The 72,089-nt window shown below is 36.9% G+C and overlaps 1 long non-coding RNA gene across 1 annotated transcript; it reads right to left on the bottom strand.

Annotated features, from left to right (window-relative positions):
- Positions 1-13,299: 13,299 nt before the first annotated feature.
- LOC310901281 lies at positions 13,300-36,820 on the bottom strand. Its single transcript, XR_014585700.1, has 2 exons — positions 36,365-36,820; positions 13,300-15,528 (listed from the first exon to the last, which is right to left on the bottom strand). It is a non-coding gene; the product is annotated as an uncharacterized lncRNA (long non-coding RNA).
- Between the last annotated feature and the right edge of the window lie 35,269 nt (positions 36,821-72,089).

Below are 72,089 nucleotides of genomic sequence, written 5' to 3' on the forward strand. Positions count from 1 at the left end.
ATGGCTAAATGCCCCAACAAATCAGATTTCAGGATCTGCAAATTCCTTTTCACATCTGTCTCTCATAGTTTCCTTATACTATATCTGGAAAAAGTTGCTTTATTTGAACAAGAAAGAATTATCTAGAAATCATCAGATAGAGCTAGTTAAAAACATTCTCACTATAGAGCTTCCTGTAACAAAATGCAGTCTCATCAACTTCTTGTATATGATAGTATTTAATCTTAAAAATATCTGAATCTTAATAAATTATTGTGTCAGGAAAATATCCATATATTTTAAATAATTTTTTTTTTTTACTCATTGACATTACATGTTTTCTTTCAGTTATCACCACCAATGACATTTTAATTGGACACCAATAAAGCAGTATTTAATATTACAGTTTAATAAACATGTCATATTCTGTGATCTTGTCATATGCCATTTTTCTCGATACTGTATAGGTATAGGAATCATGAATTTTCTTCTTTTCTTTTTCTATGCAGACTTCTCTATCTTTGCACAGAACTTTAGCCTAATTTTACTCAAGCAAATCCCTGTCATATCACCATTGTTTCCCATTCAAACTCACAATGAAAATTGTTAATGATTAATGTTTGAAATAACTGAATATTCAGGAAAAAAAGTATTTTATATACTTGGCAATACACATTTTTTAACATTGAGATGTTTTAAGTAAAGAGCATTTTCCTATAGGGTGTTAATAAAGTGGCCTTTCTTATTTGGGAAAGACCATCTCACCACCTCCTATCCAGCTGATAATATTTGTTACAGTTTCAATTTTGTAAAATGATTTTACTACCTGAATCCAATTTCCTTTCTCAACGAAATGAAGTGGGACTATAGTATGAAGGAAGAGGCATCCAGGCTAATAGTCACCAGACACTCAATGAATTTTACAAAGCGACAGGTTCACATTAGTGTTCTTAACACAGCTGGAAGAAGCAGTTAACATTACAAATGCAAATCTCTTCAATCTGTAAATGGAGAACTAAATGAATCAATCAGCGCATCAGACGGTCAAATGAAAATTTACTTATGACGTGAGAACAAGGCCCCCTCAGCACAAAAACAAATAGCAGTTGGTGTTTTGAAAGATCTGCATGCTCAATGGTACAGGCAAGGATTATGTAGCACATCCTGGCTACGCTGTGCGTGTGGCACAGTTGCTTGGTCCTGGATGAGAAGCCGCAGACCAATATTCTCTATAACACTCAAAAACTGGCACAGTGACACCGCTAACAGGACAGACCCCATGTCAGCAGAGTGGCATTGGCCCTGAATGCACAAGGGGACAGGAAAGGGACCAGAGACGATGTGTAGGGGATTGAGTCTACTGAAATAACCAGAGAAGACCTGAGCATCAAGCACTTGAGTTATGAACCCCGATCTAAATATTACTAGCTCACATCAGACTATCATGGTAGGAAGTGTTCTGAAATATCTGTAGCTTCTTGTGAGATTTATTAGGGCAGCAATTCAATTATCCTGAATCAAATCTTGAAGCATTAAGAGTCCCAATGGCAATGAACATTTGGAATCCCATTTCCTCCTCCCTCTCTTCCCATGGCTCACATAAGTTACCTCATTAACACAGTCACATATTTTTACTTCCAAACCAGAATAATGGAAGAGTAAATTTGTATGTCCAGAAAATGCAACATTAGCATGCCAATGGGATCCAAAAATACAAGCCTCCAACAGAAGAGGAGTAGCTTATCAGTTCTGTCCAATCCCTGGGATTTCTCACTAACAAAAGAAGCTTCAGTTCACCTTACTGCTAGCTACCTGACTCAGTAGATTTGAGTTAATATGGAACTGATGTAAAAGGGGTTGGAATTAGGTCCTTCAACTCAGTGTAATCTCCTGGATATCAAAATAAACACAAATATGTGAAAATGTCATCGACAACTTAAAGAAATACCGAATTTAAATAAAAAATCTAATAAAAGAAGAGCATACAATAATTTTAATTTGCATTTCACTTGAGCCAAATTCATTTATGCTAGCAGCATGGAGAATTGCTTTCATTTAAGTCTTGCTGCAGAAAAAGCACATTCATTTCTTTCCCAAAAGAAGTTTTTTCACCCCTAACAAGCAGTAAATTCAGAAAAAAATGCAGCTTGTCAGTTTGACATTGTTTAATTTGCAACAAACTGTAAACAGAGTATAGAAAATGGAAACTCTAATAGAGACAGGCAGAGACAAACCATATTTTTTGTCACAAGAAAAATCTGTGTGGCAAGAAATGAATCACATATATTTGCATTTGTCCCTGTGACATAATGTTAAGTTTAATTACTTATGTGTGAAGCACCCTATTAGAAGGTATGCACCTAAAAATAAATAAATGCTGGTTTAGTTAATTGCAGTCTGAATTTTAGTCAATGAATGAATATTCTGTATTTATTCACAGACACTTCCTATTTACATACTTCAGAAAGTGTGTAACACTCTCATTTGCTTAAATGTCAAATGACAGAATTATCCTGATAAATACCATTTAAAATCAAGAAATATTCAGAAACCCTCCAACTGCAGCTCAACATTTTTTTGAATCAGAATGTCTAAGTCATCATGTAGGAGGAAAGCATCCTCTAGCTTAAATTTCCACTGAGGAGCTGGTCCTAAATTTTATGCTAATATAATTATACGTGTTAGTGTTTCTTATTCACCATAACATTTATTATAGCGTCCAGTTCTTCCAATTACTCTTTGTTAACCAAAACCAGCCATAAGAGAAGTTGTATACCCATATTCCTTTGGGCAAGCAGTTTGCTCAGTGAGGAGCACTCCTATTTATCCTTAAGTCCTTTAATATTTCCATGTGTTTTAAACATTAGCTCTCCTTGCTTGGGGTTGCTTTGACAAGCATATAATACACATGAGAATGATGTGAATACAGCACTGGAGGCCATTGAGAGACCTTGGGAGAAAAAAAAAAAAAAGTATGACCAAAGCATTTTTAGTAATGTAGTTACTGATCATGAATATAAATAAACAAATCCCCTGAGCTATTGTATGCAGAAGCGTACATTTAAATATTTAATTATTCATATTCAAAGTATTAAGAATAAAGATCCTGAGCTATAGCCTGTTGTAAGATAAAAACAGAGAACAGATCTTTGGCCATTTCCAATCCTCAAATCTCAGAGATCTTCACACATTTAAAGACGTGAGTTAGACAAAAGTAACACCAAGTTCTTCAAACAGGCAATGATGACACCTTTGCTGAGACCTCGTCCAGAACCTGCTCATACGAGTGACATGTACCACATTCACTGAAAGTCCATATTGTGCATACTCCTCAGTACTCTGGCATATGGAAGACTGTGCTTTGAGTGAGCATCTAATGTACTGGTTCAAATGTTTGCAACAGCTGTTTTGTTGTTGTTGTCATTTTCTTTTGCCTTTGCTTCCTCTCCATTTACCTTCACTAAGTGGGTGTGATGATACTGAGCTTATAAGATGCAATTTCAGCTGCTCAGGCTAGCTGTAAACCATTCAGTCACTCATATTTCTCTTTCCCACTCAGACACATTGGCTCACATGGTGTCTAAATTTCATCTAGTAACTTCTTCATTGGAGAAAATAAACCATTAATGGAAAATAAAAAATACAGCTAATTTGGAGAGCATAACAAAGTCCTTGTACAACTCATTATTGTCCCTGTTCTTCAAGTAAATGCGTAAATTTCAGCATGTTGAACCAGGCAATGACTCAACACATGGTTAAGCCAGGCTTAAATAAGCACTGACAATTCCTGTTTTTTAATTAGGGCCATTAAGAATAAATAAAACCAAAAGTAATAGGCAAGAGAAGAAAGTACTGACAGAAAGCAAGCTGGAGAGAAAGAGAACTTATGAGTAACTGACAATGAAAACTGAAGAAAAAGATAAATCTTAGATTCTGGAATGGAAACACTGAACGTTAATAAAGAAGCAATGAGAAACGAGAAGCACCTGAGTGAGGTGAGCCACAAAGAATCAAGCTCAAAAAATGCATAAAACTGCAGAGTAGAACTGAAATCATACCATACTTTTGTAATTACAGTCAGTTTTTATTTAATCCCGCCAATTATCTAAAATGTGATTCAAGAATACTTGACTTTAGTGAATTATGTTCTATAACACTTTCATATGTATCATTCGCAAAAGTCAAGTGTGCATTGATTGCATTTCAGATAACCAGTTATATTTCTGAAACAACGGCGAGGGAAAAAACAGGCTTAAACCATCTGTTTAGCATGAAGTCATATGGAGCTTGGGCGCATTTCCTCATGCTCTGCTCCTGCCAGGCCTCCCCCTGCTTGAGGCTGTGTGCACCTACGTGTCGGCCGTGACCAAGGACAGCTGCATGCAGTGCAGGTTAGCTGGGCTGGCCGAGCCCAAAGTCAGCTCCTCCACTGACAAAAGGAGTTGTGAAGAGAGCTGGAAGCAAGCTGGCCCCTGTTCTCCCACCACTCTGCATGGGAACCTGACCTCTGTCTCCGACCCTGATCCTGGCCTGGGCTTGCTGCACCTTGGATCCTTGCTGGCATGGCCACAACTCCCACCTGCCTCCTGCTCGGCCCCGGGCTCCCCGTCCCCTGCAGAACAGCCACGTTGATACACCCTGGCAGCAAAGGCTGGCAATGCCTGTTTTATCTGCAGACTCCCTGTACGAGTGGGTCTTGTGGAGCCCAGGATCTGCATAAATACACTATGCATAATGTTGATGTCCTGCAAATCTGCTAGGGTAATCTAGTTCATAAGTCCCAATTACCATTAACCCTATTCCGATCCTCTTCCCTTTTTGGCTGGATCACCCACTAGAAACTTTGTGGGGTGAATATTCATTCTGACTAACTGCTGTATTAAAGTATTAAAATGTCACTAGATCAAAGCATGAACTCAACACTGGGGAGCTCCATGCAGCATGGTTCTCCAGGCACTTCGGGTAGGGTAGAAACCACTCTTCCTATGCTGAAACAGGAGCTGGGCACATAACCATTGTATTTATGAGGTGTGGCAGCACTTCCCTATTCATAGTCAGCAGTCATAGGCTGTAAACAGACTGTAGATAAAATCCGTATCGTATAACATGGATAAGATATTGACATTAATGGCAAAGTCCTTGAGAATATAAATCTGAGAATTAACCCAGGAAACACTAGCAGCAGAAAATCTCAGTTATGTCAGCAAGAGGCTTCCTTCATCTGCAGTATTTTAGTAAGGTAAGCCTGGAAGAATTACCCCTATCCCCTTAAAAACCTTCTGTAGTTGTTGCAAAGCTTTTCATGCAAATTCGGTTGTGCTTTTATTCCAGCTGCTTTTGCCTCTAAAGACACTGCAGGTGGTGATTCGCTGTGTCCTTTGATGAGAGAACAGGCAGTGGTAGGTGTCCTATGGCTGCTGCTTGTAGGAAGTAGCACTAAAACAACAAGCAACCTGTGTCTGTTGTGCAAAGTGTTTGAAGATCAGCTGCCAGCAGATGCATTTTGATCAGAGACAATGAAGGAGCACTTCCTAAGGCATTTTTCTTTGGATATCTGTGATGGAAATTGTTGAACATGGACAAGTTTCCTACTAAGCTGCTTCCACTTCTCTTTTTTCTCCTCTCCCTTAACCAGTAGTCCTACAGGGAACTCTAGGGGTGGGAATTAAAGATGCATATAATCAGTTTTGTACATAATCAATAGACAGTATCAGGAAATTAAACTAAATTTCTAGCAAGGCAAAAAACAACATGAATTCAGCATTTTGGTTTGAAAGATTGGTGTGAACTTCAGAAAGATAAAAAACAACAAAGATTTCTCATAGGTACTTCAGGCCCAAGTTTTGAGAGCCACATTTCCAGAGATTTTAAAGCATTTGTTTTTGAAGAAGACAAAAGAAACAAACTCCTTCAGATCACCCCCACAACCCCATTATTATACTCACATCTGATAATAACGTCCCAGGGCTGCTGGAAATCTTCCCACTAGTTTCACAGGGATGGCCCACAGATGGTTGGATGTTGAGCGCTGTAAGGGTGTGTCACATTATTCCTTCAGGTGACTTTACTCTCCTGTTTCAAGGGTAAAACGTTCATTCATTTTTGCTATATTGGATTAATTTAGGTCAGAAACATCTTTCTTGCACCTAATTCTACTCTCAAACCATCAATGATCAGCCTTTTCAGACTAGGATCACCCTTTCTTGAGCGAAATTGTCAACAACACCATCCCTAACAATTACGAGATTTATTTTTATGTATCTTTGACAAGGAAACCAAACATAAGTTACTAAGACAGATGTTAAGTTTTAGTGATCACTTTGACCGTTTAACTTGTACAAATTTAACTACTTTCTTGAGGTCACTTTTCAAACGCTCTAGGCAAACTCTTAGTTTCAGTGTTATTCACATGTTCTGAATTCACATAATTCTGAGCCTGTACTTGAAACGCATACAAAATCACGTCCTAAGAAAATCATTTTTCAGCCAAAAACTCTTGTAGCTTAAATATTTGACAGGGAAGGAGGAATTAATTTTTCTTCCAGAAGATCATTTATTCATTAATAATTCCATGTTGGGGGCAGTTGGATTTTTTTTTTAATTCTAGTTCTATTCACTCAATGATTTCTGCTGAAGCAAAAATGACAACTTTGGAAAAGTTGTAATAGAAGTCTACTTCATAGCAAATCTTTCCCTCCCTGAAATCAAAACAATCTAATGCAAGTCAAACTTGGTGTCACAATTAAACTATTTTTTCTTGTTAGTTTATTTGAAAGAAAAAGGAATGTGTATTTTTAGTTGATCCAAATATTTGGGGGGGCAGATCTGTACTTTAATTCTATTAATTCAACTAGTGCTACCTGGCAGCAACTGAGGTGGTGACAAGAACTCAGATATAGTCTTTGGACTTTAAACAGCAATATTTTACCAGTCTAACCCAGAGCAGTCCTAGCTCTCTGGAGGAAAGATAAAATAACTCACAGTTGATCTTGCAAGCCTGCAGCAACGGAAAGAAACCTTCCTGAATCACAGGCTGTTCAGGAGTGCCCGAAGCGTACTGGGAGGCACAAATCCAATAAAACAATAGTGTATAAAAACAGAACACTTGAAGCTGTGGGAGGAAGAGGGAGAAGATTTGACTTGCTACCCAATACTGAGATGTGTTGTGTGCTCCAGTAGCCCAATTTACAATTCCCTTAGGGAGGATGAGAGAGGCACCGTATGGTTAGCAAGGCTTAGACCTGCTGGAGAGACTGCAAGAGCCTCTCTGTCTGAAAATCACGCCCAAGAACCTACACTAGTTTTTGTGGAAGTTTACTCTGAAAAGCTGGATAAGAGATTAGTTTCAATAGGTAAGAGCTTATTTCTAGCACAGTTTACATCAATATATCTTTCCTTATTCACTCTAACAGAGGTCAGTTATTTTCCATCATGTGAACGGAGGTAATGAGTGTTTTACCCCCTCTCAACATCACATTGATTTTGTGATGACACAGAAGCTGTATAAAAGCAGTGAGATCACATGGTACACTGAAAATTGAGCGTCAAAGAAGCATCATTTTTTGAAGGCAGATATAGTACCAGTTCAGGATGCATTTCATTTTCAGCTGAACTTCTTCCATTCAGAGTTGAAGCGCAGAAAACAAGCTGCTGTTAGAGAGGTCCAGGCTAGTGCCTGAGTAACAACTACAAGTCATCCCCAGCCATGCCTCTGTAATCCACAGGTGTGTCTCTGGAGGGCTTCAGGACAGCAGCGAAAATTATTAAAAATACTCACTGGAAAGTGCTGCAGACAGCAAATGCCTGAGGCTTTTGATGTGGATAAAGCAGGTCCCATCACCCAGGGCCAGCATGACTTCGCTGAGGCACCCTTTGGTTGCAAATGCGTTTGCGTGCAGCAGTGGGAGCCTTTCATTTATTCATTCATTTGCATTTAAAAAGCTACAGCAACTTAACATGTTCTACTGGTGACATCAATAAAAATAACATAAAACTCCCCAAAAGGACACATTCAACAAGAGCAATGTTGCCAGGTAATATGCAAGCTAATGCACAGATTCTCTAATGGTAAAAGAGTGAAAGGTTTGTCGTGAAAAGCCTTTCTAACCTGTTGAAAGTATCAATACTACATGCTGGGGCTGGCACTCTCCAAGAAATAAATATTGATTTCCCTCTTTCCTTCTATACAAATGGCAGACAATGGCTTTTCTAACTCCCAATCTTTTCATTGTTTTAAGGTTGAAAGATTTGGTTAGTATTGACTTTTTATTGTTTCATTGTTCTCTTGCCTTCTGCTATTCCCCCCAACACACTTTGCATCTTAAAATGCTTAAAACATTCATGGGGTGTGGGGGGGTGCTTTGATTATTGTTTTGTTTGTTTGTTTTTTGCTAGACAGGACATAAAAAGGAGTAGTTGAAATTAATGTAGCACTCCCTGTACTGCAGTTCTCTGTCAGGTCTGATTCATCTAATTTTAGGATAACTATCAGGAACACTACCAATTTCTTGGGTGCACATGGTGCTAGTGATGATAAAACATTCTTATTTTTTTTTAAAAAGTACTTTCCTGCAGATCATGCTATAAGACATACATTTATCCTATAATTGTGAACTGTAGACATCATATTACACTCACTTCAACTAACAGAAACACCAATCTTTCTGTCCAAAAGAATCTGTAATTTCACAAATTATCCAATAAAAGTGAGATGCAGAAGTGGAACAAAAAGTCACAGAAATATGTAGGCACATGAGATTCAAATGATTCAAACACTAAGCAGAATCTGGAGCAAAATGCAGAGGGTAACAGCAAAGTTTTATTGGTGGTGGTGGTTTTTCTTTTTTTTTTTTTTGGATAGAATATCTACTATTCTTCAATATTAAGTATATGTCATGAAAAGCTTACAGAATAGTTATTCATTTTCCTGAAGGTCATCCAGACATAGTAAGTTCATTTCATTTTCTTGACAACACATCTAGGCTTGTTACGTACCCTACAAAACATGACAGCGAGTGATTGTCCCTCCCATCCATTTCAAGCAGATGTGATTTTACCACTGAGGAACAGGGAGAGAGAGGAGGTAGCTAACTGATCCAGCTGTACCTGTGTGGGCCCTGGGACAACAACTGAAGGGAAATGCTTTGCAGAAACATCCACCCATCTAGAAATAGGCCAGAGCATGCGGACGTCTGAATCTGGCCTTGCTGTGTGCACAAGGCAGGCAGCAGTGCTCAGTTGCAGAGCAGCCTGCAGGTCTGCCCCTTCACGGGCCACACTCACACAATTAAATCCTTTCTTCCCTCAAAACACAGAGGGAAAACCAGCACTGCCTCAGGAGCGGGGTGTCTCCCCAGTGCTGCCCACAGGTGCTGGGGTGGTGGCTAGGCTCTGCAGTCCAAGTACCGCAGGAGACGTGGTGCAGAGCATGCCTTGCAGGATGGTGCTCAGCCCCACGCCCCAGCCCGGGCATTTGCTGGCATAAAGGCAGCCGAGGTGGGAGGGTGCAAAACCGCAGTGCGCTCAGCTCACCTTCTGCCTGATCAGGGCCCTTTGCTCTGACATACAACATGAGCATGCACAGAAAGCAAGCACGGATCAGTGCATTACTGTGATGCCATGAGCTTATAACATATTAAGAAAAAAATCTTTTGATAATTTATTTGCATGCACTGATTACTTATTTTTCTTTCTGCTTTTCTTTTGCAGCCTCTTTCTAATCTTATGTCTTTTCTTCATCCCAGTCCAATTATCCATGATCCTTTTCATTTTTCGTTTATCTGGACACAACACCTTCTATTCTGCATGGATTTGAAAGTGTACGTCATCGGTGATTTGAGTTTTCTTGTCACATTTTTAATTACTGTCACCTATCTTATGGCATATGCTAGAATGAGATCTTTGGAAATACGGATGCAACTCCCATTTGGGAATTACACATATTCAGACTGACAGCGTAACAAAGGCACAATGCATAGGCTTTTAGCATCTTTTCTAGCGCTTATGTTAGTAATGTGATGAGGACGAAGCAGGCAGCTCCTTCACAACAGAAAATCTACAGAAGTACCATGTTGAGATGGGCAACTGCAGCAATTAAATGGGACATCAAGCATGTATGCTAAGGATAAACATGCAGACAAAACTAATTAGTTAGAATTTGTCTGGGAATTGTGAATAATAAGAGCTATGAATTATGAGACAGCTGTTAGTATTGCCAAATTTTCTCCTGTCTATCTTTTCAGCAATGAAAGTCTATGAAGACACTGAGCTATGGCTGGTATTTATCCATTACCATCTTGGAGAATAGAAATGCTAAAGCAATCTAAGAAGCTCTCTTCTATCTTACTGATATTAAAAGATAGGCATTCTCAAGTTATATAAACCACACTTCTATATTATTATAACTCTAAATATAATTATATAGATATAGTAATAACATTGAGACTTTTTTTTTCTAATTTACTTTTATGGATTTTCAATGAAGTATCAATCTATAGCCTGATTTTTAGCTGTTGAAAAAAAAAAAGTTTTCTGAAAACAAGATATGATCTTCAATAAGAAAAAAAAGAAAATCTGACTTTAAACTATGGCTTTTCATTTTTACACTTTGATAAAGTTCCTCAAATTTGGCTGTCAAATTCTTTCTTTCAAGCCAGCAATTTTGAATTTTTATTTATTATTTTGAAAATCCTAGAACTTGAATATCATTTTTGTAAATGATAATTCTCAAAATTGTAAATGTAAATTCTCATAATCTTCAGAATTCTGTTAGCAATTTAAATGAAATGTTTTAATGTGATGTATTCAAAAGGGAGAAGTTATGTTAAGAAATTGTGAAAACTTGCGTGAATAATTGCAATCATTTTTTTCCTGGATAAGTCTGGGAGAGATGCCAAGAAAACTCTTATCCTCTGACAAAAGTTCCTAAACACCACAGTTCTAGAAAGAGTAAATATGTAAATATTGGTGCTAGTAGTAAATCTTACAAAGAACATATGTATATCGAAGGAAAAGGTGGTCGGTGAAGCTTTAATTTTGCTCCATCACTGTGATCAGCAATTAGTGCTAAATGTATTGTAACATTTTATGACGTGCATGCATCTACTAAGAATTGCACAAAGATTTTATAAGCATAATGCAAGATGATGAACAACAAACAAAAAACATTACTGACTGTCACTAAGTTGGCCAAAATCAAAAGTGTGGCAATGTCACACAAAGCAAGGTAAAGACAGAAGTTTGTTAAACTTAAGAGCAATAAAACAACCCAGAGCTGAGAAAAGTGATAATTTCAAGCCAAGTAAGATTCTAATGAGATTGTCTTCTGAACACTTGTCATCTGAATGATCCGGGAATTAAAAAAAAAAAAAAAAATGCTAAATACAAATAAGGGTTGAAACTGAATAGAGAGCCCTGGAGGAGACAGTTTGGATCCAGATCTAACCTTTGATCAAATTTTGCATGGTCAAACTCAGATTTTCAGTTATTAGCCAGACTCCTTAATGAGAAATTATGACTGGATAGTAAGAGGATGTTTTGGATGACAACTTGTCAAACATGTGTGTAGAAATCAGTGGATTTATAACAATTTACACCAGCCAAAGATGTGGTCCTTTACATTCCAAAATCACAGAATACAGAGACATAATCTACCACTCTTGGTCATAGCTAGAAACACGTGACTGATGAAGCTGGAGATTCCCATGAGTATTCATGCTTCAGAAGGGAACTGGGACTAAAACTGAAATGTGGATATCATTGCTCGTATCACATAGCAATATCAGACAGCTTACAGTACATTACCTCACTTTCCTGCAATTTGGTGCTTGGATGTCATAAATTACATTGACACACTATTATAAGATAGGTAAATAGAGTAAATAATTGATCCCTCCAGAGAGACATTAGAACCTACTGTAAAAACAGATCTGCAGCACATGTGGGCAAGTCGCTGTTAGAACCTTACATACCTCAATTGTATCTTCTTTCATTCCTACACATACAAAAGCGTTCTTCAAACTAAAATTATTTTCTTGATAGTAACTACTTTGGGGCTGCTATTCATCCACTCTGACAATACAATAGGTCTTTATTATGTAAAATGAGAAAACTGGTTTAGAAATTTATAAGATAACCATGAAACCATTTTTTTTGCTTGTTTGTTTGTTTTTGAGGAAAACAGAAAGTTAGATTATCTACTTAATCTATGCTGACAGCAAATAATTTTCCACAGTGAGAGAGCGTAAACAAACCAGTAAGGTACCTTAATGTATGCAGGAGAGCAGGGAAATAGCACAGCTGTGGAAACAGGAGCCCACCTCTCAGTGTGGCTCCAGGATGAGGCGCTGTGCCCCTGTAGCCGTAGTGATGTGGCCCTGAAGAGGTGGATATGGAGCTCAGCACGTGCCATGTGCCTGGAACAGTGTTTGGGTCTGGCGCCCAGTGCTTTTTGGATGGGCTTATACTGGTTACTAGGCCTCTGCCACAAGCCATATTAGTTACTGTGGTTCTTTACTCTCCATTCAAAACTTTGCATGGATCAAGGGCTTTTTTGTTTTTAAAGGGTGAAGGTGAGGTAAAATCAGATTAAATAATATCTGGCACTAGTTAATGGAAAGAAAGTTCTTCAGCTTTTTCAAACCATTTTTATTTTCTATTAATCCCAAGTTCTGCATGCTGCGGGTAGGCTGAAAACAGCTCACCATCAGCCCAGCTACTGAAGGTAGAAGCCCCAACATCATCATCTGCTGCCACTTCTTGTGTGGGCAACCAGAGGACAGCTCTATCTGCAGGGAACAGCCTTCATGTCTGGCCGCACAGCAGCACCCCAACAGGCAGCCTGGCTACCGCAAGAGCCCTGTGGATGCTAAACCTGGCACATAGCCTCTCTTTTAATTACAGAGGAGTATTACCTAAAGCATTACCTTCTTAAGAAGTGATTCATGCCTGGGGGCAGCCTATGTTTATGTGTTTTTTTTTTGTTGTTTGTGTGTTGTTTTTTTTTTTTAATTTGTTTGTAAATATTTTAATCATCAGCATGTTCTTTACAGTATTAAAGACACCAAAGGAGAATGGTAATGTTGCAGCACAAACTCACACTTTCCCCATTTGTTACAGTATTACATCTCCATAATGAAGCAAACGCTGCATAAAAAAGACCCAGTTAGGACTGATATTTAATGATGAAACTGCCAGTAAGTCAGTTGTGCTCAGCCTCACAAAAACTTCAGGAAATGAAAGCGAATTCTAGTTCTTCCCCTTCACCACCTTGCTCAAGTGTCCTTTGGCATTTTTTTTTTTTTTTCTTTCCTTCCCCCCCCCCCCCCCCCCCCATTTAGATTTTGGTATGTTTGCGGTCAATAAAGGATGTGTCTGCCAATAGATAAAGTCTTGAACAATTATAGATTATGCAAGAAAACATGAATCATAACTCCAACTGTCTGCAAGAACAATCATCTCTTAATGCTTTTTCCTCCATATACTGTCCTCTTACAATGTCTGCACTGGGTGCAGCTGAGTTTCTAAATGATACAACTGACTAGTATGCATCATTACTTTGTACCTGATTAGAGATCAGTGGTATACGCTTCAATTTCATAGAAAATGTTGCAACAATAAAACAAACATTTCTTTCCTAACTTACTGATCACCTCTATTGTTCCAGCACATGGAATGAAAAGTGACATCTATGATTTAGAATGCATTCACCTTTTAGAAAAGGTAATTTGGCCGTGACTTTCTTCGTATGAAACGCATCATTGCCTTATTTGTGGACAGAATTGTTTGAGATAACGGGTCAATATGCCACAGATTTTAAAATTTGTAGAACTTGCATGCTCCCTGATAAAGGGATTATTATGAAGACACAGAATAAGACACAGACAAAAGCTGAACTCTACTGAAGAGAAACAAATAGGTGCAGAAGTCAGTGCTGTGTGAGGTATGGCAAACCAACAAAACAATAAGAAGCAGATTGTTTGACTATTTGAGAACAGACAGAAAAGAGAGACAAGGAAATCCTGAAAGCAAAAAAAAAAGGGGGAGACAAGGTGGCAAAATGAGTGAGTAAGCAAGAAAAAGAAAACAAGAAAGCAGGAAGGAATCCACCTGAACAAGCAAATAAGATGAGCATGGGAATGCTAGGCACAAACAGATTCACATTTTAGAAATCCTCATGGGCTTTATAGATGTAAAATAGGATGCCATTATCAGATGAATGATATTGATCTGATAAGCAACGTAACTGAAATTACAAAGGTTTGAGGTAATAACAGGAAGGGAGGGAAGGAAAGGAGAGAAAAAGGCCTCTGGAAGCACAAAGAACAGTTTACATTTGTGGTTTTCATACCTTACTAGAAAATATGCTGTTGGTATATGCTGTTTAAAGAAGAGAAAATATGTTAAAACTGGGTTATTAATCCAGCTCTTCGACTCAGCACAAGTGATGAAAGGTAGCCATGTGTTCAGATAGCTGAGGTATGAATCATTTTAGGACTAGTAAGCCATCCCACATTTTCATAAGCCATCTGTTTAGTGAATGAGCATTAGGTGTATGCAGCACTAATAATTCTTACATGTAGCAATTATGCTCAGCATGACACATCATCGAGAACAGCAGAAAAATACTTTTAGATGCCCGTATGGGATTTTAAAAATAGTAGGTGATGGTATGTTTGAGTGGGCAGTGATAAGCAAGAGGAGCTTTGGGCCTGCTCTGAGAACATGCCTCTCATTTTTTCCACAAATTCTAAATATTATCAAAGTTTTATGTTTTCTTTGGATCTGGTCAAAAATTCTCAGAAATGAGACTGAAAAAAAAGCAGAACAAATAGAACACTAATATTTTGACAGGCTCAGGCTGTTTTGGCTTTGGATTCATGTATCACAGTTCTCTTATATATCATGTTCCATTACAAAATTTAGTGGACAAACTCCAGAACAGCAATCCTCAGCTTTGACTTGTCCATGGCAAAAATATTGAGCAAATAATACCCTGATGGTAATGTTCTCTCCCTCTGCCTTGTCCACAGCAGAAATGGTGTCATCTTTATCTTCAAGTTCCTGAGATACTTCAAAAGAGTTTGACAATTGTCCAAACAGCCTGTTGTGACTGAGCTGTCATAGCAGCCTGCTTCCTTACATGATCTATAGTCAGGAACAACTCAAGTTGACCTACTCATACCAGGAGTGCAGTGATTGCACAAACTGTAGTATTAAATTTAAACTTTGGGGCTTTGAATATATCAATAAGGTTCTACATCTTAGTGGAAGTTTAGGTTACCATAAGCGTATTTTTTTTCAAGACAGAAGAGAAGGGATGCTACCTCAGAAAGGAATACACCTTCTGAGTCCAGGCTGCAATCAGCTGTTGAGGCTGCTTTTAGTAGACATATGATGACACGGCTTCCAACTGTGATGCTGTTGCACTCCCAGAGAAAGTGACTCTCTTAGTAAGAAACTGGCAGCTCACATACAGATGCAAGCAAACCATCTCAGCAGGACAGGAAAGTTGTGGCCCTCTTGGAACGATGCAATGAGCTGCAAGTATGCCTGAAAGATAAATGAGCACTTGCTATAAAGTTGGTCTTAATAAATGTGCTTGTATCTTTCATGGTATAGTTACCTAGCGTTCATGAATTCAGAAAGAACTAGATAAGTGAATCACAGACATGTTGTAAATAAATATGCACATATCAGAAAGATTATATTTTCGTATTTTCAAATTGTAACAAAAACAATGTGATGAATCTTGTGTAAATTAAAACAGTAAGTCATAGCTTTGTTTATAGAATACAATGGTGATCTAAATACTACTGGAAAACAGAAGCACAAAGCCAAATAAATTTAAGCATTGATCATTCTTCTAATGGGTCAGCATGAAGTGTTTTTGTCATGTGTTCAACTCTATTGGACATACCCAAAGCTTATGACTTCTTAAAACTGACCATTGAGTTCATATTTATCCAACACCAACCAACCTCACCTCTCTCTTTATCTTTACTTTCTTCTGTTATGTCATAATATATTTTTGTCTTATCATATTTCTGGGAAACTTGAAACGCCTTTAGAGGAGCCAAAAGTGCATGCCAATAAACAAAGCCCTCAAGCTGTATAGATCCAGTAATTGCAATACTGTACTTGTATGGCCAGCCATGGAGTATAGAAGCTTAGCAGCCTAACTTTTTTTTTCCTCTCCTTTTTATGAGAAAATAAATTGGTTCTTTCTGAAACCAATTTCTCCTAAACTCAGGAAAACCCAGCATATCCAAGGATACAGTGACCTTTACTGATTTAACAAAGAATATTTTTACTGTTTATTGACAGTATAATTTGTCTAACTATACTGATGAATAGACAGTGTTGAGAACTCCTAATGCTGTATATATAACCCTGTATTCCAGTTTCTTACTCAACAAACACTGGTTTAAATGCACATAAATACAATGTGTGGAGCATGCCTGTGCCTCCCAGACTGATACTCCCTCTACACAGTAAGTCATGTAACTGTGTCCCATCCTGAGATTTTTCCCCACTTCACGAGATTTGAACAGTTCTTCCTAGTGGCACTGTTTCACAGGAACATTGGGGAACACTTGGAGAATACTTCCCTCTTCCTTTTAAGAGGCTCAGTGGTTGGCTTATTGCTTGAAAATGAGGATTTGAATATCCTGGATCTGGACAGAAAATAAAATTACTCTGTCTAAAAGCACCAAGATAGTGTTGTTTTTGTTTGGTTGTTTTGGTTTGTGTTTTTGTTGTTGGTGTTGTTTGTTTGTTTATAAAAGGCTACCTCCCACCTCTTTGGATTGCAGGCATGAAAACTCAGGCAGCTAGAAATCTTTCAGACTCCCCTACATTTTGCATTTGTTAAATGCTAGGTGCTTGCCTGAGAAATATGCTATACTATACAAACTATACAAACTGGTGTTAATATTTTCTAAGCCTAGTCCTCCAGCTGGAATGAATTTTCACAGTATCACAGCACATATTGTTAAATACCTTCTCATTTTGCTTATAGAACATAGGGTTTAATGAGATCTGAACTGTGATCTTTTAATGTGATCACTTAGTTCATTAAAACACCACATCACCTACACAAATTTCTTGTTCGTGAAGTTCACTGCAGTGAATCACAGCACGCACAAGTAACTGTAAAGCAATACTGAGTTTTCCTGCATTTCTGCAGTACAATACCCATTGGGTTCTCAGAGTGAAGATTTTCCAGACGCTTCTGTTCTGAAATAATTAAAAATCCCATTGTGGAGACTCATTTTCATTTTTTTTTTTTAAGAATGGAACTCATTTCTTGGTGAGCCATCACACTAAACCTCAGGTGCATGAAGTTCATCATCCTGCACTGAAGTGCCTGTTCATCCAGCATTACAAATACAGAAAACCATTGCATTTGGTTAAAGTCTGGCATTCTGGGAATCTTCTGCTGTCTAAAAGCAGAGGACAGAGAATGAAAGGATGGAAAAACAGACAAAAAATAAAGAGAGAAAACTTATTTGAGATGGAACCTGAAACTGTTTCAGTCAGCACTAACACTGATCCCTTCCAGGACTTTGCAGGAATAGATCAGTTTGTAGAACAGTTGAGCATTTGAAAGCACCCAGTCCTACAGTTCTACAAAGAGTTTCAATATTCCTTTTCCCATGTCAGTGTTATCAGACTTCTTCCCAGTAACAAATAATTAAATTCCTCATTCCTGCTCCTTCCTTCCTGCAAGAAGGAAACCAGGGCTGACAGGATGCGCGGAAATGTATGGCATCTCAGAATAATTGCTGGGAGATTAACATTTGCTAAGTGTTTAGGTGACAATGAATACAGGCTGAAAAGCACCTTTGCGACCTAGATAGAAAGGTCCAAGAGTTGATGCCTTTTTGCTTCACTAAATAACTTACATTATATAACTTCAACTCAAGATTCAATGACTCAACTGAAAATTATCCATATATTTTCCTATTTTAATTTTTTGTGGAAGCATATTTCTTCTGTTAAAAGAAAATCCATAGAAACATTTCTTCATTTTTTTCCTTTCCAGACAAAAGACATTATTTTAAAGGTGGATAAATAATAAAAAAAATCAACTAAAACCAGAAAATGTGAGGGACAATGCTCCCTATTTCTGGTAAATGTTAGGCATTTTTTGGCAAAAACAAACACTGATGTTTGAAGAAAAAAATAGAGATATACAAAAATATCTACATATACAGAAGGGTTAATCTTTCCATAATCAACTTTCTCCAACCATCCCATTTTCAAACTAAATCTAACTTCACTTTGTACTTATAATGCATGCTTTTCTCCTTGACTATGTAACACTTGGCAAAGGCCTGAAGTGCCTGGGGTAGATTAGTACAGAGAGTGAAAAGACACTGCCAGAAGTGCATGATAAATGTAGTTCATCATGTGGCTGTCCAATTTATCACCCAGATATCACCACATAGGGAGGGTGTGTAAGTTTTATTAACCTAATCAAAATCCTTCTATTCAAAAATAATTGACTGAGAGCACTACTACTTAGAAATCTGTGGTCTAGCATTGAAAGCCTTGTTCTGGTACTTTACAGCAGCTGAGTAGAGTCCCATGGCTGTTCCCCTAACACATGAGATGAAGCATCACCCTGGGCAATTAAAACTGACAGGTCCTGCCCAGAGAAGTATCAGCCTGTATAAGCTCTCCTCCAGGGAGTGTTGAATATATTTTCTTAGACAGCGTCAAGTTATGCTGCACCATTATTATAAGCTTGACAAGTAAGAGTGCAAAAGGTAAACAGCAGAGAATAATGTAAAAGGGCAGGGAAAACCAGCAGTCAACAAGATGTGAGGAAAAAAAGGGAAAGGATTTTGGTGGAGAGTCCTTACGCTAAGTTCACTTTAACGCACACAGCAGGAGAAGCAATGTTCAATGTTATCATAGGATTGTTGTACAGATGACCCTAAATCAGAATACACTGAAAGCAGCATTTTTAATCTGATAATCAGAGGTAGAGAGAAAGCAGTAACAGAAGGAGGTATGTCCCAAAAAAATTACTTTTACAAAGAGCCAGGGTCCTGAGCTTCAGGACCCTGCAAGCAGCAGTTTCTGATTAAGCTGAGCTGAGAGCCTTTGGGACATATAAAGAAAAAAACTACTAAATTTTTCAAAATAGCTTGAAGAATAATAAATTTTAAAAACCATTTATTCAAAATAAATGACTAATTTATTCTCAGAATTTTTCATCATTTCTGAATAATATACGTGATGAAGTGTGAGAATGATGCTTGATTAAATGAGGTCCCTGGAGTGCATCAGAGGAGATTTAGTCTGGAAAACAGCATCTGCTGTCTTTCTTTCCTTCTCTCAATGCTGTGTTGTTTCCACATTTCACAGCATATTACCCTCTTTCATTCTTAAGAGAATGGGACAATATTTATTCAGATTTTTCTGTGGTGGCCATACAATGGGTCTTTTAATGCGTTAGGTCTGAAAAGTATTGCTGAATATTTATTTTTCCTGGCTGGAATGATAATAATTATCAGATATGTTCATCAAATCCATTACCTTCTCTTAGTCTTCACAGGTTACACAGACCTAAGTCATTATCTAATATAATCATGCCAGCAAATTTAATTTTACTGGCTTCTTCCCGGACTAAGTTTTTTTGTATTTCAGTTCTTAGCTACCAACTCACATGATATTGAAGATCATGGTTCAAAAGTAGCAGCATTGAGGGCAAAACAGATATGTCGATGACCAACAGTTAGAAATTTGACCACTTTGATCCTTTGTCATTTCATCTGGCTTTATAACAATGAAACACACACATTGTCCAATACAGCTGTGTTGTACACATCTACTCTTACTCAGTCCTAGAAGCTGAGGCCATGAATTGCTCAGTTTGAAGACCAGGTTAAAGTGCAAGTTATTGGACTTCAGATGCAAACAACAATGGAGAATTTTGAACCACAGAAATAAAATGGGTTAGGAGATCCCATTAGCTCCATTCTGATGGTGTTTGGAAAGATGAGGTCGGGGAAAAATTAACAAACAATCATGATAATAAGAGAAGTCAGTGATATCAATATCAAATCTCATTTAATCTCATTATATTGTAGCAAAGTGCACAGTAATAAATGTTGTGCCAGAATCCAAGTGCCAGAAAAGAAAGGTAAAAAAATAAAAATAATAATTAAAAAATAAAATAATTAAAATAATATTTTTTAAAATGGTGAATACCTTTGGACAGTCCTCAGAAAGTCATCTAGAGAACACAAGCCCGGCACTAGCCTTCTGCAATGTCCCAGCCCACTGAGCGGGATTTTCATCCCACTTTCTCTTGCTGCACTCACACCATCTGCTAGCAATTCATAGTGCTATGGGAACATTCAGTACCTGTGATACCAGAGGCTTGGATAAAAAAGCCCATTATAACAGTATTTATCCGGCATCAGAAAATGTCAAAAGATAACTAGGATGTAGGTGGCCAGATGCTTGTCCACAAACCAGTTTGGATTAATAATGGCTTCAGTGTGTGTTTGCCTTTTTTTTTCTCCTTTTTTAATCTGAAAGTAAAACCATTCACCCACTTCTACTGCACACTGCTTCTTTATTAGCACACATTTTCTCCCTACCATATACTACATTTGATTAGAGAGACAACCACTTTTACAAGAAAATGTTATGCCAATATTAACTAGCAAAGATAATATCAAAGATAAAACTGCCATCAAATTATTACAAGGCTGTAATTTACTTGAACATTTTTATGAAATTATAAATTGGATATCATATCTATATCTGATTACGAACAGCAACATATCCCTGTGAGTTAATAATTACAGTCTTGTTTTTACTTGTTGACAGTCTATGACTAATTGCTGTCTGAAGAGAATTTAAACAGATCAATTCAAAAACCAGCTATCTAAAGAAAGGTAACATGCTTAAACCAGGTATTTACTATGAAATTTTTGTACTTTCTTTAGATTTTAGATACCTTTATGATATGGTAGATCTTCAACAGATTAAAAAGAGCATTATCTAAAAAGATAAATTACTAGTTTTATCTTTTAATTCTTTGGGTTTTGCAATGCTGTTATTTCTCCTATCTTTAGAGAAAAAGAAATAGTATAAGGATTCCTCCTTTCCAGCTTTAGATCTTCCACTAACTAGCCATGAGGAAGAAGCAGTGAGTGACCAGACTCTGCCCCAGCAAGAGGCTCTCTAGCTCAGCCTCCAGAAGGGCACAGTGTGAACCAAGAGGAGAGCACCTGAGGAGTGAGATGCTTGGTGCTAGACCTGCTGTCTACACAAGACATCTGGTGTTGGTCTGACAGACAACCAAACAAAAACCTTTTGACTCTTTCTGATCTAGTCCCATGGACTGTATGTCCTTTTGGAGCCGGAATGTATTAGATGCTCAGTCAGCGCATTTTCCAGTTTCGTTTCAGCTGAAAGGAAGCCAGGCTATGCTCAGAGCACTCTGGTATGGACATGTGCACAGTAAACGGGATGATGCAGAGATCTGCTTCAAAAGCATGACTGTCATCCACGTTAAATCAGAAATGCCCTCGCTGTGTTTAGGAGTGAAGCCTGACTGGTTAGTTGGGTAAACAGGAATGACAGAATCTTATCTCAACTTTTTATCATCCAGCTTTCAGAAAGGATATCTCTATTTAAAGAACAGGCACCTTTATCACATCAGAAGGTTTTTATTATTTTTATCCGGAATGCCATTTGAAATTCAGGCTCGTGTGTTCTTTAACAAGCAGGCATCACCACTGCTTCTACAAAGTTCCAAATACTGTGTGAAAGATAAAGCAAAGCTATACAATTTTTCTCCTTCTATGAGCTTCTCTTTATTAAAATGCCAAGTCTGATTTCTTTTAAATATGATATTTAAATTGTAGATAATGGCTGAGATAGCAAGCATACTACCCACATCTGACATACAAGGGGAGGCTGAGAGAGCAGGGAGTTACCAATCTAGAGAAGAGAAGGCTCAGGGAAAATCTCAATGTGCGTAAACACCTGAAAGATTAAAGAAAATGGGAAAATGCTGAACTATTTTAAAAATAAGGAAGAAAGACTTTACTGTGAAGGTGGTCAAATATTGGAACAGGTTGCCCAAAAATCTTGTAGAGTCTCCACCCTTGAAGATAATCAAAGGCTATCTGGACATAGACCTGAGCAACCTGCTGTAGCTGAGCAGAGGGTTGGAATAGATCATCCTCAACCTCAAAACATTTTGTGAACTTATGAAAATTAGTACCAAGCAGAGGTAGATCCTGAATTCCTTCCTTACATCAATGACCGCTATTGGGCAATAGCCTTATATTACTTCTTAGAGTATTCTCAGGATGACAGATTAATTTCTCATCTACCTATGAATTTCTGAATCTGATTTTAAAACATTTTACCAGGAAACTTCAAATGCATTTCAACAGATACATAATCTCTTCAAGATAACAATAAGGGCTTAATGTAAAGGGAGATTAGAAAGGATTTAGGAAATTAGTGTGTGAAGTCACAGGTTAATTGCTTTGAGGTTCATTAAGCAACACATTTATTTGGCAAAAAATAATTTAGCCAACAAATTTATTCTGTGAACAGAAAATCATTTTCAGATATTTTGGTGAGTAAATTTAGTTGGTGAACTTTTCACAAGTAGTCTGCTTTCAACTTTCATTCAATATTTATTTTTCACAACTCAAGCTAAGGATGGTCTCTGCAATTGCATCTTACCTTTCTGCTTCTAAAGTTGGTAAGTTTTGTGGTTTCTCCCCCTGTAGGTAGGCTGAAGTGATATGAAAAGAAAGAATGAAACAGTGTGCAGCTGAAGAAGTTTTAAAAGTAAAACTGGAAAACAGAGCAAACAATTCTTCTCTACTGAAAAGGGATTCTTAGGAACACTGAATTACAAAAGGCTACAAGACCTGTACCCTTCAGTCACCGATATTATACAATTATTATATCTTTCAATCTTTTAAAAGATATTCATCTGATTACATTCATATTTAATGCACATAAAAGTAATGGAGATAAATGAGTGTTGTTATTAGTAAACACTATTTTAGCTCATTTATTCCTTCCCACCACTTCTACTGAAAGCATAAGAAAAGAAAAGCAACTAAGACATACACAGACAAAGTTCAGTCCAGTCTTCAGCAGACCAGTCTTTCAGAATGCCTCTTTGAAAGAACTACCAGCCAGACAAAGCAAAGCATACCCCCCACACACAGGGACACGTGAAAGAGAGGCAGGTGTCCTCCAGTTCCCGTATGGTCCAACAGGTTCTCTTCCCTACATTTGGTAAGCAGGCTCCAAGGAAAAAGGGAAATCCATGACTGTACTTGGAACTCATGAATTCTAAAGGATGGGAATGAAAGTATCTACGAAAGACCTCTTATTTTCTGTTCCTAGGAAGTTTCCATAAATCTGACCAGATTTCTCAGAATATACAAAGGCCAAACACAGAAAGTTTTAAAGAGAAGAATATAGAAAATTCCAGGTGCTTTAATACCACTGGCAAGAGTAGAGAAACTACTGTTGCCACAGAGAAATGTTGGGTTTAGAATGTGAAGTAAGCCATTGACAGAACATTCTTGAAAGCCTATTATTTGCTCCCCACACATATTATTCCCACTGATGTCAATAAATATTGATCTTTGTTTGGGTATCTATTGAGATTAATTGAGTCAAGAACTAAATATTGACCAAAACAAAAAGGAGGTCAATACGTACATTGAAGGAAAATATATCTTCATCTTTGCTGAAAACACTAAACCAATAGGCCAAATATTTACCCTAATTTATTTACCCTCTGGAACTCCTCGAGATTCAACTAGTGTAACCAAGCACAAAGCAATTATGCTATCTAGAATATGCAACTCTCAGCAAGTAGCTGAAATGAATTCTCACTATTTTGTCTGTTTCAAGGGGAGATAAGGCTATTAAACTCATCCCAACAATGCCATAAGACTCAGCAGTTGGGATTAACTGCTCTCCAGAAGTAGTGCAAGTTAAGTACTATTCTGCAAATTCTATAAGTGAGTAAAACTATTTATGAAATATAATGAAGACATGTTCCCCCTCATATGTAGGGTATTTCGAAATGAAGTATGTTGTTGAGAAAATATATGATTAAGTATCAGAGGAATAAACTGTGTAAAACAGTCCAGATTACCCTCAGATATTCCTTCCTACCCATACTGTTTTATGTTTTTTGAATTTGTTATACACATGTAAGCAGTGTCCAGAAGGTAAATAAAGACTCATTCAGCAGCTATATGGAAGTTTTTTTTTTTTAAACTAGAACCAAACCTGTAATAGTTTTATCTTTAATGATTAGATATTTTGCATAATTGTAACTTCAAATTCGTTTCCTATCTAAAACCTTTTCTAGTTAAGAAGTATTTCATTTGATGTAGAACAAACACTGGGCTTACTGATATTTGAGTCATTATTTTCCTTGCAATTTAATCTGACCTAAATAGGAAGCCTATAATGACAAACATATTATAAATGAGCAATGGGTGCCATTTTTATCCCATCTTTTATGAAACATTTTATCATGGGTTCTGGGTATTATACAAATTAAATAAGCATTCATCTAGCTATTGCACTGGAAAAACCTCATATGGTATGTTTAAAAGGCAACTTTTAACATATTCATGTCTACAATACATTTCCCAGGCAAAAAGTCTTTGCTGAGAAGTAGGCATGGCATAGTAGGGAAAAACAGACAACATATTTTTTTCTTAATTTTTATCTGATTTTGTTAGGAATGGCAATGTTCACACACACTCTGGATGCCACTTTACTAGAAAATAAGAGAAACTGCTACTTTACACAGACAAGAGAAAATTAGACACCTGGCTTTTGAATACATGATTTAATTGCAGCCTTAATATGAAAGCAAGGATCTCTTATACAAAGGATTCAGCTTCAGGTAACAGCTTTTATCTTCATTTTCAACCTGGTGTGATGAAGAAGCAACACATGAGCTTCTTTGTTTTAATATTCCCATTTTGCTTGTGGGCAGCAGTGATAATGTCTTCGTCAAAGCCTGCTATGACACTGTTTCTAAGGGGAAGAAAGCCCAGGAAGAAAAAGACATCCAAATAAGGTCACCCTCACCACTTCAAAAAACTCAGCCTTCTGAATGATTTCTTTGTATTTGTTTCACTAAAAAAGTCCCTTACATACCTTATTAGAATTGTGGTCAGCCTTCCATCTGTGCCACTTTCACATTGAAGAGGAAAATAACTGTAGAAACTGACATTTTAATTTCTATCTGTCAGGACTGAAATATCTGAATGAACACTTACTCTATCAGGGCAGAGGAAACTTGATTGATATCTTCACACTAGATTACAGCAAGGAACAATGAATTACTGAAGTCTCTAATGATACACACACAGAAAAATTCCTAGACTTTAGTTTGGGTGGACATGTTACTTTTGCATAAAATTAGTAAATTCAAAGTATAAGTGAGAACAAAATGAAGGACTTCTGCACTATTTAATGATTACCATCCCAGAATCAAATTAGGCTTTCCTGATACCAGCTAAACCTGTTTAAGTTTCTCCATAGATCTCAATATCATCTCTCCCTTGAAAACACAAAAATATCACCTGTAAAAATACAAAAGTGCCTGTTTACTCAATGCCAATCTACAAGTCAAGGAGACAAATCTCACTGATTTTTACATGAAGAGAGAACGTATTTAAACTGTAAGCCAAATATTTAGAAACAGTTGCTTATGACTAGATAAAAATGATATTTCATATGCTAGTATCATCTTTTAAGAACATCTGTGTATCTTTTGGTATATGCTGAGCTCTTAAAAACATATTTCTTCCTTGAATATATCACATACATTTGTAATAAAAGCAGGTGAAAAAGATAAACTGATTTTTTTTGCTCCTCATAAGAACTGAAGAGAATAAAAACTGCTATTGTCCTTCCCCCCCAAAAATGGATTCCTCCAGAAAGTGTGAAGGAGGAATTAAAAATAGTGACAAAGACAAGTAATTACTAGAAAGCGTTTAAACTAGCAAGGGAATCAGAGTGTCAGAAGTAAAGTCACATAGCCATTCAGCAGCAGCATGTGGAAGACGGGCACTATTACAGAGTAATCAGATTTCTTAACATGCTAACTGCATTGAGAGTATTTAGTACAGCCTAAAAAAAAGAACTTTAGATTTTCAGATTTACTGGTCATTGATCCAAATTATGCCTGTCATTGTGACAAAGTAATGATAAAAAATATTGCTGTGTCATAGAAGAGCAAAGAGCTCACTACTTGTAAGCAAATAACTAGCTCTACACGTTCTTAGCTCCAAATTAGACCTAGTTCCAGAGATATTTCATGATCAGGTGTGACAAGTGAAAAACCTGTACATACAGCAAGATTGGAGTTAGGCACACTATAAATGTGTTTTATGCATTTCATTTACAAGTATGTCTATAAAGTAAGTCTATATGAAGAAATTTTAAAAGAAGTAGGGTTACCAGTGTCAGTAACAAGCGGACGAGACAAATGATAGCAGGGATAGTCATGAAAGCCTCATTTTGATATATCTGTTGCTTTTATCATACTTCCACAACAAATGCTTTCTATAAGGAAAAAAAAGGCAAAGAAAAGCAGTTCTTAAATATGGTAATAGTAGCCCTACCACATTTTGATTCCTCACACTCTATGGAATGAGATAGAGCCCTATGACAATGTACTAGTACAATACAAACTAAGTTGCAAATGCTATGAAAGCAACTTGTCCAAAGTCAACGGTTTTCTAGGGAGTACGGTAATCAGTGGTGTTCTTTCATTGTTGGTTTGGTGTGAGGCTTTTTGTTAAAGAAAAGTCGTTGAGATTTTGATTCTTTGAGGATAACAAAGAAGTACTCATGTCAATTATTTCTGGAGGAGTTAGTTATGACAATAGGTGAACAGCGTAATCGTGAATTAATTGCTGTATATTCTTGCATACAATTGCATTACTTATTGTGCATTTGTAAATGTCAAATGCAGTCTGCCCCAGATTATTTCAACAGTAGAGAATAGGAGAAATTTCATATTAGTTCATTGGAAAAGTTTAGTAATTTGGTTAAGAAAATTGGTTAAGCTGCAAATATACTGATTCAAGTAAGAAGCTGCTTACTGATGCAGACATAGATAGGCTGGCATACAAGCAGTTATTGCTCTGAAATGAAAAATTTCCAAATCATCACTAAGGTATTTCTGATTGTGAGGAGAGGAAGGAGTTACCATGGGCATGGCTCTGTAATCATAAGGTCAGTTCTAACAGAACAGGATGTGGAATTGAATAGTCCAGGACTCATACAGTGGCTGACAGAAGTGCAAAAAGGAAATTTGCTCTACCAAGGACCACCAAACACTTCATATTTCTCTACACTGGCACAGAAACCAGAGCTTCACAGATTCTGTTTTCAGAGAAGTGTAATTTCTACATGCTGGATGGATAAATTTCTGCTTAAGACTTTCTTCCATGAAATAGTTTTTGAGACAAGATTCACACTTTTCAAAGAAATTACTAACTTGCAATATTTTTCTAAGACAAACAGAGCTTTTCAAGTTTTGTGATCCTTTTCCTATGATACAAACACCCACACCTCACAAAAATTGTGAAACTGAGATTGCAGATAATCTATTAATGTATATAAGATCTCAGACAGAGGATAAAACTACTCACTCACATTTATTCAATCCTTAATTACTCTCTAGTAACGTTAATCTTGATGGTGGTTTCCCTAAAATATTGCAAGGTGCCTACCCAAGGAATTAGTTGTAGGTAACTGCTGCAAGTTATCCACAAGAACAGAAGTTTGCTATTATTACCACAAACAGCTGTATACTTCGGCAGAAAAGCTACGCAGTGGCCTCCAAACAAATTTACAAATAAAGCCTCTAAAACTAATTAGAGTCCTCAGGTAATTAAAATGCTGTCCTGGTCTGAAGCCTTGCGCAGGTCTCTGCCAACTCCTGTGCCTCAAATTGCAGCTGTGGCTCAAGGTAGGAAATGATCAAGTGACAGAAGCATGGCGACACAAGGTAACTTGGTAGTAGTCAAGCTCTCAGCAGTCATTGGAGACAATCTTTTCCTTAAACAGAAATTTAGAGCAGGAACCAATTTAGCTGTTCTGATCAGTCCTGGACAGGAGTGCATCCTGAAGGTGGTCTGATTCACCGGTCAAAATAGCTTTTCTGGGTATCTTGCTATTTCATTTCCAACACCAGGGAGATCGTTTTTAAAAAAAAAGTCTAGTCATGTTTTCTAGGTTCAAAGTATATCTCCATACTTACTACAGCTTTGCCATATATACAATTCCAGAAAACATATCACAAATTATCAAGGTAAAGTCATGTTGACAAATTCATGACTGGTGTAACTCTATCAAGCTCCATGGAGATGAAACCCATTTTCCCTTTTTGTACTTAAGTGATTCAAATTCATAAAACTGCATGTACAGCTCGGTCTATACAAGTCTCCAGTAATACACACCTTGATCAAGAGGGTAACTGTACAAAAAGGACTGCTGGGGTGGCATTTCAGCATGCCTCTTGAGAGAAATTACTCGCTTTGCTTAGGTCGAAGGTATTCATGGAGCCACTGTATTAAAGTTTATGGAATTACACCAGAAATTAATTTTGTCTTCAGTGTTCAGAGTGTAAACAATGGCATTATTAGTGCATTCAGACCTCTCCAGTTTTAATGAACTGATCAGATTATTCTATTCACAGACTTCACAATGATGAGGATCATTATGTATTGTCAAAAGAATCAGCACATAACATTCATAACACTGAAGCTTAGTTGAAGTATCCTAATGTTAAAGGCTGATAAATTAAGCAGCCTCAGAATTCTCATTAAGTATGTCAAGCTGAATTGCTGTGTGTTTTGCCTTAGCTAATGGGTTGGGTGACCAGCAGCAATTCACAATTGAACTGAGGGCATAATAAGATCATCTTATTAAGGAAGCAGAATAGTAGAATGAGTATTTAGAGGTGTATCAAGCAGTCAAAAGCTGTTTAAAAAAGAAAAAAACAAAGACGAATTTTAAAGTGGGCTCTTCCATACCATAAAATATACTTTTAGAATAAAGTTTTTCATTTTCTTAATAAGACAGGCACAAGCAAGAAAATACATTTCCTAGGACAATATAAAATAAAAAGCGAATTCTTTCGTGATGATGGTTAAACATGATTCAAACTGCTTGTTCTCCACCAGTTTCAGCCACTGAAGCAAGGCACAAACACTCCCATTACTGATTCATCCTTCCAGCTAAGTGTTAAATGTCATTGTACACCATCTGTATTTCACTCTTTTTTCAAAGAAAATCTCTCATCTTCCCTATCTGCTACTAATGCTTTCCCCTCGTTTTTATGAAAATCTTGTGAGTTCTTTTCAAAAGTCCCATCTTCATGCACAACAGAACCAAGAAAATACCAAAGATATAAAACCCTAACAGCATTGTTACTCCCTGGTGTCCTTATGAAAGGCCTAAATCATTTTCCATCCTTACTAAACCTCCTCTGATATGCTTGGTTTGGTTTTGTTTAGAACAGTTAAGAGACTGATCAGTAACCCCGACTGTTAATGAAGCTTTACATAAGTGTAGCTGAAGTGAAGAGAAACGAACCTGTTATTCTTAGATATTTATCTGTGCACCACCACTAACAGTTTTAAGTCTGGTAAACACTTCTCACTGCATTTAACGATAGTACTAAAAACTTGAAACAGATACTACTATGACTCTGCTTATATTTGGAGATACTGCAAGCCATTATGTTAAATGACGATTCATTTTCCTTTGAAGAGCCCTTCTACAAATCCTTAAGTAACATTTTTTGTACAAAATGAGAAAAAGTACAGAAGCACTAATCACAAGCACTTTCCCCTGCCCCATCCTCCATGGGCATGGTTCTTCCTTGTAGGAATTGATCCGTGACAAGTTGTCAGTCATTGAACAATGTAACTCAGCAGATTTTAGACTAACTTGAGTTCTTTATTTACATGTATTCACCACATATGTATAGACATGCATGGACTTTCTTCTTCTAATGCAATTTTACATTAACTTTTGGCTGAGGATAAAGCAAAGCATTCCTTTTTTTGTTTTTGGTGGATTGACAGTGGGCATTTAAAGTATACACTGCCTTTTTGATGCAAGTTTCCAGATTATTTTTCTTGGTTGTGTCTCAATACTTGAAGACACACCCCTTCCTTATTCTTCTATTGCAGTCACATGGCTGCGTACTGACACTCCAAAACATTAAAATATTTCAAATGTTTGTCTTCATCACATACAGTTAAAAATGGAAACTAGACATTTCTTTAAGGATCAAGTTCTGTAATTTTTGTTTCAATTTTTGCTGAACAGGTCTGACCTTCCTCTTAGTATCGTCTGTAACCTGGATTGAGAGAACACATCAATGCATTTGTTGGAACTAGGGCGTGTTGAGTGGCTTTGATGTATTTTCTGTGTACATCAGGAATGTTTAGTTAGTGCAATGGAGCTAGTCCAAGAGCCACAATAATAGTTCTGCTACTGATATATTCTACAAGCATATTAGCATTCACACAAATAAACAGTTCCTTGAGGCCACAGTTCCTTCGTTACAGCGTTCCTAAAGCACAGTTATTCTGTATGATATCGGGACATACTCAGGCTCTAAATTATAACTCACCTTTTTAAAAGCTTTCAAAGCTACAGAAGGCAGTGACATTCTTGAATCTAGAATGGGACCAGATATACAAAGGAATATAATTTGCTACCCCTTATACATACATAAGTGGATGTATTTTTCAAAGCAAAAATGCCACAAAGCAATTTAGACTAAATGATACAAAATTCCTGCAATACAAGGTCTAGTTAATGACCTTATTCACTGTGTTTCAGGATAATTAAAGAACATAACTGCTAGTGACTATTTCTTTGAACTTTATTAAATTTTGTGATGAACCCATCCCTATCAGTTTGTCACACGAGTCCCGGGAGGATTGCTCAATGCAATATCTTCTAACTGTCATCTCAGGAGCATTGCAGACTGTCCCCCCATGATGACCTTACTGAGGGTTGTAAAAGGAAATTTTCATTATGTGAAGTGTGGAATTTCTGACTAATAATAAAGTTGATCTTCGACTCTCTTACTGAGAATATTCTGTTTGCCTTTTCCTCATTTGTTGCATTTGTACTTCACCAAATGTTAAAATTCAACCCATAAGAAACTAAAGCCTTGTGGGAACAGGGTGTAGGTGTCTCAAGTTGCATGAAACAGAGAGACTCAAGGGGCTTTCAGTTGCATTTCAGCCTGGGCTCCTGGAAATTCACTTTAAACTCTATAGAAGCACTGACTTTAAAAATGCATAGGTAAAATGTAGATTTGAAATATTCATTAAAAGTAAAAAAACCAGTGACCATCCTGGTACCGGACCTTGTATAATTCAAGCTGGTCTCTCCAGCTAGCTCAGTACTAAGAGAGCAGAGACGCCCTAGTAACATTCCTGAGATGATCGTTTCCAACAGGAATTTACAACAAACAGTAAATGCCAATAACCTTTTAAAAGACATCCTCAAGAGCTCATCTTCACCATATATAATGTCTATATTGTACAAAGATAGGCATCCAACCTGAAATTTTGTAATTATGAAAACATTTTAAATTTAAATTTACAAATGCATTTAATTTTTAATGTAAGTTAGGTGAAAAAAAAATATGCTGCCTGCCCAAAATATGACCTCTTATTTTGGTAAAATCTGTTAGCACTTTTCTTGCTCTTTCAAGAAACTGGTCCTAGGTCACCAACTACTTAGCACATACACATTTTAACATAAGTTATGGAACACAAGGGGTTTTCTTCTTTCATCATCTTAAACAAATTTAGTCCCCAAATGCCCACATCACATGGACAACTCAAGAACTCTCAATGAGAAAGTCCATTCTTTATGGATCGAGTACATTTCCTGATTGCACTCATTTTTAAGATTTGGATAGGTACCAAGTATTAAGACCCTTGTCTTCAGTATAGAATTGTAAAACCTCAAGGAGTTTTTAGGTCTGCAGATAACAAAAAGCTTGTATGGACTACAAATAAGCTGGAGAACAAACTAGGAATTCAAATGAACTTCACAAATGGGAAAGCAGATGAAAAGGATAGGATGTTTATTCAGCAGGGACAAAGGCAAGGTTCTGCACCTAAGCAAGAATAATTAGCTATACAAATGTAGGATGTGGATCAAGTAGATAGCAATTTTACAGAAAAGAATGTGATGTTTGTAATGCACCAATGATGAACAAGAATCAATGATATTATACTGTTGAGAAAAGCCAAATACCACCCTCAGACACCTGAAAATGAGAGAGTCAAGAGCCATCTCAGAAAGAAAATCTTTCCCTTTAGAAGAATTGATAAGGCTTTGGCTGGAGCATACTGTCTGGCTTTTAGCTTTTGTCTCTGAAACATGGATGAACTGGAGAGAATAAAATAAGGGCAATAAAGCAGTCAAAATCTATTAATCAACAAATACAGACAGAAGTATTTGGAACTGCTTTGCTCAAAGAAAAGAGTACGGGAAACAGTAATGATAGCATTTTATAATAAATAAATAAAACAAGTAAAAGCATTTTGTAAAACAGAATTGATTAACATGTACGTAACTGTGGTGTATAGAAAAAGAAAACTGCAATAATAAGGTTTCAATTTACCCTCCAGGAGGAGAAAAAAGTCTCTATTTCAGCTCTTCACTTTCCTTATCAACTGGAATGAGTTGGGCATCCTTAACACGGAATCTTTAAGACCAGGTAAAAGAAATGGCTGGTAGAAATAAAGAAGGTGTAACAAATCCTGCTATTGTGTTTCTTAAAGTGCCTTCCAGTATTTTATCTACTAAAATGTCTAGGAACTATACAGTTACACATGAACTGAGAAGTGGGGAGTAAAAGCAATAGAAAAAAGAATCTTTTCTCCTGTAACTTTTTTCCCACTTTTCCTTAATTATGGCAGGAGGAAATAAAGGATACAGCTAGCCTGAGCTGCTAACTAGTACTTTGTATTAGAGGAAGAACACATGCCTTACTTTGATAGTTCAGAAAACAGGAAATAATTAGTTTTTTACATTCAAAAAACACTGCAAAGTTATATCCAAGAGTTCTGTCAAAGCAATAATCTGATGCTGCTGATAGTTGGTGGTTTATTCCCCGTGAACAATATTTAGCCCATGCCCTCTTAAATAAGGAGTACACATACCTTTGGAGTATGGAACAGAGGCAGTGCTTTTAAGAGTGTACTCCTCTACCAAGAGGACCACTCACTACCATTTCCAGATAATTAGCTGGGAGGAAAAAGCCTAGGGAATAACATTGCAGTGACTCCAAACTGACAAAAAGAACGAAACTGGAACAGAAAAGAATTTCTCCAGACTTGCTTTTGTAGTGTTGTGATTTTTTTTTTTAATAAAAAAACATGAATATAGCTAATATGTGTCCAAAGTTTGTAGACCCATCACACAATGTAAGTCAGATGCCAAGCTGCAAGACAGAAACAATAGAGATGGTACAGACAGTGGAGGCCAGTAATTTATGGAAATAAATGGTACAGGGACATTTTGTGTTTCAATGACAGTGGATTCTTCTTAAGTCTATAGGAAGTATTAAGCACAGAGGCAAATGCCAGAAGAGACTGATGTTTTTATAGTACATAAGCCATCTAGAAAAGTGTTTTAGATGTTCCATGAAATGGTCATTCTAGAGCAGAAACAATCTGTCAGAGAAATATCACAACTGACAAGTGAAGCCGAACAGAAAGCACAAGCCTTTAAGCATTAATACCAAATTAAACCTGCAATTAAGTTTATTTATAAATCAAAATTATACAGAGGTGCATTTCAATAGTAAGGGATTCTTGTTCACAGATGGCCTGTGGTGCTGTAGCTGTATCTATATTTTTATTATCACCATTTCTATAAAAGCACCTATGTCATTTTGAATCTAATCTTTCCCATCATCCAAATTTCCCCTTCCTTGATCTAAACATACCAAAAATCTTTAAAAAAGATAACATCAGACAAACAGCTACCAGCACTCATAGTATTTTCTAGTCTATGGTTTGTAAATTAAATTTCTTAACGGGGCTTTCATGTGTAAACATAATAAACAGAATTTAGTTAATCCATAAATGTATTAGCTTAAGGAACAGTTCTACTACATGGTGCTATTTAGAGATCTGTGAGGCTTTTAGAAATTCAGAATTTCATTCTGCAGAAGAAAGAGTTTTAATTTCTGTTGCACTGAACTTTCATAGTATCAGATTTCAGGATACCTATTGGCAAAACAAATAACACTGATTCAAATGAAATGTAATTTATTGTTGAGAAAACAGCTAGACAGATTAGACTTCAGGAGATATTCTCCTCTCAGTACACGTGCTTAATTCCTCTCAGCACTAAAGGGTATTATTTCCATGTTTCAGAATAGACTATATGCCTTTCAACCCTACTGCAATATTTAGGTTCCACTTAAAAAAAACTAATGGGTGTTAGACGTAAGAACATTGTACACAGTACTTAATATTACCCAGTGATACAAATAACATGACCACACCATGACCTGAGGGCTTGAAGCACTGCTGAAGGAGATGCAAAGCAGCAGCTATCACATACTGCTCTTAAGGCCATGAAAATATTTGTTCTTACTCATTTGTGTTTGTTGTGTGCAAATTATATCATCTCTTATTCTATGTCAGGAGCAAGGAACACGGCCAAACTACGTTCTCCTGCACTAGGACTCACCAGAAATCTTGCAGTACAAAGAAGTGACACCAGAAACCTTTCAGTGCTGTAAAATGTCTGTGTCATCATTTGAAATACAGAGTGCTTTTGCTTTGAAATAGAATGAAATTGTGACTGGAATTCATTATCACTACATTATTTTCTCAGATTGGCCACTGATTTTATACAGCCTTGGAGAAGTAACCCAAAATGTACATCTCCGTTCATTCCTGATAGATCTGAGGTTTAACTTCTGATTGTTCACTATTCTGGAATATCAGTAGCAAGCAAGAGAAAAATGCAAATCATTTCTGTAGGTCACATATCTGATACAACTAAGATTATACACGAAATTGTGGTGATATTAAATATAAGGTAAAAATATCCACAGTGCCAGGCACAAACAGGTATTGGAATGAGAAAAGATGGAGAGTGTAAGAATAGCTACTGGATTTGAAGGTCTCTTCAGCTTTGGCTACGATATTGAAGGACTGAATCCTTCAAAGTGTTTGACCAACTGAAGTCCTAGTCATACCAAACACGTCCCTGAGTATTTTTATGCCTTTAGCATTCCAGTGCTCACCAAGAGAAGTGTCTTACAGAGAAACTCTGCAAGTATTTGATATAAATCCAAAAATTTTCATTAACACTGGATATTTTTCAGAATGCAGGTCCATTCAAATGACCAATACCATGCTAATAATCTAATTTCTTAGGGAACCTACTTAAAGCAAGAAAAAACATCATCCTTCCTCATCTACTATACTGGCAATGAAACAATATATGACACTTAACTGAGATTATAATCTGGTCTAGAAACAATAAAAGTTTAGGGAAGTACGAAACCTTTGATAAAGTCGCATTTCTCAGAAATTTTATGGAGTTGAGCATTACACACTTTCAAGATGAAGAGTGAAAGGTAGAGCTAAGGAGAAATCTTTTCTGAATAACTTTAAAGATACCTTACAGATACTACAATAAATTATTACTGATCTAGTTTTGCATCCCACCTACATGCAGTCAAACAAAAATACAAAGGAAATCCAAAAAGTCTCAGGTTACATTTTTACTGGGAATATTGCTTTTGAAAAGTAAGAAGAGCTCATGACAGAAACCAGGAGATAAGAGAAACAAATTTATTTCTCTTCAAAAAGATAATAAAAATGCTTCCCTCAAAACTTACACAAAATGTGCTAATTCTGCAGGAGAAAAAAAAAACAAGTACTAAAAATGCTATTTGATGTATGATATTTTTCCAATTGGCAATGTCAACTCCTCCCTTGAGGGATGATCTGGATCCAGGATGCTTGTCGAGGGGCTTGTGAAGCTGAGTGACTGATGCCCCCTCACCTCCTGTACAGCCATGTGGTGGGCTCACCTTGGCAGGCTTCCAGGCACCCACCCTCTCCTCAAAAGGGCAGGGGGGAAATAACATGAAAAAAAAAAAGTCTCTTGGGTTGAGACAGGGAAATCATCTACAAGTTATCACCACAGGCAAAATATGTCATCACCTCATGGCCCACCCCTTTCTCCCTGAGCGGAGCCTCATTCTCAACCGCTTGAACTCCTCCCACCTCCCTGAGGAGCTGAGGGCTGGGTCACCACACAGCAGTACCTCTCTGTCGCTCTGTCCTCCTCACACTTGTCCCCTGCTCCAGTGTGGCTGCTCTCCTCAGCCTGCAGCTCCTCCAGGAGAACCCCGCTCCAGCGCGGGCTCCTCTCCTCAGGCCACAGCTCCTGTCAGAAGCCCATTCCTGGCAGGCCCTCCTCAGGCATAGGGAAATGGCTGCCCTGCCACCTGCAGCACCCAACTGTCTTTTCCCAGCTCAATGCTGACAGAGCTACCCTCTACACTTTTCCCTGCCAGTGCCCCTTCCTTAAATAGATTTTCCACAGAGGGGATGCACCTGTGGCTGAGGGGCTCAGCTGTGCCCTGTGACAGGTCCCTGGGGAATCTGGCCAGGGACCAGGCCCCAGCCTCTCCTCACAGCGGCTGATGCAGCCACCCCAACACCAAGGCTGGGTCTAGGCACCCCGTACAGACCAGGAAGGCCATGGCATGGGCCTGAGCTCGAACCCACCAGCAATCTGCCATTTTAAAATTTGCAGCCTTATCTGAACTAGGGGTCTAGACCCCCCTCAGAAGGCAATGGCTGGTGAGGGAGGTGCCTCCTAGCCTTGACACTGAGGACCTAGACACGATCCCATGGTACCTTGTAACCACAGGCACTGAGGAGAAAAAGTAGCTGTGAGTAGCGATGTACCATTTAGCAAGTGATAAGGGCAGATGAGAAAGATCCATGCCTTTCTGGAATGCAGTCTCACTGCATTTTTATTCTGAAAATTCAATGCCCCTTTGATGCCTAACCGAACCAGCAATTAGTTGTCAAGGCACAGCTAAAACAGCAAAATAAAACCTGTAGATTTAATCAGCATTTCCATGGTAGCTGAAATTATGCTGCTTAACGGCTGGAATGTGTTGCAATGAAAATGAGTTGACTGCGTATCCCCAAAAATTGATTCCTGAAAGAACATTCACACACAGTTGCTTCAGGAAAAAAATAATATATATGTATATATATATATAAAACCGTGGATCTCTCAGTTGCCTTAAAACATGGACATAATATCTAAATCTCTTTAGTAGTACACCAAATTTAGCCATAAATATAGCTAGAGAAAATAAACTTAGAAAGAGAAATTTTGTTTGGAATAAACCTGCAGAATGGCCTAATTGACTTTTGGTAAAGACTACTTTTTCTGGGGAAAGAAATGCTAACTCCACTGATGTTGTGAATATTATTTTTGCTAGTGTGAAACACATTGTTTTCATTTTACTTCCACAGACAATAGTGCTCTGTCACTGAGACAGCATATATGAAAAAAAAAAAAAATCAATTTGAAAATAACGTGTTCCACTTTGTTACAAAAAGGAATTAAAATGTTGGGGGTACTCTGATGAATGCTGTAAGTTTAGATGTGTTGTTAAAGCTGGACTGTTGCTATTGTTCCAAATACAACAAACATTTTGGATATAAAGCATCCAACATTTGTAGGAGAAAACTGAGAAACAAGACTGTTTGTTTAGGTTGCTGTAGACATCAATTTCCCGATAGCTCAAGAAGAGTGTATAGATTATGTTTAAAATTTTGGGGCTCTGTTATAATATTCATATGTTCATTCTCAGAGACTTCTGTGGTTTGGCAGTAATTAAGTTTTGTTTGTCTCAGTATGTTGTGATTTTATACAAGATATTTGGTAAAAATAATGATGGAAACTGGTATTCTTTTTGCAGTTCTGTTTCTGGATAATAAAATAGAAAATACTTCCATCATGGAAATTAATCTTTTGGAAAGATGAGACAGAATATCGTTAGTTGTCTTACTGTCAAATTTTAAAGGAGTATCTAATTTTCATTGAAATTCTGTAAGTGCTTAAGTCTATCATTATTACTATGTTTAAAAACCAGAGTAAATAGAAAAAAAAAAAAACACACCAAAACCAAAACAAACTTTATTAGCTTTACCCACTTTTTTTTTTTTTTTTTAATGTTGATAGTACTTGAATACCACATTCCTCACAAATCACAGTCTTGGGCCTGTGCTACCAACCCTCCTTGCCTTCCAGGTGTAGTGTTGCTTCACCTTCAGCTTCTTCTTACAAGTAGTCTTCTTACAAGTCTTAAGAGGAGCGGCCGAGGGAGTTGGGTTTGTTTAGCTTGGAGAAAAGGCGGCTCAGGGGAGACCTTATTGCAATTTACAATTACCTTACAGGAGGTTGTAGTAAGGTGGGGATCAGGCTCTTCTCCCAAGCACCAACTGATAAGATGAGGGGAAATGGCCTCAAGTTGCACCAGGGGAGGTTTAGGTTTGGTATCAGGAGAAGTTTCTTCACTGAAAGGGTTGTGTGGCATTGAAATAGCTGTGGGAAGTAGTTGAGTCACAATCCCTGGAGGTCTTCAAGAAAGGTGTAGATTCAGAACTTAGTAGCATGGTTTAGTAGTGAACCTGTCAGTACTAGGTTAACGATTGGACTAGACAATCTCAGATGTCTTTTCCAACATGAATGATTCTATGATTCTCCCCACATCCCTTCCTACAGAGATGCCCTGCAGCTGTTCTGCCCCAAAGCTGTGTGAATGCATGGGGTTGTTGTAGCCTGGGGGCAGTACTTTGCATTCACCTTTGGTGAAAACAAGCTTCCTTCCATCCCAGTCCTGTAAGCTTGCTGTTGTCCCTTGGAAAGTCCCTCTGCCATCCATCATATCCATACCCTCCATTTTAAAATCATCCAATTTATGAGAGGAAATTTTACCCCAGCATCCAAACCACTTATAGAAATGTATCTTTGGGCATCAGGTTTTAGGGACTGAACTTTTAATGACTGGTAGTTTTTACAGTTTATGCAAGATTCATTATTTGAGGAAGTTTATAAAGCTTTCTGCAGCAACAAACTGTGCCATAAACTCATGATAAGCAGCTACTGAATAGGATTACAGTGGATGAAATCATCACAGAAGGTGAAACACTTTCTTCATCAAATTGGAGATAAGAAACAGTAAAATTTTGAAGCCTGACTTTAGAAACTATGAAACTTTTACAGAATGTGATGCATTATTCACAATTCTGAAAAATATTTCTAAAGTTCAGTGATAGAGAAACATCTGCCATTCTGAAAGCTGAACCACAAGAAGTAACCAGTTTGCTTTTTGTCACTGTCTCTGTGGTTAAAAAAGACAAGTGCAATAACAATACAGCAAATATTAGGATTTTCACAGTTAGCAGCCTGCCTGTGACACTCCTCATTATTTCAATTGGTGTGCAGATGGCTTTCACAATACTTTTCCCAACTATGCTGCAATACTGAAATGCATTCTATAAAATGATTTACCATATGTTTATATTATGTACATAATAATTACATCCTAGCTGGAAGAGAGGGAGATTTGCATACAGAAGCTGTCAGACACCTCTCTAATGGACATTACATATACATGCACACCTTACAATTAATTATAATTGAAGATTACTATTGGAGAGGAATTGAAGACACTTGGTTCAGCACAGTGACAGGCTTCATGTAGATGCATTGAACTACCTTAAGACAATTTGAAAAGTCAGTAGTGTTGCGTGGACAGAAAAATAATTTGCTAGTACAAATGTATATCCAGTCACTTATGTCTTTCATCTCAAATGAATGCTTTGGGCCTAGCACAAATACTATGACAAGTAAGATATCAAAACAGTAAAAATAAATAAATAAATAAAAAAGCCAAGTCTAAGGGCTGCCATGACAGAAATTTTAAGAAATGTTGGGAACACCTGCCTTTCAAAAGAATTGTTCTTACACGTTTGCTTGGCAAAAGACATGGGCTGAAGTACTGAGCTACCAGCAAGTTATAAGAGATGCATTCTTTATCAAATTTGCAAATCAACTTCAAAAATATCAGACATTTTCATTAGCAACCCGATGTTTACATTTATATTTAGCATATTCTTCGTGATGGAAAGGACTGACCAGAAAGGTAATGAACCTCGGTCTTAAGACTGAAAAGATGCCATATGTTGTGCTGTAGCTTCTTGCAGTGGTTAATTTAACTCCAGAATAAGAATCCCTAAAACTGCTGGTTATGAATTTTTCTTTGAGATACCAGTTCTAGTTTTTCCCTCTTTCCACTAACTCACAGAGTTTTCTATTGTAAACATGTCAAATTTTTGTTTTCATCTCTGCTTAGAGGACTTCTTCCACTGGAGGACTTTTGTTCTCTCAGCCTGCCCACCAGGACAGCGACTCTCCTCTGTGCAACATGTTATTTTCTTTCACTGTATGTGTTCTGTAGCAGCCGTTACTCTGCACTGAGAGGTTTCCCAAAATGGAGGTGCTGAATTACTAATGTGCGTGTAGACATTCAGAAAGTGTACTCTATGAATCTCAAATAGGATCTAATTTGACATTATGGCTTATTCAGCATGCAGTTAGCCTTGGGTAACAATCACAGTCCACGGTCATGTTGTGATAAGAATTTTGTACAATTGCTTTGGTACATTCACTTTCTGAAAAGCTCTTGTTCCAGCCTAACACATAAACCTGAATGTAAAATCATTGTGTTGGAAGTTTCTCAACAATTAAATCTTTTAGAATAAAGAAAAATATCTTTGTTTAATGAACAAAGCCCTTTTTGATTGCAAGTTGCATGTCTCTGATCATCATAACAAAATTTTAGCTGGGTTCTTTAAGAATGCAACGCGAGTACAGTATAACCATCTTTCACCAAACATCAGTCCACATCTTGAGAATTGCTACAAGGGGATTCATGCCAGAGATATTTACTGAAACTGGTTACAGGAATCACTACTGGTCAGTCTTAAAGTGGAAAATTAAAAGAAATCCATAGACATTGAAAACAGTACAAAAAGCAACTGATAATTAGCATAAGTTATTCAAATCTATTATATACTTCCTTATACATGTTCTGCAGAAGGTTTTGCAGCATTTCAGATGAGATGCTGCAAGAAGGGGCACTGACTTTGCTCCTGCTCCTCAGTGCTGCTTGAAGCCTGCAAGGTATACAGATACCTGCACCACACAGGCAGCTCAAGGAAACTGCTTGGAAACAGATTTTTACAGCCTTTATATACGAAAATGCATAGGTATCTTTTTTATACTCAAAGATTTAAAAAAAAAAAAAAAAAAAAGAAAAGAATCCCACCCAATTAATTAAAAATATGCAGCATCCATAATGCAGCATCACTTTCATTTTTTTCTCTCTAATTTAGTAATTACAGGAGTCATCACACTGCAAACTGACTCTTCTGAACATCAGACTTCTCATTGTTTGGAGTAGTTTGACATTAAAATACACTCATTGACTTGCTGCAAAGCCGAGACACCACACACTATTCCCTATGTATCTTTGTTTAGTGGCTCTGCACAACAGATGGAATTTTATGTCATGCGGCATTAGGCTACTGTTAAATTTTAATTTCAATTAATGGTCTTTATACTCTTTCTTTATGCACACCAGGGATATTTTAGGCATCCATTTCCCTTCTAATTAGCTTTTATTGCTGAATTCATTCTGAATCTCTGGAAGTCATTAGATTCTCAAACATTCACAGATGAATTTACTTACTCTCTAATAAAATTAATTAGTCCCTCACAAAAAAAAAAAAAAAAAAGGCTAAATTTGGTCTACCTCTATATATCTAGGTAAGCACTGAATGTAGAAGATGGATAGAAGCATCAGATGACCTCCCTCTTCCCCATCTCCCCCCTCCGCTTCCAGTATTGACCCGCGTCCTTGCAATTATCATCACTGTTTCTTGGGTTGTTGCATTGTCTGCTTGGGCTAAAATAAAACCCCATTCAAGTGCTTTGTCTTCTAGGTTATGGCACAACATCAGTTACACACTAATCTCTGTCAAAGGGCTGTTGTGTCATGAGTTTCCTTGGAATATGGTGTTCGCTGTAAAATTGCATGTAGCCTTAGAGCTGAATGCACAGGTAGTTTCCACAAATACAGCTGGAGAAATTCAAATTATGTAAGCTAATAAATCATTAAGTATAAAAACATTTCTTTAGTCTGTCTGAAAGAGAAACAACTAAGGTAATATAAGTAAGAAAAGTCAAGATCCCTCCCAATGATTTACTAGAAGAGAGGGTCAAGCAATTTCTTCTGGGAAGGAAAAAAGTCTTGCACTGCACAGTAGTGTGACCTTTTTTAATTTTTTTTTTTATCATTTGGATAGTTGCTTATAAGAAGTCTTGTTTCCTTTGTAGCACAACAACATTAAGCTCAAATTTATCATCATGCTATAATGATGAAAATTGAAGCATATACCCTCAAGGAAGAGGCAATGAAAGACTTCACGTACAGATTACAGGAGAATATTTATGCCACTTGCTAAGAATCTGCAATAACTTGTGGTAACCTCCCATTTTAAGTGTAAATTATATGCGATTATGAAGATGCAATGCAACATAAATAATTGGTAAAATATTAAAATATTTGTAAGACTCACTTGAACTTTTGCACATGGTTTATTTATACTTTTAATACTGTTAGCATTTAAAAAGCTCTAATTTTCAAAGCTGATTATTAACATGCTAAAGACATCTCTATTTATGTATCTAAATAAATGAAAAGGTACATTTATACTAGAGGCACCAGGTGTCTCTGGGATTAGTTTCATTCAAACCTGCCATTTCCAAGGACTCAACTTCCCAGAGGCAATGCACCTTCCTCACAGAGAGGCATCACAGCAGACATACGGCAGTGGCTTCTTCTGGACTTTAGCAAATGGGGAAATACTAGTCTAAATACTGTTCACAAACAACAAAACAGAGTAAATGATGTTTCTGAAAGTGTATTTATGTAGGTGAGGGCTGCAGCAGTGAAGACGGGGCTTTATCTCACTGTCAGGTTTCGCATTCCTATACTTACCACTCTTCTCGCCAGGCTCCTGTTTGTAGTCTAAAGCTGTTTATGACCTCAGTAAGCCAAACACTAATTTAAAGAGTGTAATACTACAAAGCATTTGCCACCAAAAAGCAGTAGTGTGAGGATAAGAATTAGCTCAATTCCCTGCTCAGTAGAAGAGAAAGGAAAAAAAAAAAAAAAAGTTTTCTCAAGAAAAAGAACTTTGGAAATTGCATGCTTATTTAACATTTCCCTGGTTTAGCCTTGTAATAGAAGTTGATTTTTTTTCCCCCTTTTGAATTGCCTATAGGGCATTCTTTTGCTCTCCTAATTTCTCTTTTTTAATTAGAGACTACATGATAGACCCGAGAGCAGAAGTACCTGACCTCATTCAGCACGTTCCCCTTCAGCTATTCCCTGTTTGGCTGGTGCCTGCTTTTGCAAAGCTCAAGCCCTTTCCTTCTCTGCAGCAGGGACAAATGACCACCCATAAAAGCCAACTTTTGTGTGTGCGCATGGAAACGGGTACAGAACAAATGTACAGATCAAGAACATACACAAAATAAATGGACTCATCCTAAATAAATGATTTACATTATATATTATATAAACACATTATATCAAGATTAAGCTTGCAGTCCACTACCAATGATACCGTTACATAGCTTAGCAAAGAGATCCAAGTAGAAAGAGGAGACAAGCTTCACCTCAGACCAGAAAACCGCTGGAGATGGGTTGACCAAACTGCTGGGTTGATTGTTCAAGGAAGCCTATGGTTCCCCAAAAGTGAAGTACGTTTCTCCTCCATCAAATATGAGGCACCTTACTGTATTCCCTCAAAGAGGTGGAAAGCTCATGAGTCTTCACAACCTCATAAACACAAAACAAAGTAAGAAGGGCTCACAATGCCTGAGCATCTCAACAGTATCAATTACTGTGGAGGGAGGGATGAAAAATGTGAGCACCACACATTGGGGATATAGCAGCTATAAGCAGGTATATGCATTAACTAGTTCAAAGCAGTCACCAAATTAACTAGTTAACTGAGTAAGGACCAACGTCTCCTGTTTTAAAGATTATTTTAAGTCCCTTAAAAATCATTTCTGAAGAATAATTTTTATATTCTGGAGTATTTCCCAAATTTCATTCTTTCAAGCAAGCAGCCCAGGGAAGTAGTTGAATCATGATCCCAGAAGGTCTTCAAAAACATGTAGATGTAGTGCTTAGTGATGGTCTTGGCAGAGCTAGGTTAAAGGTTGGAATCAATGATGTTAGAGGTATTTTCCAACCTAAATGATTCTGTGACTCTATGATTCTATGCTGTGTTAAATGGGGAAAACTAAAGAATTTTAATTCAAGTCTTTCCCTTAATTTAGGTGAACTTCAGCTTAGATACATAGTGAACAAGATTGAAAAAACATCTTGAAATTGCTTCATAGATGAAGTTGTTGTGCTGTGGTTTTTTTTATTTTTATTTTTGTTTTTATTTCCTGTAATGAATAATACTATAGCTCAATATAAAAGTCAGTACAGAAGTAGATTAAGGAATTAGATCACTCAAGGAAATTAAAAGGCCAAATCTGTTCTGCATTTCCAAAACAACTGGTGGAAACAAAAGCAAGAATGATTCCAAATGGTATTTTCTTAGGTTTCTTCATTATCATAAAACTATTCATTTTCAGGCAGTGCTTTGTCACAAGATTAAAACAAAAGTAGAGTTATTTATAGAAAGTGTTTAAATATGCATGGTCATGAAGCATGGCACAGCCTCATTTTATGTTATTCAGTCTCATAAGACGTGAAATAAAATGATATTTCCCCCCAATTCAACCTTCTTAGAAAGGAAATGCTGACTAAAACAAAAGAATCGTGCTAAACAGATGATTAGAATAAAAGGATCATCTGAACTACGGATTCTAATTGAAAAGCTTTCTTTTTTTTTCCTCAAAAGCTATTATAAATTTTCATCTAGAGTTTTTGTGTTGTTTTGTGTTGGATTTTTTTTTTTTGCATAAATAAAAGTTTAAACAATGGGAAATACAAATTTATATGTGAATTTTTTTAGATGAGAGTTGTAAATAGTCTTAAGAATTCAAGATGGTCAAAAATTAAATAAAAATAAGCCACCTGCTCCAATTAACATACCTAATTTCTTCTCTGCCTTATGTACCCATTTTTCCTAAGAGCATTTCACATGCAAAAGTTAAAACTCTAATATATTCCCTTTTACAATAATATTTAATCTCTCTGAATCTTCACTTAATTCTTATTTAAACAAAAAATCCAAGAAAATAAGTTAAAGATTTTTAAGACTCACTAAATACTGAAGTTGTTTTTCCTTTTTTTTTTTTTTTTAAAAGCTGATGTACATCCCTGTTGTACAGGAAACTTTTACTTTAAAGCATTGATTGAATTGTTCCCTTTACATTTTCGACTACTTGGCTTTGAAACACTCAAAGCTGCTTCTGCTACTAGAGGGCTATATAGTCACCTCTCCACAGAAAGCGATGAGCTGCGGCTGTGTGTCATTGGTGCCCTTTCATGCTTTTTTTTTTTTTTTCTTTCTGCAGCTTTTGTTGGGGATTGTTTTATTGTGTCAGTGACTAACAGGCCTCCTTGGATTGTCATCTTTTATTGCCTATTCCTGCCAGCTGCAAAAATACTGGCTTCCTTTTTTAATCATGAAATGAATTGTTGCAGGAATGGGGAATGCTACAGTTTCCTCCACATAACATTCTCCAATCAGAAAATTATAATTTCTCAGATGCATTAGCACAATATACTAGGAAACAGCTGCATAATTTAACTTAATTGTTAAGCAATACCTCATTATAGCTAGACAGTAAATTCAGCAGTTCACATTTTTTGTATGCCTCTCTTTTCAGTGCTCACATCATGTTCTCTTTTTCATCTGTCTTTCTCCTCCCAAAGGTGCTGAAAGTCCCATATTTGTGATAAAAATGAGTTTAACCTTCTAAAATTCAGCTTAAATTCACAGTAGATGACTTAGATGCAAATCTATAGGAAAATAGTCCTTTCTAGATATCTCTGTAAAGTCTGGTAGCAGATATTCACCAGATCAAAAAAGCAACCTCCAAAGCCCAATATCAAGTAAGCATTCATATTTGAAATATGTCTTAATTTCTAAAGGCCTCTGATAGCAGTAAACATTGCGCAGCAGGGTAGCACTGCAAGAAAAGTGCAATTCAATGGTAATGTGTGGCTAGCAGCTAAGGTACACTTAGAAGCATAAGACACTATTAGAAAAGAAACCATTTGCATTCACTACTAGTTCATCTAAGTGAAAATGCAATTGTTTGTACAAACTAGAGCAGGCAATGTTGGCAGGCTAACACCATCTCTTCTCTAGGTATTCGGTGAATCTTATTTTCCTCTGCTTTTCTTTGACATGTCTCAATAAAGGTTTTGTCCCAAAACAATTTATTTTGTCTAAAATTTTCTTCACTTCCTAGATTTAAAAAAAAAAATCAGTACTTTATGAATCAATTTGAATATATTTATGCATTTATATTTGAGTCCAGCAGCCAGACTCAGCTATTTGCATTGTGTATTCATATATGTGTCTATGTGCTGATTCCTAACTCCTGTGCAAGTTATTAATTTACTGGCTCCTCTGGGCTGAGGGAAGAAAAAATTCAACTCAGTTAGTTTCTATATTAGACATAATCCATGTTTCAAATAACGCTTCCAAACATGCATCACTTTTATTGCTGCCATTGTCTAACAACACATTTAGGTTTCTCTAAAATATTTATATTGTATCATAAAATAAAAATACAAAAACTTACTGGAGTTGCTAGTAACTTACAGATGCACTATCAGATCTTTCTGCTGTTGCTGGTTTCCTCCTCTCTGAACCAGAAGTGTTTTGGATGTGGATTGAGACTGACAATGCAACTAGGAATGGCACACCGTACTCTGGTTTTAGTAGTTGTTCATTCCTGTCCTGTATTCTTAACCAAGGGTTCATCTAGTATCTAGGAGAATGAAAAGATTTTACCAAAATGGTGATACTCACCCTCTAGCCTCCCAGAAGAGATCATCAGGAGCGTGGCCTCTCCAAGTGTTGAAAATAAGGGAGGGAGATAGATAGCATCTCAGTTAGAAACTCTACTTTAAGTCATGCACAAGGCATACAGAACTCATTTTGAGTAAGGCCAGAAGAGTAAATATTAAGAAAAACTGTTTACATTTCCCTCTGTAAGTTAGGGCTATTATAGAGATGCACTCAAGAGAGAGTAGGAAAACTTCAATGACCTTTCTTCTTGCTGGTTCTATGTAGTATGAGCAATCAGTAATTAAAGCTTTTCTATAACTCTAGTCAAACACGGAAATAAAAGCTTTAAAGGTTGAGCCTCTGTAAGAAGGTTTTGGGTTTTTGTTCTTTTGTTCTTGCTCTGGTTTGTTTCCTTTTTTTGTTCAAGGAGATTCGAAGAAAATCACATACAAGAAACAGCAACACTAGGAATCTGAAAGCGTTTAGTCAGAACATGTAATTATTGATAACAATCAATCATCCCTGTAGCTTCTGCTCTGTATAATTCTCCACCCACTGAAATACAGCTAGTTTCTAATAAATGCGTCATTACAATAAATAAATAAATAAATAAATAAGCATAAAGTAACAGATTTTTAGCATATTTATAAGTTTAATGATAACAGCATCCTAACCAAATGTGATGCATTCCGATTGCTGCACATTTTCTTGCAGCCTAACTTCCATTAATAGATTTAAGAACTTCACACCACTGTAGACCATCTTTTCTGCTATGTGATATCTGATCATCATAATCTGATTCTGATTTCATGATATCTGTGTATTAAAGGTGGAGTTACTGACTCAAAACTGATGTTGGTAGGGAATTGAAGCAGTTCTGTGAAGTTTCTTTAATGCAGTTACTTGTTTTCCATATCATGGACTAATACGCTAGTCTTCCTTTTTCTCCTTCGTGAGGAAATCAAAGGGACCTCATCTCTACACCTGGACTGCGGTAACCAGGATCTGACAGTTCACAGTCTGATGCACAATAGTGAAAATAGCTACCTGTGTATTAACGTACAATTATACAGCAGTTTCTCTGTGGTGATCACTAAGGGGAGTGACTAATTATCTTTCTAACTTGGTCATCTAATTAAAGTAGGCAGAACTAGGCTCATTATATTCAGTTCTTAGGAGAGCTGACTACTTTCTGTTGATAATTACAGGAGAATAAAGAGAAACAGGCTTGACGGTTCTGGTGTAAGGGGAAAATATTTCACTTTTGCTTTAAGCAAGGTAAAGGAAAAGATCATTACAAATATGTGGTAAAAATTAATTTTGAAATGTATGATTTCTCTTTCTTCACTTCTTCAAAAATGCACCAGTTTATTTAGAAAAGACACCCAATTAGAGGAAAGCTGCAAGAAACCAACACCTGCTATGAGGTATTGTTGAGATAGAACAGAACAGCAATACGGCAGCCATGTCCACAGCTGTATCATTAATGTTTTCAATGTGAGATTAACCTTGGTGCTAGAGCCAGTACTGGGCAAGAAGAGATGAGGAAGAGCAGAGCCCAGCCCAGGGCAGGCTATCCTGTAAGAAGCAGGTTCTTCCAACCTGTTGAAAGAGGCTTCTTCAAATGCAGAATAACGTATCACATATTCTAATATGTATTTTATATATGTACACTAATTACATATTCTTAGTATATTTCATGTATAGCAAGTGCTCTGCTCATGCTATCGACAATTTTTGTTTCCCCGTTCCAAAAAGAACTGTATTTTTGACCATATCAGGCCCCCATTGCTGTTATTTCTCAACATGATTCAGCTGGTCTAAACGTGATATAATTAATCTGACTCTGTGTTCACTGTTCCCAGTCAAAATTCAGGAGTAGCTCAGATGAAGAAATTGCACCTGTTTAGCCAGGAGATGAGTCAGGTCTGCCGTTGAAAAAATGTCAGAGAAGGACAATAAATTAGCAAATGGAAAATGCTAAAAAGTGACAGCTATTGTTTTTTTTAAGCCAATTCCCCCCAAGAAAACTGTTTGTCAATCAGCTACTGTAAAAATATTTACAAATGGTTCTATTGAAATCTGTGCATCTTCTTACAACAGGAAAAAAAATGCAATCCTTCTGTGGTCAGCGTAGCAACTCTGAAAATAACATCTAAAAACAGAAATAAATCTGAAATGCAAAAGCTAAAAATAATTATTCAAACAGTGTAACCAATGCCTAATATACTAATGTAAACAATAACTCCTTTAGCATATTTTGTGGTTCCTTGATACCCAACCAGACTTATCAACAAGGAACTGAGTTTTCATTCTGCATGAATTAACCTTCATCTTTATCTCTCAGAGTTTTTGAATGGCAAACACTATAACAATGGTTGAGATTAAAATGTTAGCCTGAAGTCAGATACCTGATACAATGGATGAATCTTTAATTCACTTTTAAATTGCTTAAATAATGTTACATTCAAATTTTTCTGCAAGGATGAACATTAATTCTTCCACGAAAGACATGTTGCCATGTTTAATTCAATAGTTTTAAAAATTTAGTTATTAAAAGATTCTAATTTAGCATTTCCTTTGGTATTTTATGTCTTGCTTAGTGAGAAGATGCATCAACAGGCCATGATAAAGAGATTAAACAAAGCTGTAAAAATTCTGCTAGAAACAAGTATTTGCTTTTATTACAATTGCTTTTAACACAGACAATGATGACAAAAAAGAGTGACATAATTGAATTGCAGGTTAATACAATCACAGTCTCTGTTTCTGCAACAGTTCACTGATGGTTAGGTAACCACTAATACAGAAGGCTCTTGAAGCATAGCAGGTTTAACTGTGTAATTTATCACTAATTTGACACGTAGACAAACAGATGCTTTTGCTTGAAAAATAAAAGGTTGACCCTTGATGAGAAAGGTGCTAATCAAAGGCCTTATAAATCAAAACCTAAAGGTCTCAATTCTGATCAATGATATTTTACAAAATAAGCATATTTTCATATTTTGAAAGCACAGAGAATTTTAAAATTCCTTAAACTGTTTTAAACATATGTAGACTTGAATAATTGTGAAATGAATATTTCCATGAAATAACATGAATCGGATTTAATATAATATTTATTAAGGAAAAAATGGGAATGTGTAGAAACTATAGGCATTGAATATTTTGATGGTTTAGCTGTGCTTCGTATACAAAATCTTACGTGTTAAACATCCATGTTCTGTGAGGTATTGTGCAATTACTAGAAATGGATCGTTCTCTACAAATTGGGGAACTCAACATTTTTATTCCTTCTTGAATAATTTGCCTTCATAAATCTTTATATTCGTTATAATAGATAGCACTCTTTAGCTCGCCACCTTCCTCCTGCTGCCTCAGAAGTCTTGAAGGGGGTCTAGGAGAAATCTAAATTGAGGTGGTTGGGTTGAGTTGGGTTGGGTAGTTGTTTTTTCTTTTAAGAGAATAAGCTATCCTGAATGACTTGGGTAATAAGGAGGAAAAGATTTTTGAGAAAGTTCAAAAACTTTCTTTCTCAACTTCAAATAAAAATATGTGATTTTAATCACTGGTATATCCCTGCTGCTCGGCTAGTCCCAATAAAATATCCCAGCTCTCTAATGTCAGTTCTTAACTGAGCTTTAGGAATCTTCTACCAAAACCATTTTTTTCAAGCTGGGAAATTATAAAGAGAAAGCTCTATCAAGTACAGGTCCTAGAGTTAGGTTTGTCCGAGACACATTTTTTGGCCTGCAGAAATATGACATTCATCCAGCAATACGAGAAAGTTGTCTCTTGAACAGAGTACTCAAGGTCACGGAAAGCACTGGGTTGTTTCATTTCTGGCCAGAGCTTTTTGAGCGTCATCTGTTAGAGCACTCTTCCATTTAGTGTTGGCTGGCATTTAGCATCCACTGTTCATTTTCATACTTGATTTGCTCATGGCACAAGAAGCAATCTGTGAGGGGATGAGGACTCATTGGAGGCATCCTTCAGATTGCAGGTCCCTCCACTACTACCAGTTGCTGTGAGTCTGCTGGGATAAGACATCCAGCCCTAAAGCAGCTTTTGTGATAGATTTGCACAGATAATCAACAATATCAAATCAAAACCCAAGCCGTATAACTTTTCTGTAGCTAATCATTCGTGTCCTGCCTTTATGTAGACATTCAGGGTATTCCTGAGGAATCACAGCACTTAATGCACCAACAAGTAAACTCCTGTCTCACAGCCTGGGGGTAGGAAGCTAAGATAAAGATAAAGCAAATATGACCCTGCATATTACAAGGTGCTTTTGGGGTGCCATTTGTACATCAGAAATGGACAGTGAAATCCCAGATCAACTGTGAGGAAACAACAACCCCCCAGTGAGCAGTCTGAAAATATTATATACCCAATGCGCTGTTATGGAACTACAGAAGGGGAAAAAAAAAAAAAGAAGAAAAAAAAAAAGGAAACAAAAACATTTTTCTTAGGATGTGTTCAGTAAAAACCTCTTTTGAAAACCTTTTGGTTAATAGGGCAAAAATTTAGGACAGAATGTGAAACTTTCTTTTGTTTGTTTTGGTGTGGGGGTTTTTGTTGTTGTTGTGTTTTTTTTTTTGTTTTGTTTTGTTTTGTTTTTGTTTTTAAGCTGGAGACAGCTCATATCGTTCAGCTTCTAGCAAAAGATTTAATTAAGACTAAAAACTGTCCAAAGATTATTTTTGCTTAAACTTACTTTTTTAGCCTACCATCAGCAACACAGAAAGTTTCAGCTATTGTTAACTTGTCTTCTCCTATAAAAAGAATACATTAAACTTCAAGTATAGGTATAGGTGATGTTAAAAGTTTACAAAACATACTAAACTTTTCAAAAGAGTTGATATGAACTTGCTTCTTCATTGTGGTAGAGCTAAGAGTCAAAATGCAATATACTAGAGGTGTCTAGAATCCTAAATATTCAATACAGGTTTTTCCACTCTCAAGTTGTCCTACACATAATCAGAAAGCTCATCCTAAAATAGCATCAGAAACGTTTCTTTGAGTGCATGTGTGCCCACAATTTAATCATGTAACCTCAAAAATATCATCATTATCTTCTTCCTAAATTGGTCAGAAAGCTTGAATTGTATCTATGTGATATTTAACCAAGCCATAGGTTCATGTCCATAAAGCAATACCTGTATATCTAGCTCCCAGTAAGTGGAGCTTCTGTCCTTACCTCATTTTCAAGCAGGCGTTTTATTGCAGGTTTAGTGTAAAGCAGTGCACCTTTAAGACCCAAGCAATGGTTTGTGGTGCCATGTAAATAACTGTGCCCATTGCATGTTATATTGGACTTTTTATTCCACTGTCTATTGTGGACTGTGTGGCTATATTTTTGAAATATTTCAGCTGACAGAAAGACAGAAATTATCACTTTCCTAATTGCAAAGCCAGGTTAAGGAAATTCAGAGTCTTGCAAAACAAGGAAAAGAAAATCTGGGTGTTCCTAATACATATTTGTACTTCCTCTCAGCTTTCATTAAATGCAAGTAGTTAGCACACATCTAGCAGAACATGAGCCTGGATGGAAGCAGCATCCGTACTGGCCTTGATGGGAGGAAGAGAGGAAACCTGCCTCATTTGCACCCATGTGTCCTCAGATGATGGGGTCAGGCTGCAGCAAATGAGGCAGTGCAGCTCTAGATTGGTGTGTCACAGCTGCCAACAGTCTGCACAAGGGGATCTGGCGAAGATGCTCAGGGGGTAGGTAGGGGACGTGCTCCAAACATCAACAGTTTGTCCATGAGGTTTTGGGTGGTTATATTTATTTATTTGTTTTAAAGTTTTGGAACTCCTTTGGGAAAGATTTATTCATGGTTCTGCATTCATTATAGAAAAAGATCTGCTTCAGGAAAAATAAGGAACAAACAGCAATACACACTTTTTTCTGTCTTTTCAACCCTCTTTAATTTTAAAATTTGGATAATACATGACATTTACTCATGCATTGCATCCCAGGATAACCATATCAGAAATATTTGAGGTATAAAACACAAAAGGATAGGTGCCGAACTTGGTTACTTCTTTTTAATTTTGAAAATTTAGTTTAGCAAAATATTTCTAAATAATGCAAAGAAATATAAGTGAAGTACTGATTTTTTATTTTTTTTTTTTTAATTAACAGCTGGGGTCCACTGATTTTGTGACTGGACAAGGAGAATTATAAAAATTCCTGTATTAGCAACTTCCTGTAATACAGCAATTTAAAAGAGAAAAAGAACAGCCCAGGTGCAGGATGGAACTGTGTTTTGTAAAGACCTTCTAGAGGATCCGGCAGATCTCAGGAAACAATAGCTAAATTTAATATACTAATACATTAACATTAAAAAAAAAAAAAAAGTTTACTGACCTGAAATATTGCAGAAAATTAACCAGCAGAAGCAAAATCATCCTGTTGTGCTGTATACATAATTAACCTAGCTTAGCTGAAGTCTTGTAAGTTATAAATTAAACAAAAGAATGTGTTGGATACTTAGCCTGATTTTCTATATGACTTGTCCGTGTAATTTGCAGGTCCATTTTGCATGTCAGTGTACATTCACCCCAGGACCCTGCCTATGGCCATACAAAAGTATTCCTGACTGTAATTTATGTATTACTTGTACAGAAAAGTTGTGATTCTCCAGGACAAAGGCTAGGAGTTCTGCATAAAGAAGGGAGGAAGAGGAAATAATTGACTGATATTATTTTACATCATAAGAATAATTTATTTTGAGTCAGAGAAGGTAGTCTCAAAAATACCCTCTGCTATACCTGCAATGAAGCCGTAGCATTTATATCTAAGTGATAATCTAACACTAAAAAACAAATTGCCTGTTTGAATATTGCATATTGACACTACAGGTGTCAGTCCTCAGGTCATCATCCTTCAAAGGTGTGGATGGAAAGGCACATAGGAGGAACAGCCCCAGATTCCCTTTCCAGCACAAGGTCTTTTTCCACTCCAGTGCAAATCCAGTGCATATCAAAGGTTCAGGCTGTGTCATGCACTTGAGTGCTGAATGCACCTGATATGAAGGCATCAGAGGGAGAAGTCTCTGACAGCAGCTATGATTTGTTTTTGGCAGGTAGATATCTCTTTATTCTTTGAAGGGTAGAAATATGTCACCATTTAAAATGGAACCATATTGTTTAAGTAGGGAAAAAAAATCTTTCTGCATCTTTGTGTATACTAAATCTGTCACTTCTGAGATGAATTCTCTTCCAGAATATGGGTAATGACTTGTCACCTCTTCAGTTTGATCCTCTGCCCTTTCACCAAGGCTCGCGATGGGAATGCAGCACTCTCAGCAGTACAACCACTCAGGGAAAGCCCTAAAGAATGGAGAAGACATATGACAAAATTATTGAAAATTATTCTGACAAAAAAAAAAATTATTCTGACAAACCTGCGCTTCAGACTCATTCATTTCTGCATCCCCTGCCTCCTTGCCAAAAACGCTTCCTCCTGCTGTGCTCCCTCTTTGCCTGTGTCTCTCACATGTTGCTGAGCAGCCTCTCGCTGTGCTCAGCTTCATTTAGGGTGCTGCTCCCAAGGTGAAACTTGCTCCTTGGTGGTGTTCAGTGCAGTTCAGATTTATCTGCATTTCTTGCCTGGGGACCCAACAAGTAAGAGGAGGACAGCTCGTGAAGGTGAAACACAGAGGGTTTTCTTCTACTGAACTGTGACTTTGGAACCAGGGAGAAGATACTAATCTCAGCACTCAAAAAAAAAAAAAAAAAGTGAAATGTCCCTCCCTCTGACTTTTAATACAGTAACACAGAATAATCTAAAATGTCAATATACACTCCTTCCTTTCAAGGCTACAGAAGATCAAGACCAGTTGGATTACAGGGACCAGCTTGGTTTAGGATAATGCTTAAAGCACACAGTGATAAGCAGGATAAATAGGAAACTATTTCCATCAGGGCACCAACACAAGATGTTTACACAGAACGTAGAATATGGACTAGAATAATGCACCATCTCCCTTTTTACCTAAGATAATGCCCCTGCCACCAAGATTAACTCCTGGATTGTACCCTTGGAATTACAGAAATAGCTGTGATGAGTAAAAGTCATTTTAGGTACTTTTTGGGATCTCTCCTGCACTTCAGGTCAGGAAGAACCAAAGAGATTTCATTTTAATTTGCAAGGGCAAATGTTATAATGGAGACCATCCACAGTTCTCAAAAGATAAAAGCAGGGTCTCACTTTGTTCAACACCAGAACGTGTTTAGTTTGTTCTCTTATAAATATTCTGAGCTGATCTATCAATCTGTGAGGCATCTCTATCATTCAGACATGTAACTCCAATAGGATTGATTCGCGTTCTGTAACTGCTCTGTAGCCCCCAAATGAAAAGGCTGTTATTAACAAGAGCAGTTTATAATCAATCACCCAGTGAGCCTATATCTGCAATTTCTGTACAATGAATTTATTTCATCGTTTTAATCTAAGACCATCTGATTAGGTAATTTACAAACAACAGTTACAAATTAGACAGCTGAACCTAAACTATGTGAAAGGTTTCTTTTTAGGTCTACTTTTTACTTTTGTGAAAGTTTTTGGCTTTTTTTTTTTTTTCTTGCGAGAGAGATATTGGTCTTCAAAGAACTGTAATTAAGGATGCAAGTAATATTCAGACTGAGAATGATTTACAGCACATCAGCTTTGTTCTAAAGCAAAGGCAGAAAACAACGGCATGTTGGTGAGAAATGAATTTCTCTAGGAAAATTAATTATTAGACCCTGCATGCCAATAACAGTGAAATAATTCATGTAAGAAAATACTTTTATAAATTGTTAGAAGATGGGGTAAAAAGCTGATTAAAATATAGTACATTATAAGCATGACATGGTATGAAGGAAGGTCCTCTTCAGCGCTCTGCTGAAGGATATAACGCAGTCACTTTGGGTATTTGGCACATTGCTCTCGGGTTTGTTCAGGTGTTGATATGATAAAACTACTGAAAATGTTTACTAGGTGAGGAAAGTACCCATATACATCAGCTTTAATAAACGTTTGCAGTTTTCAGTCTCAACGCCTTCTCCATACACAGTCTCTCTTTTCAACAGCAATGAAAACAATAAGAACCTCCAAGACACGTTTACAAGATGTAAAGGATAAAAATGAACATTGCAGAAAATATGTAGAATATATATGGGCTATAACCAACCACAGAATCGGGGCCTTGCTTGTATGGAAATTAAGAAATGGCATCGATCCAGGAGACATTTTGTTTCGGCTTCTCACTTTCTCTTATAAAATTAACAGTCAATAGGAGGAAATGGATCTTAAGTTAATTATTGCTCTGTGCCTTTGAAAACAGGGCTGTTCAGCATGACAGATTGAAAAGCTAAACTTTGAGCATTCATTTCTTTTCTTAGACTTTCTTAAACATCGTCTCTTTCTGCTTTTTCCAAGGTGACTTTTACCACAGCTTCAGAGCCATGGCAATTCTAAATAGTAAAACTTAATGCATTGAGTTTTACATTTTGGGCAAAGCTACAGTTACCAAGAATCACTTGGTACATCCATTAAAGCAACATCATCTAGAACAAACCTAACTGCTGTTGTAGTCAAACAAAATGGAAACTCTCATAAATAGTTTTTTCTTTTTTTTCTTTCATTCTTTTTTTTTTTTTTCTTTTCCATTTTTCCACTGCTTTTCAAAATCAGCTTCTGGAAAAGGAAAAGGAAAACCAAAAACAAACAAACAAACAAACAAAAAACCAGAACTCAGGAAAGGAGATGGAGGAGCAAAACATAACTGGGGGGGTTCTTTTTGAAATCACCATGGTAAACGGGGAAAGCTAAGTATTTTCTCATATATGTTGTTCAGAATAATGCCAGCTTTTTAGGTGCTACAAAATTGCTGCAATAAATGTGATATAAGTATAAAGAAAGACAGGCAGACTTAATTCAGATCATATTCAAGTATATTAAGTGCTTGAATGCTGCATAGTTGTTAAAACTTCCAAGCTTCAAACACATTAAACTTCCCCTATGCAGGAGCCATGTTATCTACTGCTCTTCATGTCTTTCCTTTGAATTCTTCCTTTGCTAAATAGGAGTTGGCCAGAGCAAAACTGAATGAGCTGAAGCTGAGCAAGAGAGTTTTAACATTAAAAAAAAAAATCCATGTGAGAATGAAAAACAGTTGCTTCAGTGCACAGATAAAAATTATGGGCAGAAAATGTTTTTAGAAATGCAAATGGCAGCTCAGCACCCTACATTTCCATGTACCCTGCTGAGAGTTTTCTGAAGCCTGGGTCAATCTGAGAGACTTATCCTAGATTCTCCAAAAGCTAACAGAGAAGCAAATTAATCCTAAGTAAAATTACACAGTAGCAAATATTCTTTTGCTGAAGGTATAGGGAAAATTTCAGAAGTACAAACCTTCTATCAACCTGAACACTTAACAGTGTAAACATAAATATATAATATGTATATATATAAAAAAAACAGTTCCTGAAAAAGATAGAAAGTATGTGAAGTTCCTTCCCTTAGACTTATTTCAAATCTATGAAAAAGAAAGGGAAAGAGAAAAAGAAAGAAAAGGAAAAAGGAAAAGAAGAAAAAGAAAAAGAAAAAGAAAAAGAAAAAGAAAAAGAAAAAGAAAAAGAAAAAGAAAAAGAAAAAGAAAAAGAAAAAGAAAAAGAAAAAGAAAAAGAAAAAGAAAAAGAAAGAAAAAGAAAAAGAAGAAGAAGAAGAAGAAGAAGAAGAAGAAGAAGAAGAAGAAGAAGAAGAAGAAGGGAAAGGGAAAGGGAAAGGGAAAGGGAAAGGGAAAGGGAAAGGGAAAGGGAAAGGGAAAGGGAAAGGGAAAGGGAAAGGGGAAGGGGAAGGGGAAGGGGAAGGGGAAGGGGAAGGGGAAGGGGAAGGGGAAGGGGAAGGGAAGGGAAAGGAAGGGAAGGGAAGGGAAGGGAAGGGAAGGGAAGGGAAGGGAAGGGAAGGGAAGGGAAGGGAAGGGAAGGGAAGGAAAGGAAAGGAAAGGAAAGGAAAGGAAAGGAAAGGAAAGGAAAGGAAAGGAAAAGAAGAAGGAAGAGGAAAAGGAAAAGAAGAAGGAAGAGGAAAAGGAAAAAAGGAAAAGGAAAAGGAAAACGAAAAAAAAGAGAAGAAAAGAAAAAAGAAAGATTAAATAGATTGATCTGGAGACATTTTCCTCTTAATTTATATAGCTCTGAACACCCAGTTCAAGCAAAAAAAAAAAAAAACAGAGAAGATTCAGTAACTAAGAAAATTCATATTTTTTTCTGCTCAGGATCTTTAATTTCCATTGGGACTTTCAAGCTCTGCACCCAAAATTAGAGGTAGTTAAGTAAATATTATACATGTGAACTTACCTACCTGAGTCACATGTACTCTTCAAGGATTCAAATTGAGTTATTTGTTAGAAAGACTAAAATTAGCTGGAGCTGTTCAAAACATGCCTCCCAAAACTAAATCACTTTGGCAGCTTGCAGAGTTAAGTATTGTTCTCCAAAAGCAGCTTTTATAATTCTGAGATGAAGTCAAGCAGCAGACTTAGTTTTAAGCTACGCAAAGTGACCAAAAGTTTACACTTATTTAAATTTCAATCTCATATCAAATTTAAAAAATTGAATTCATTTGCCTGCTTTTCACATACATTTTAGTTTATAAGATTGTATCTAATGAAAGTCTTTTATTGATTTCCTAATTCATTTTAAAATCCATATTATCATGTATTCTCCTTGAAAGGCTTGTGATGCATACCATACTTGCACAAATCTAATGATATTTTTCTTTACCTATTTAGCTGAATGAGTTATGCTTTATCAAGATTTTCAACAGCCTACATTTCATATTGCTTTACATTTTCTATTCTTTTTTCTCTTGCCGTATTACTAGCTTAAATCTTCAATTTCTCAACCATCATCAACAGCAAAAGTACCTTTCTTCTAATCTTTTTATTTCAATAGTTTCCACAATTTATTTTCAGATTTTAAAATCCAGAGTATTGAAATAGTTTTAATAGACCTAAGTTTAATATCAATAACAGTGTTGAAAAATGGTAGGGTGCATAAATTTGTGAGATTTTTAGGAAGGGGGAACCAATTAATTCTTGAAAATAACTTCCCTTTACAGGTAATGCCACCTGAATTTCTTACTACTTATGAAAATTTTGGCTAAGCAGTAGAGACTCTTTGACATTTATTCAGTTCCTGTATTGCACCATCTTTAAAATAATCATTTGAGTATTTAACTATCATTGCCCAAGTGTGGAGGAACAAATATTGAATCATCTACTGCACTACTCCCCCCACTGGCTTGTCATCTTCACTGCTGATTATTAGGTGTAGTGGGTTTACGTGGCAAGGTTTTGGTAGCAGGGGGCCATAGGGATGGCTTCTGTGAGAAGGATCTAGAAGCTGCCTCATGTTAGGTAAGGGCCCCGCTGCTGACCAGAGCTAAGCCAATAAGCCATGTTGTTTTGCGCCTCTGTGAGAGCATATTTAAGACAGGGGAAAAAAAAAAAAAAAAAAAAGCTGTGCCACACAGCAGCTGGGAGAGTGAGAGGAGTGAGGAACAGCCTTGCAGGCGCCAAGGTCAGGGAAGGAGGAGGGGGAGAGGTGCTCCAGGCACCGGAGCAGAAGTCCCCTGCGGCCTTTGGTGAGGACCATGGTGAAGCAGGCTGTCCCCCTGCAGCCCACGGAGTACCACGGTGGAGCAGGGTTCCACGCTGCAGCCCATGGAGGAGACCATGGTGGAGCAGGTGGACCTGCACCGATGGAGGCTGCAGCCTGTGGAAGACCCCTGCTGGAGCAGGCCCCAGGCCGGAGCTGCAGCCCGTGGAGAGGAGCCCACACAGGAGCAGGTGAGCTGGCAGGAGCTGCTGCCTGTGGGGGACCCAGGTTGGAGCAGTGTGCTCCTGAGGGATGGACCCCGTGGTACGGACCCATATCTGGAGCAGTTCTTGAAGAGCTGCTGCCTGTGGGAAGCCCACGCCGGATCAGTTCAGCAAGGACTGCATCCTGTGGGAGGGACCCCACAGCACAGGGGGCAAGAATGACTGAGAAGGAGCAGTGGAAAAGCGCTATAGACTGACCATGATCCCCATTCCCCCGTTCCCCTGCGCCGCTCGGGGGGAGGAGGTGGAAGAGGGTGGATGGGGGGGAGGAGGTGCTTTTGGTTTCTTTCCTTTGTTTCTCACTTCTCTAGCTTGTTAGTAATAGGTAATAAATCTTGTTCGGGGCTTGGGGAGAAAAGGAGAAGAGGAGATATAATAAGGAAGGGGTAATAGTTTTGCATTAATATCTCAAACTAGTTAATGACAATACATTTGGTCTGTGTGGTAAGATAATCACCATAATCTAACACAGTAGCTGAACATCTTTAAATATGTATATATATATAAGTGATGGTTATTCTTTATACCTTTTTTTATTATTATTTTTTATGGTCTTTCTAGTTTTGTAAGTTAATTTGAATGTATTTTTTTAAAGATAAACATCAGCATGGGTTTTTACCAGAAACTGCCATATTGCAAAGTTCTTTCTGGCAATTTACTTCGGAGTCTCTATCCTTTGCAGCCTAGATTCTGTCTCTACTTTAACATTTTCAAATTTATATGCTAACAGGAACACATGACTTGATAAAGACTTTCCGATGTCCAGTCTGCCAACTCTGACATCCTAATTCCACTCTTAGCCTAACATCTCAAATGGAGGCAAAAGCTGCCCAATAGCGCGTTCACCCAGTTGCAAGTAACCAGGGAATAGGGATGACCAACATATCAAATAACTGAGCATCGAAAAGGTCAAAATGGTCTGATTTACAGTACCGCCGTGTTGTGCAGAATGTGGGAGGCATTTTAATCCTCATTTCACATTCTGCAATGACAATGCCTTTAATGAATAGGAAATGACATATTATGAATTCATTCTTGTGATGATAATTGTAATGAAACTAGTGAATGGTACAACAAATCTAATCCATCTTCATGACAATTTAAAAACTGTAATCTGATTGCAATCCTGGGGTATTTTTCAGACACTTTACAGAAGAAAACTAAATACAATTAACTAGCAAACAAAAATATTGCATTTCCCAGATAAGTTAAACCTGTATTTATTGGAAAGTGTTGAGATCTGAATAAGTCTTATACAAAAAATCTTCCTTTAATTACATGGAATCTTTGATTTCCCTTCTAATCAGCTTAGTATGTTCTAACTGTGTTAAGAGAACTTTAAAGGTCATCAACTCAAAATCATGCATTAACAGGGGATAAAGAAAAGAATTGGAAAAATGTTGAGTTTTTCCAATAATAATCAGATGTTCTGTATGTAATAGAACACAGTGATGTATTGCATTTAATAAACCTAAATGTTTAGAAAATCAAACTCTCCACTACAAAAACAAAACTACAAAACAAAACACTTAGTGGCTTTGCACAGATCTCACAAATTTTTTATTTTGAGCATGAGGGAAACAGGCTTTGTTGAGTAAAATATACAGTGGTACACTCCCTGCAAATTTTCAAATGCAATAATTTCAGCATGGGAAAGAAAAATAAAAATAAAAAATAAATTTAAAAAAAAACAACAGGTTCTCTAAAACTGTAAGTATTGATGTGAAAACTGGCAAATGGCAGGCCTATCAGTTAGATCTCCATCTATTCTTTGTAACTAGTAAAATGCTATAGCCCATAAATAGTTGAGGGTTTTTTTTTGGTTGGTTGGTTGTGTGGGGTTTTTTTGTTTGTTTGGTTGGTTGGTTGGTTGGTTGTTTTTTAATTAGTGTTTCTACCAAAAAAATATTGTTTTCCTCCCAAATAGTACCCTATTCTCCCTGAGATATCCTCCCTTTGCTTCACCGTAACTTCAGTGCTATTTTATGTTTTAATTCTATTGCTTCCTTCTCACTGTGTAATTGAATGAAGTCTGTTATATAGCGCTGCTCCAAACCTTGGCTTGAAATCATGTATAGGAGGGCTCATTTAATGGATCATTGCTTGCTAAGTTTATGTATTATTGCTTGGCTTGCAATCCGGTTCTGTATGTATCTTGTTACTCAGCTGATGTTCTTGTAACTGTGCTGCTGCATCAACTGAAATTTATGTTTCTGCTTAAGATTTACTTTGGGGATGATTTATTTTGTTTTCAAGAGTAATTTGTATTCTAACAGGGCCTGTTCTAGCAAATGCAGAAAGCATTCTCTGAAAGGTTTACATAAGCAAAAATAAAAATTATAATGACAGTTTGTAATTTTCACAGATGAACTTCTAATGCTAGTGCTCTAGTAAGCAGTGACAATTTGCCTTCACTCGAAGAATTAAAATCACTTGATAGGTTGATTGTATTGAATTAGTCACCTGTATAAGTCATGGGTGTTGACTATTGAATTTTTTTAAAAGGTCTTTATTGATTTTCTAAAGGAGAAAATGTATTTAAAAGGTGGCCCACTAGTGTAATTCTGCTCATTATAAAGTGCTAAATAGCTATAGGGGACTAAAAGAGTATTTGGAAAAAGAGAATCTATTTTTAACTAATTAGCTTTGAATCATTTGTCTGGCTAATCCATGCTTTCAATCTATGGCAGTATTTGGAAGGTAATTGAAAACCAGCCTTCTAATAAATGTACAGATTATTCTAGTGCTGCCCTAACCAGGAAAGATTACTGTACTTAGGAAAGGGGACAGAGATGATTACAAATGGGTACTGGGAGATTTGGGGAATGATCAACATCCAAGTGGTCACTGCGGTGCCCTCAATGTGTGCTAAGGTGAGTTAGTACTCACACTGTGACACAGCCACTGATCTCCTAAAATCATAGAGCACCATCAACAAGAGCACAGTTATTAAATATTGGAACCTTATGCTGCTGGAGAACCTTTTTTTGTTTTAGTCAAACTGTGTAACACTGTGACTGCGCTGGCTTTTTATATATAGTCAGTAAAGATGAATGAACTTTGAGAACAAAAATACAAAGATATTTGGAGTAACAATTAATCCTATTAAACCTTAATAATTTCAGAATTTCTGTAAAGTTCTAAGTGTTATTGGAGTTTCAATTTTAAGTCCCTACTTTTGGGTTTGCCTAAATAATTGAGCAGTAAAAGAGAAAAGAGCACACTTCCTGGTTAAAATAAATAAATAAATAAATACTGCAGTCCAGGAAGGGGATAAATGAGGTATGGCTCTTTAAAATGGGGTGGTAGAAAGAAGATTTTAAGCTGAACAAACTAGCACCAATCAAATACTGTAAACAAAAAACTGAAAGGGAAAAAAAAAAGGCCTTATATTAAGATAAAACAATTAAATAGACAACGCTCTAGAAATAGAAAAGTATTACTTAGCATAAAGCCAAGAACTGGCTAGAGATTTAGAAAACGTCCATGCTCTGACAAACTTCACTTGGGTCAAGGCAGAAAGAGAGCCAAAGCTAACGAGAGCAGGTCCAGCTGTATTCTCTCATACATCTTCCTGCAAATATGACTCTGAAAGTATCCAGAATGCTTATTAGTTTCTTTCAAATTTCATAGCATCAAACTACTTCTGCAATGCTTGAACTCTTCCTCTGTCATTCCTCTATTCCTTGAAAATTATTTAAAATTTCTTATTATACTAGAAAAGTCTATGTTTTAAAAACCTGTTAAGTTAATTGCTTGTTAACATGGCTTTTATCCCAAAACAAATGTACTTGAAAATTGTTACTGTTTTAAATTGTAATGTGTAATTTACTGGGGGATGATGCGATTGCTATAGTTATATCTCACTTCCTTTTAGACTTCTATTGTCTGAGAAACTCTCTTGTTGAAACCACTCAGTATGGAAGGTTTGTGAAGACCAGAGCTGAACTATGGCTCTTCTTCAGCATCAGGATGCAGACATCAAACCCAGATAGTATCCCAAACCCATCAGGTCCACTTCATGTAGAAAAGTGGCCTTTAATCTCAGTGTTGCTCCGTGTTCCTTTGTTCCAATACAATGCAGCGTATGCACTTCGGTTTTTTACCCTTTAAAAAGAGGCAGAAGCATCAGTGTGAATGGCTTTGGAGCTTTGGATCTAGTAATTGTTGTTGTACTCGCCATAAAACTGCTGTGCTACTTCCTGACTTTGAAGCACTTTATAAAAGATATTTATTGTTGTTTTCTAAAAAAAAAAAAAAAAACTTATCTGCTTTGATAAAGCAAATGCTTTTGAGAAAGTGTCAAACAACTCTACATTAACATGAGAAGAGAAAAAACAAACAAGTAAATTACTGATTATATTTCTATTTCTAGACATCCTGCAGAAGAATAGCCAGTCATATATTTTAAGTAACCTCACTTAACTTAAAAATACAGTGCCAGTAAATAATACCCTAGGTGCAACAAGTGCATTAAGATATAAATGAACATCACTATACTAGACAATGTAAACACTCCAATACTTTCTTTCTACCTCTAATTCTCTATTACAATTTCCACCTCAATTTTCAAGTAGGAGAACTTCAATGTTGACAGATCCATTACTTTTATCTGCTGTTTCATTACTTCTCCGTGAAAGAACTGTGTCTTTATTATACCATTGAATTGAATAGAAGTCTGGACCACAAAGGAAACAAGTAGAAATATTGAAATGCTGCTCTGTCTCCTTCCTACAACTTTCCCCCAACATATACTTGTCTTTCTCATCCACTGAAAGTTGCTGATGCTTGGAAAATTAGCTGCTGCAACCCCAGCCCCTATGAAGAAGCCTGAAAAGTCCTGAATACAGAAACCCACGCTGTACCTGATCTATTTTGGGTAAACTCCACAAAAGTTAATGGGACTAGGCTTTTTAGGATATTTCAGTGAAAATAATAATAATAATAAATATTCTGAAATATTCTGAAAGCCAAACTACTTTTTCAGAGTATTACTGTTGATAAATATTTAACCAAGACATTTTCTTCCTTCCCAGGGGGAAGGGACTCGTATTACAGCATTTTGTATATTCCGCTGGGGCGCAAAAGTTTTCTGTTCCAGTCCTATGGGATCCATTTGTGTATAAAAAATAAGCAGCCCTGGGGATTTAAATTTAATTCTAAAGCACATGGTTTGTGAGCACAACCTGGCAAGCAGAGGCTGCGGGGAACCTTTCTTCTCTGGGCATGCTCTTGCATGCTGCTACAGCTCTGGCTTCCTCCTGGGAGCTATTCCTGCTCCCACACCTGCAAGGACACAGCAGGACAGGGCAATGCTGCCGTGCATCTGAAGACCCAAAGCTACGTGGAGCTGCTCCGGTTAGAAGTTCACTGAATCTTTGGGAACCTAAAGTGAGACATTTTACCCTCTTAGGAACGTCCACAGCAGGGTTACGCACAGCTCCTGCTCCACAGTGAAGCTGGCATGAGTAACTTCCCCTTTGCTTTCAGCCTCCCTTCTGAAATCATTCACAGTGGGAGCTTTGTTTCTGTTTTTGGTTTGTTTTTCAGAAGCAAGTGTCAATCATCCCATTAGCCCTCCATTGGCAGGAGCCACTTGAAACTGCAGTTTCCCTGTAGTAAGAGCCTCTATTGCTTTGTCGCTCTTATTGAATGAGATCTCTGAGCATGGACGGGTAGTTTAGTGTCACTGGACATCACTTAACTACACATGCCTTCTTTGGTTCCTTCCCTGGAGTTGTAGAAAGGATATTAGTTTTTAAGTATTAATTTTTCATAATTGGACAGCAAGATAGATGATTTGAGGTTTGTTGTACCTTGAAAGAAGAAAAAGGTAAAAAAATAATTTATCTTGACGTGACATAGCCTGACCGGGCAGAGAGAACTTTCTGATAATTTGCTTAGGGAAAGAGCTCGCCATTATCAGCAGCTGAAACATGTGGATGCTGAATCTCAAAGCCCTCTCTCCATCTTTCTCTGCTTCATTTTAAATTCTCTTTGGTGTACCGTGATTCAAAAGGATTAAAAGGTGATTGAGTCCGATAGTATTTTTGAAGGAGCCAGAGCAACGTCAGCTATTTCTCTCCAGTTTATTTGGCTCATCCTTTGCATTATGAGGAGGACTCAAATCCACTCGGATGCTCCCCTTTATTTAACAAAATACAAACCAACACTAAAAGCCCTCTCAGTCAGAAACACTAGATCTGCATTTTGCCATGCTCAACCACAGCACCTTGTGCAATGGAAGAGTTCACTCTTCATCTCCCCTTCTCACATCTGTGTTCAAATGTGGCTGGCTTCTCCATTTGGATTTTTTTTTCCCTCTTCCATAACAATTTGCCTGAAGGATGATATGAATGAGTCTGGCTTTGCAGGATGAGTCACAATGCACTACCAACATTTTAATGATTTCAATGATTTACTAGACAATAGTAGAACTGGAAAAAAAATTGACAGCCTGTCACAGACAATGCGAGCTAAGTTGTTTAAATCATCTCTAGGCATGTTCTAATTTAGCTCATTATTAATTTCCTGCCAGGAAATCACTGCCCTAAACCTCTCTTTAATTCAAGACATAAGTCATTCTAAACTCTTGCACAGACAGCTGATTGAACTCAAGACTTTTGTCTCATTACAAAGCCCAGATGCTTTCAGGCAGAAGACTGTTCTAGGCATTTAATATTTTGAAACAAAATGTACTGTATAATTAATTGAGTATGAAATGCGTTGTTCATCACAGAATTAGTTTATCTTTTCAAGAGTTTGCTAGCTGTATGCAATCAATCATTCATATTTCACAAACTGTTGTAGGTTTATGAATTTTCACTTTTGATACAATTGAGTTCTAACTGTGTTGCAAAATGAATACAAAACACTATCTGGAGGCAAACTGAGTGAAACCCCTCTTGTTTTATCTGGTAAAATAAAATGTTAGCTCATTAATCACCTTCTTCTTCATCACTTTTCATTTTTTCTGGCAAATGATTTTTATTCCAGCCACGTGGGGGATACTAGCAGAGAACAAATAAATCTGAACTGACAAAGCAGGAAATATTTCCTAATTACCAAGGCTGCTGAAGAGGGCTAGAAAGCAGAGACAAAGAAAACCCAATAAAAGATTGCTTTGTGAATCATTCTGTTTGCTAGGCATGAGATGTGCCTGTCGTGTTAACTTTGCTTGCTAACTTTCTTCAAAAGGCACTTCAAAATTGTGTGCTGGGGTGCCACCAAGGAGGGGGTACCTGAATACCTGTGCATTGTACGGTAGAAGAAACTGCCTCGGCTTGTACATGGCAGGACAGTTGTTTGGACCTTATTTGAAGTGAGAGCAAAGGGGTGAAATTCTTACCAGTTCCCCACTTTCTTGTATGGGCTGAGTAATAGACTGAGAAAATGTTTTGTTTCACCCTTCTTTTAAAAGTAAAAATAAATTAATTGATCACAGTGAGAAATGGATTGTGCTTTCTGGCCTTCATCCTCTCTGACCAGGACATGTGGAAGCTTCAGACATTTAGACATCATTATTTTCCTTCCTTGATATCCCTTTTACCATAAGATGGAAACCAGTGGCCCCAATGTTCAATGCTGTATGGGGAGATTATGCCCAGTACTAATGACAAATAACAGTCCTGTCAGGATGATTGTGTTCCTGTACCAGCACTTGATATCATAAGTGTACGAAAAAGTATGGTGCAAGCTAATGAAGTATTATGGTAGCATCAATCTCTGTCTCCATGGTTACTTTGCACAAGAAATACTGAAGAACTTTCTTCCAGCAAGACTCACATGCCCATATCCTGGAGAAAGAACATGTGTTTCCTTTGGACAGAGCCTTCCCTACAAAGGGACTGATGGATGTAAGAAAAATGTCTGCAGAATAAATAACATGTTATACTCGACTAGGTGCTATAATAACACCCCATAGTCTTTTAGGAAATCTTGGTGGTAGATTTGTGCTATTTTGATGATAGCTGTCGATTCACAGCTCCTCAGTCCATTTGACAATAGGGCTCCTACTGTGTTATATAAAACATGCACTTTAGCTTTAAAAGCTCAAACCTTTAATCAAATTCAAAATGCCAGAGTGGAAAATTTGAATCACTGTCAGTATGACTTCACTCACGTCTTCAAGTCTGACAGTCTCAAAAAATACTTTCCTAGCTATACTGTATCTAATGGAATTAGCTTAAATATAGTGGTAAGAATTTATAATAAGAAACCATTTTTATTTCTTTGTTTCCCTACTTACATGAAGAGCAGTATGCTGAGCCACATTTTCAATATTCCTGTTTTTTTTTTTCAGTAAAACCCAGAACTGTTTCAATCTTCACCATGTCGGTCTTCAATGACAGGACAAACATTTCTAGGTGCTGTTTTTATAAAATAGAATGACTGATAACAAATCAATATAAAAAGCTCCCCAAAACAGCTTTATGACATTCAGCTTTTGACATTTAAGATGATTCAGTTACTCACGACCAGACACATAAAAATTATGCAGCACTGTACCGCTATAATTTTAATGGCCTGCCTTTAACAGTCTTCCCAAATACAGACATGTAAAATAGAATTAATCAACAACAACAACAAAAGAATGATTATTTCAAAATAATTTGAAATAATCCACATTTTTATTTCCCATTCTATTTTCCATTTGGAAACCAAGGCCAGTGAGAGAGTTAAAGTTCCTGTCATCATTATCATTCAGAGAGAGGAATCTGACTAGGATTAAGAGATGCATCAGAAAGCCTGCTATTTTCCTGAATTGCTTAAGTCTTTCCTGAGCTGTTGTCCATCAACAGAGTTCTCTCTTTGATGGAGATGGCTGCTTAGAGGTGATTTTCTTTGCACTGATCCTGCAGTATCCCTCTGCAAGAGCAGAGGCTGACTTAACTCAGAGCAGTCAATAAATTCTCTAAACATTGCCAATTTCTGAGTAATTAATGTGAAAACCAATGGAAACACTGGCAAATGCAGGGGGTTCCTGATGAGATGGAAGAGCTTTAAAGTGCTGTTCAGATCTGCCACCTTCATCTTGAAGTCCAGGTGGAGGGCTTGAAGGACTCTAGCCTTCTCAGATCTCATGCAGTAAACCCATGAGGTGTGTCTTCATTAGCCTGAGAATGTGATGTCACCACCATGGCCACAGGCATGGAATAATTGGGTTTGTATTTCTGCCTGATTCCAGCAGTGGTCAAGTCTTTATCAAGCCTCTTGCATATTTTTTTCCAGTAATCATTCTCTCTCTACAAAATCAGGAACTTCAGAGAGCTTTAACAAGATCAGTTAAAGGGGGCAACATCGCTTTAGGGTACAACTGTCACCTCAGAGACTTTCTGTTGGCATGGTCATTCGTCTCTGTTTCTTGATCTGCTAAAACTGAGTCATCCTGTGCTTTACATTCCTGAAAAAGATGAGTTCCCAGGCTCAAACTCCACACCTAGATAGATTCAGTACTTGACTTTTATAGTCAGGATAGGATGTTATATTACAGCTGCCAGAGTCCACCTATATTGACTCCACTGAAATATAGTTTCAAGCAAAAACTTAAATCCACTAGTCACAGAAAGTACAAACCTCTCATAACAGCATTATATAATAAGCATAAACCTCTCGGTGTGCTAGTGAAAGTCACAGGTGATATTAAATTCAAAATTCTGTATACCACAAGAGTAAAGAGATGATACAAAGGGTACAAGAGAATAAAAATTTCCAAATAATAATAATTGCTAAAGGAAAAGTGCTGAAAAAAAGCATATAAAGAAACAATGGGAAGACAAAAAAAAATGAGAGATCAAAACCCAGGATGTACTATCGAAAGATGGAAAGGAATAATATAAGCAGACATGAATTCATGATATAGTCAGAAAACTAAAGGGTATTACAGATACCTTTTAGGTGTAGAAGAGACATAGCAAGGATATGAAGATGACATGGTATAACATTTGTTCATTTTAGAACAATACATTTCCAGAAAGAAAGTAACAAAATTGAGATGCTAAAAAAAATCAAAACAAAGGAAAAATAGTGAAAGAACCAAAGCATGTGATTCACCAAACAAAAGAATAGATAAAGCCATTACTGAGTGAAAGCATGACAACAGCCTACAAAATAATAATAATAATAAAAATGTTAATGCAGTGAATAATAATTATTTAATGTGGTACATGACAAATAATGAGATAAAATCAGAATAGAGAAGACTAAATTTTAAGAAACCACTCTGAAAATTAGTTTACTAGAATGCACAGCAATCATGCAGAGGAAGCAATGAAAACAGCCCATTGATTGGGGATTAAATATGGCATATGCATGTGTGTAAATGGCATCTCTAATAGATTTCTTAATCAATCTATTTTGACCAAATGATGTGTGTAAATACCTGGTAAATAAGTGAGTCCTTATCCCATTTGATGAATTTTATCTTTAAGTGAATAGTCAGGCAAACAATAGTTATTTTTTAACTATTTCTAGGTAAAGATAACGAATGTTCGTGTAAGTAATGGCAAATACCTTGATGAATATGCAACACACACAAAGAGTTCACAAGTATTTCCTGAAAACTTCTAATTAGGAACTCATCCAATCAAAGAACAGAAATATCACTTAGAAACGTTCACAAAATGAATGTCACATTGCAGATCTTGAACACAATATGCAATAATCCCTGTACTCTTTCTGTAGGCTAAAACAAATAATTCAAGTAACAAAGTAACACCAAATTATTAAGAACATTTACAGATAACTCTAGAATAGAATGGATTGTCAGTTTAAAAAATAATAATAATCGAAATACAACAAAATATTTTTGAAATAAATTTTGTTATTGTATGTGGCAAAAAATAAATAAATATCATTTTCCTTTATATCAAAGCTACTTAATATTTACTGCGCCTAAGTAGATAGTTATACTGAGATCCCCCATCAGAAAGTCATGCACTAGCTCAAACTTGTCTGATGGAGATGGGCATTGCCTTGCATTTCTTCCTGAGACACCAGAAAACATTGGTCCAAAGGTCTTCTCCACCAGCACTCAGGAGACAGCACGTATACAGGGTCTCGGGAAGGCCCTGCTCTGACTGCCACTTGAGTAAATTTGAGACAGATTATGTCAGTTGGTCTGTTATTGAATAGTACATTTGAGTTAAAACTTTTATTTCAGGGGACAAACTAATAAATCACAGTAGCTTCAGATGACCATTAAGCTTGTCAAGATTTCACTTTCCTACTCACATTTCTTGTGACTTGACTCAATATGAGAATTTTAATGGTGGCCATGTAACGTAATGCCAGGATGACCTTTCCGGTCAGAAAGGGCCCATGGGTAAACATTGAAATGACCTAACCTCTAGAGAGGACTTCAAAAATAAAATGAATATGAGCTTAGACTGTGTGACTGATGCTGTGGAACAGGATCCAGGCAGTACTGTACACACTGTACATGCCGGGAATCTGAATGAAAACTCCATCTGCAGCTTACTGCCATTTTACATAAAATTACACGGCTTATGTATATATCATGGCTGACATCGGTTCAGAGGGCTGAGCAGAAATTACAAAGATAACCTTTTAATGAGCAATGCAAATATAATGAAAAAGTATGATAGACATAAACTGAGTTTTTTATAATTGCTAGTTTAATGGTGTATAAGATATTAAACGTGAAATCAGAAGCAAACAGCAACCTTTCTGTAAACCATAGTATTGATTAGAGTAACAAATTCACAAAACCTCTGAAAAATTAAGCTCTACCCCCATCACCCCTCACCCCCCCAGCTTTGACAGAACATTTTCACAGAAGTTGGACTTGTGCATGATCTACTAAACCACTTATGCCTTTGTTTTAACAGGGAGAAAGCAGAAACGATTAATGTTTCCGACAAGGGAACCAGAGCAACTGCCTCCTCAAAAGTTCTCGGCGTGACCTATTACCTTCCAAAAAGTTATTTCCTTTTTCCTAATAATAACCCAATCAAAGCTTTTGGGGTTAAGTCCATTTCTGACTGTCTTATTCTGACATGATTAT

This window comes from Anser anser (genome assembly GCF_964211835.1).
Source record: "Anser anser genome assembly, chromosome: 6".
Classification (NCBI taxonomy): Eukaryota; Metazoa; Chordata; class Aves; order Anseriformes; family Anatidae; genus Anser; species Anser anser.